The 72089-nt window shown below is 37.8% G+C and overlaps 3 protein-coding genes across 3 annotated transcripts in view; 2 read left to right on the top strand and 1 right to left on the bottom strand.

Moving 5' to 3' along the window:
• Positions 1 to 97, bottom strand: part of LOC139730783 (glutamine amidotransferase-like class 1 domain-containing protein 1) — a gene marked incomplete at its 3' end in the record, with an annotated part of 8261 nt that extends 8164 nt beyond the window's left edge. The window contains exon 1 of the mRNA XM_071641646.1: positions 14 to 97. Coding sequence (XP_071497747.1) covers positions 14 to 59 — 46 coding nt within the window. The remainder of the gene's footprint in view (positions 1 to 13) is intronic.
• Positions 98 to 403: 306 nt separating this feature from the next.
• LOC139730782 (uncharacterized) lies at positions 404 to 22475 on the top strand. The gene is made up of 8 exons (XM_071641645.1): positions 404 to 696; positions 10327 to 10444; positions 11335 to 11399; positions 12335 to 12397; positions 12927 to 13008; positions 18947 to 19048; positions 21166 to 21247; positions 21737 to 22475. The coding sequence occupies exons 1-8, from the start codon at positions 553 to 555 to the stop codon at positions 22473 to 22475; spliced, it is 1395 nt and encodes a 464-aa protein (XP_071497746.1). The 5' UTR covers positions 404 to 552.
• Positions 22476 to 32034: 9559 nt separating this feature from the next.
• LOC139730781 (tetratricopeptide repeat protein 17-like) lies at positions 32035 to 69020 on the top strand. Its single transcript, XM_071641644.1, has 22 exons — positions 32035 to 32156; positions 36250 to 36509; positions 45100 to 45211; positions 45748 to 45864; positions 47154 to 47263; positions 48355 to 48502; positions 49186 to 49325; positions 50243 to 50400; positions 51519 to 51694; positions 51964 to 52163; positions 54109 to 54283; positions 55615 to 55698; positions 56129 to 56353; positions 57976 to 58143; positions 60856 to 60918; positions 61577 to 61661; positions 62682 to 62808; positions 64128 to 64293; positions 64994 to 65068; positions 65749 to 65868; positions 67333 to 67476; positions 68097 to 69020. The coding sequence occupies exons 1-22, from the start codon at positions 32043 to 32045 to the stop codon at positions 68232 to 68234; spliced, it is 3105 nt and encodes a 1034-aa protein (XP_071497745.1). The 5' UTR covers positions 32035 to 32042; the 3' UTR covers positions 68235 to 69020.
• Positions 69021 to 72089: the final 3069 nt, after the last annotated feature.

Raw genomic sequence — 72089 nt, 5'->3', positions numbered from 1 at the left:
GTAATACAGTTACCTTCTAAGCTTGAGCTAACAAGCAAAAGACACTGGGGTTTAGCCATGTCTGACGAATGAATTATACTACTTGCCCTAAAGGTGATCCACAGGCACAAGTGTCACAATAAATTCAATGTATGGGACTGAGTGTTCAACATGAGCAGAAGGCAATCGTTAATTGATGAACATGGGCGTATCAATTAGGCTCGATCAAAATAGAAAAACTATAAATAAAATGAAATACATATATTCATACATCAGTACCATATTCATGTATTTTCTTAAATATTAAAGCATTTTTATATTTATTTTATTTTATTTTATTTTCTTAAAATCTTAAATTTGTCTCTAAAATAGAACAAAGTAAAACAACTTTTGAACAAGGCCTAGGGTACAGATCACGCTTGGGAAAATAAAGACAACCTCGTAAACGATACTGCAGAAATTAACATGTGGAATTCATATTTTCACTCGGTTTAGCGGGATTTCTTTTCAAATCTGAAGAGTCTATAACGTATTAAAGTGATTTTGTGTCGTATTGACCACAATTTCACGAGGATGACGCAGTATTTGCCTCCAAATCTCTTGGCCCTTTTTGCCCCTCGTGAACCGATTCCATACCGTCCACCGCTTGATAAACTACCAGAAGAAAAGCGAACAGATGGGTACAGCGGGATTTCACATCTTGTTAATCTCTTTGAGGTAAGCTGAATTTGCGAGGTCTAACGTTACATTAACTACTTGTAAGATTTGAGAATAGTGTTTGACGTTCCGGTTAACACTCTCCCAAAATTTCAATACGGGCATTATCGTGAAAAATCACTCCACTTTACATGTAATGTTACTTATTCACTTTGCACAGTAAGCTTCAAATTCTATCTTATTGCGTGTGTCACACCGGGAAGCGAACACCACCTCCATTCACTTCACACGCAAGCGCGTGCGCGCGCGCACTGAATAAGTGCTGAATAATATGAAAGTGCGGTAATTTTTCACGATAATTCCTCAATACAGTACAGAATGTGCTTCCATACTATAGATTCCAGAGACTAGTCTAGTCTAGACTGACTAGTCTAGAGTCTACTACGGCGCTAGTGTATTTTCGCACCTGTTTGTCAAACGACCTCCAAACATGCACAGGCCACAAACTTATCCTGGTTATTCAGTAACCTAAATACTTCCATCTGAGTCTCCAAAGTCGAATATACGTTAAGTTTTTACACTTTTAGCGTTTACAAGTGTCGGAAAATCATTGAAAAATCTTGATCGCTATTCACTGGAATTGCTGCTCTGCTCTGTACACAAGCACAATTACGAATTGGTCTGAATGTAGCGACACAGCGGCTTTTTCTATGGTGTCGTTGAAAAGCTAAAATTTGTTGTTTTTTTTCCTTGCCCTTGGCAAAGTCTTCCGTTAGCGGTTGTAGCTTCATGGCAGCGGTTGAATGAGCGCGTGCGCGAGTGTATGCTGTATTATATCTTTCTCTTTCTTTTCTCTCTTTTCTTCTTTTATTTTCAGGTAGAATGTATTCCCCCTTCCTTCCTAGCAATCATTTCTTTGTGATTTTTCTCTTCTCTATCTTTCTCAATTTCCTTTTTAACTCAACCGTATAGATCTACTTTCTGCCTGTTTTTTGTTTCCTTCATGGGTTGTTTTTCCCTCCAACTACGAGGGCCTTTCAGCTTTCCTCTCTATCCTCTCCAATCTTTTTCTTACAGGTCCTTCTAATAATTGTTTTTTTTTCCCTTTATTTCCTTTTCAATCTGTATAATTCTTTCTTGTCTTCATATTCATCTTTGCTCTCATCCAGGTTTGATTTATCTTTGTTTTCAATTTGTATTTCTTTGTAGTAATTGCTTTCCTCTTTTCTTTTAATGAACTCTCCATTTTGTAAACCTTTCGTTTTATTTTTTGTGGGTTTAACTTTTTGATACACTAACCTGCTAGTGTATTTTTTCTTTTATTTCCTTTCCCCCTTTTCCTAGCCTTTCCCTTATATTCTTCACCCTTGTCTTATCACATTTTCACAATCTTCTTTCATTCACACCAATTAACATACACACACACACACACATCTTTTTTGTCTTTGTCAATCTTTCATTTTTCTTTCTTTTTCATATAAACATTAATATACAAATTAGTTCATTGCAAAATAACACTAATACTAGTATACTGAATTATGGAAACATAAATTCTACATTGTCAATATCAAATAAAAAATTCTTGATTTGCCTTGATTCAACATTATGGTAAATTAAGGTAAAATCAAGAATTTTGTATATAAAACAAAACACACGCACAAACACACACACAATATGAACAACCCCAACTGAATCGCCATGCCGCGACTCGGTAGAAGCCAAGAGAAAGGTGGAAAAGTATTATCTTTTTAAAGACACCATAGAAAAACTTGCCGTGGTCACTGTGAGATAGCTACATTCAGATTAATCGCGGTGCTCGCTGCAGAAGCTGCGTTGCCGTGTGTTTTGTACATCGTGCTGCGCTGTCTGCTCCTGTGCAACGCAGTTATCGCCGAGCGAGTAGCTGCGATCGAGATTATTCCGAGAAGGATATAAGTGACAAAATAGTGAAAATTCCATTTCTACTGGACTTGAATCTCACTCAGATGCAAGTATTTAGGTTACTAAATAACTAGGGTGAGTTTGTGCATGTTTGGAGGTCATTTGACAAACAGGTGCGAATGTACACTAGCGCCTCTACTACTACTCACTAGACTAGTCCATCTATCTAAAATCAAGTATGATTCGATTGGAGTGCAGAGCAGAGAGAAGCCTGCATGAACATGATGAAAGATGTGCAGATAGACAGACGCAAGATGCAGACGTCAGACTTAGGGTAACATCCCCAGTATTCGGTCACTTTAAGCTTTTTTGCAATATTTTTCAAACTAAAATAATACATACATCATATCTACAGCAATGTATGTGAAATAGATTAATAATATATCAGGGTCAATCCACGTCAAATCATCCAATTTTCAGAAAAGTTGTCACCCGACCCCCTCCGATTTTCTTTAAAATCGCACCAAATGTTCCCCAAAGTGTCTGACGGAAAATCCCAAAATATTTTGCCCCAAGGTCAATTGGTTGCTAAGATACAGCCTCACATAGCAACCGGTGCGCATTCAGAAAAAATAGTTAAAAGAAAATTAGGCATTTTTGATTGATTGTGGTGGCATGGACATTTATGCAAAAGCGTTCATTTTCTGGAAATTGAGAGAACTTTATAGTCTTTGCAAGAAAAACTGACTGTGACGCGAAATTGACATTTCGTTAACGTGCACGAGGTCACCGAAAATGGTGTTAAATGTTAATTTCCCAAATTTTGATGCATATTTAGAGGCTAATATCTTCCACATTTCATGTAGGTTCTAATATATTATGCTGTTTAAGGCTTTGACTTGCTCAGTAATTTTGAAAAAAATCGGCGCATTCATGCCCACCGTTTTTACGGAGAGCGCCCTCAAAGTTGACAAAAATGAAAAATGTGCCAAATTCAAGGTCACGGATCACCCTTCGTCCCACCTAGGAATGGCACCAATTTTTGTGTATTGATAGACATTTACCTATATTATCTTGGGTTACCAAAGAAATTTTGCTCCCGAAATGTTCAATGGCAAATTTTCCCTACCGAAAATGGTCGTAAATGGCCAAATTCCCATGTAATATCACATATTGGGTTTAGAGGACATTTCAAATGTCCAGGCTTTCAAGATAAAAAGGCCTAGCCCTGTGATATTTGCAGTATGGATAGTCTGTTATACATATTTTAGTAATATACACCACAAAACACTTTCATTACATAATAATGACCTTGAAATTTAATCCAAATTTTGATAAAAACAATAAATTGCTCCATTTTCCTCATTGCATTGCATACAGTATTATGTAATACGTGTTTTGTAACACTTTTCACAGAGCAATATTTCAAGAATTATGAAAGCTGACAGCCTACCACATTAAGGTTCTAAAGTATTTGTGCTCTTCTTTCAGATTTTGTGTCAATTTGATCATGAATGTTATACCCTTGACCTTGAAGTGCTTCTAAAAATAGCTGTAAATTTGTTAACTACAAATCTACACACATGACAGGTGTATTATGGCATGCTATACTTGTGATTCTTTCACAAACACAAAAGCTTTTTATGGTGTAAATGTATATACTGGAATTAATCTATACATGCTTGCAAGATATGTTACAATCAATTACTTTGTTCTGATAATGACCCTCGATTTATGACCTTCAAAATCATGAGAAATGCCTATTCCTCTTATAAAGACCTGTATTTAAGTACGTAATAATAGTTGATAATTATGGACATTGCGCCCAACATAATAAGACTCTTATTCTAGCCTGTGAAACGCACATTAAAAGGACTGAGAGTCTTCTTTTACGGGGGATTTGTTCTGTACCTTATGAAAACTTCCAAAATCATTTCAATTCTTATGTATTTTCTTGTTTTTGGAATTTCTTATGTATTTCTTTGTTTTTCTATTTTCTACATCATAACCATGTTTTTTTTTTATTGGAAATTGTCACAGCCCACTTTTCTAACATAACTACAATAGAATTAATCAATCAAAGTGATAGATAGTAAAAATTGTCAAGTTTTTATGAGTTTCACCACAAAGCACTGTTTTCCATAGGAAATGCACACAAAATCACAAAATATTACTGTCCCTTTTTTTGATTGAATTTGAGGGTCATTGTCAGAACAAAGTAATTAATTGTAACATATCTTGCAAGCATGTATAGATTAATTCCAGTATATACATTTACACCATAAAAAGCTCTTGTGTTTGTGAAAGAATCACAAGTATAGCATGCCATAATACACCTTTATTGTGTGTAGGTTTGTAGTTAACAAATTTACAGCTATTTTTAGAAGCACTTCAAGGTCAAGGGTATAACATTCATGATCAAATTGACACAAAATCTGAAAGAAGAGCACAAATACTTTAGAACCTTAATGTGGTAGGCTGTCAGCTTTCATAATTCTTGAAATATTGCTCTGTGAAAAGTGTTACAAAACACGTATTACATAATACTGTATGCAATGCAATGAGGAAAATGGAGCAATTTATTGCTTTTATCAAAATTTGGATTAAATTTCAAGGTCATTATTATGTAATGAAAGTGTTTTGTGGTGTATATTACCAAAATATGTATAACAGACTATCCCTACTGCAAATATCACAGGGCTAGGCCTTTTTATCTTGAAAGCCTGGACATTTGAAATGTCCTCTAAACCCAATATGTGATATTACATGGGAATTTGGCCATTTACGACCATTTTCGGTAGGGTAAATTTGCCATTGATCATTTCGGGAGCAAAATTTCTTTGGTAACCCAAGATAATATAGGTACATTGTAAATGTCTATCAATACACAAAAATTGGTGCCATTCCTAGGTGGGACGAAGGGTGATCCGTGACCTTGAATTTGGCACATTTTTCATTTTTGTCAACTTTGAGGGCGCTCTCCGTAAAAACGGTGGGCATGAATGCGCCGATTTTTTTCAAAATTACTGAGCAAGTCAAAGCCTTAAACAACATAATATATTAGAACCTAAGGTGATGAAATGTGGAAGATATTAGCCTCTAAATATGCATCAAAATTTGGGAAATTAACATTTAACACCATTTTCGGTGACCTCGTGCACGTTAACGAAATGTCAATTTCGCGTCACAGTCAGTTTTTCTTGCAAAGACTATAAAGTTCTCTCAATTTCCAGAAAATGAACGCTTTTGCATAAATATCCATGCCACCACAATCAATCAAAAATGCCTAATTTTCTTTTAACTAATTTTTCTGAATGCGCACCGGTTGCTATGTGAGGCTGTATCTTAGCAACCAATTGACCTTGGGGCAAAATATTTTGGGATTTTCCGTCAGACACTTTGGGGAACATTTGGTGCGATTTTAAAGAAAATCGGAGGGGGTCGGGTGACAAGCACTGGATGATTTGACATGGATTGACCCACCAAATTTCTTTAATCTCAATATTTATTTTGTTAAATATCACACAGAATTTCACAAAATCGCAAAATATATCACCTTGAAAATTCCCCAGTATACGGTCACCGGCTCCAGTATTCAATCACGCAATATGCGACTTCAAAGTCAATGCGTGTTCAAGGGAGCTGAAAAACGTGTGCACGTGCTACCTTGTTGGCGCAAAATTGCATCTGGGACGTTGTGGCGCGCGGCGCCAGTTGTAGTTCACTAACAGTTACAGTAGTTGGTGACCGAATACTGGGGACTTGGCACTTGCATTTAACCCTTGTGCATTGAGACACTGTATCGGCATGTACGGAAATTTTGTTTTTCTTGTGCGTTTTTGAGGATACCATCACAATCCAAGCTTGCGATAAGCAAAACACCCGCGACAGAACGGCCTATTTCTCGATTTTTAGCGCTTTTTCGGCGACCCGTACTCTTAGAACTGGGCTTATCCGTGCGCGCTTTTGGAAAGTAGCGCCGATTCTGCACTTTTTACGGTAAAATTTGGGATTTTGGATGGATTTTTGGAGGGGGCTAAGGAAGTTTTCTGTTGTGAATGAGTGTGTAAGTGTGTGAATCAATGTGATTTGCATGTGTTGTAACAGTTGAACTTACTGGCTGGTGACTAGTAAGGCCAAGTAAAAAAAGAAAGCAGTTTCTCGTCCAGGTTTTTTGAGCAAGGCGATGAGGGAGGTCCTTACTATTTGATATCTTACTATTTTTTCGAGGATTGTCAAAATGAAAGTAATATGTGTTTCTCGTCCCGTAATTCTGAGAAAGGTAATGAGAGAGGGCTTTACTATTTTCTACAATGTATATCCAATTTATGAAATGAAATATCCCTCTGGTAGCTGTGTTATGAGAGACCAGGTCCCAAGTGTACGTCTTACCTGCACTCTGTGCATTTTCAAACAAATAGATACATTTGTACAATTGTATATGTACCATACATGTACGTGTACTTGAAATGAAACTTCATGCATGCAGAAATACATTTGCTTTTTCTTTCCACTGCAGATGTCAAGGGAAAATGACCATCTTAATACATGGTATTTAGTGTTGAAATGACATTTTTGATACCAGTGTACTTGCAATTCTGATGTATTGTGCTATTAATTGAAACAGGTATAAAACATGTCTTTCAACAAATGTACGACTGAAATAAATTCCATATTCAAAACACTGCTTTATTTATCATTGGTGTTTGTGACTTTTTGTGTCCACACAGCTGGTAATGTATCTGCATCTCTTCACAGTACAATTGTAGCACATTCCACTGGAAACTGGCTTGTACAATTGCAGATGGATGTCAAAATGATACTGATATGGCATTATAGCATTAAACATTTAAAGATGTTTCTTCATGTTCTAAAAAGACATTTGATAATCACTCATCATTTGGATGATGAATGATTGTATACCACACTACAGGTGATACGACTCACGGCCGTGTCCATGAATTTACATCGTAAAGAAAAGTGTCCCGCAGAAATACGAGACAAACCAGAATCCGTGGAAAAGTTATTTATTTTGTAGATACACCCATTTAATAATTCTACATTTGCTGGAAAAGCGCATTCATTTTCTCTTCAAAATAGAACAATACATCGCCGGCAGATGCAACGTTACAGAGCAGAGTGTACGGGCCTCTACACATTCGAATGTGTTCATATGTGCGTGCAGACAGCTGACAGACCAGGGGATGGGGGGACCCTGACAGCTACAGACACGCATACGCGGCCAGCACGGCCGCTGCACTGGCACCGTACCTTCCGACACTGCACACACATGCACATAGTCACAATGACATGAAAATGTAGTACATACAAACTCGATACAATCCTCACAAGCATTTGTACAGTACAATTCATCCGCTTAAAATATGAGAAACGGGGAAAAATACGAACAATGCGCGAAATATGCGTGGAATATCAGCGATTGTTCGCAAAAATGTTGCCGCTATCGCGTTCACGACGTACCGAGTGCGCTGTACATCACAGCCCAGGCCCGCGCCCGCGCCCAACCAACTACAGTTCGACTGCAGTTTTATCGGTCATTCCTTCTTGCCGAGCTCGCAGTGTGAAATGCATGCGTTATTACATACGCACTACGGAAGCTATACAGCTATACTACAGCTAAGTAGAGGACGCAAGGCGTAATTAGAAATGAGACATCACGATTGGTAGGTGAATTGTCGATATTTTTTTTGGCGGCCGAAAAAATAGTAAATATCAAAAAAGTCGATGCGGCAACGGAAAATCGATGCGGGCGGAGAGCGGGCTGGGACGAGAATTATGAATTTCTTGGTATTTTCAGCGCCATTTTGAAAATAGTAAATAGTAAAAAAATCGATGCGGCGGCCAAAATCGATGCGCGCGAGGACGAGAAACTGGTTTCTTTTTTTACTTGGCCTAATAAGTGACCGAATACCGGGGGCTGACCGAATACTGGTGCCCTTACCCTACTAGGACAAATTGGATCTCCAGCCGAGCCGCTGTGCCTATAGATGTAGTGTGTACATGTATGTACATTACATGTATACTTGGGTGACCCGCATCTCGTCATAGGTAATGTTTGCGCATATTTGAATCACATTTCGCCATCGAAATTCTTTGAAATCCAACTCACATACAGGAAAAATGCCGAAAATTCCAATGGAGTCAAAAGTTCACTGATCGATATCGAAAATTTGCAGCTATCGTCGTTAAACGCGAACGATGCGAAAAAGTTGCATGCTAAGGAAGGGGCCCGCAACTCGTCACCCGCGCTCCCATAGACAAAGCACGTAAAAGACGTGTGCGGGTGACCATGATGCTCCCATACAATGTAGACATACACGTAAAAGATGCGTGCGGGGACAGTGGTGATACTGACACGTACAAGTGTACTTGTATAACACATGTTCCGATTAAAATTTCAGATTTTCGCGAAAACTCTTCGGTTTTCACCTCAATTTGCTTGGTTGTGGTATCCCTGCCAAGTTTCAAGTGTACTGAATACAGTCCCGGGCATAAATTTTTGTTTAGTGCACTTAAAACAATTTTTAAAGCGGGGTGACGGTATTCGGGCCCATGACGAGGTGCGGGCACCTCACTATGATATACACATTATCGTACGGATCGTGGACGGGAGATTATTAGAGCACCGCCAGATAGATTTTCCACAGGGCACAGAGATTTCATGTGGCTTAACCATATGGCCATTTATTATGGGGTTTTCTCTGAGCTCTTGCCTCTGCCAGTCCCACTCGGAAGCACACAAGGGGTTGAACAGTATTCTCTAGAGTAAAAGCCCCAATTTTATTCAACTCCCATACTCAACAAAATTATATAGATACAATGTAATAATGTATGTTAAATATATCAACCTATTTTTTCCCAATATTGATATTGTTAAACAGATCATAAAATTTCACTGAATCCCCAAATATTAAATCACCTACCTTGTCAATTCCCCAAAATTCGGACAGCCGTGGACACGCGCGAAATGTCAATGCGCATACAAGGCCGCTGAAAAATCTGCACGCACGCGCCATACCTTGTTGGCGCAAGGTTGCATCGGGGACGTTGCAGCGCCTGTTCGTGTCCGAATTTTTGAGACTCTGCACGTATGCATTCAGCCCCTGTACATTTATTCACTGCATCAGCACGTGCGGAGATTTTGTTTTTTGAGGATACCATCACACTCTGACTGATCTGAGCTTGCGATAAGCGAAAAATCTCGCAAAAGAACGGCGTAATTTTTCAATTTTTAGCGCTTTTTCGGCGACCCCGATTTTTACACGGGACCTACTTCGCGCACGCTTTGGAAAAGTTGCGGCGATTCTGTTTTTTTTGACGCAAAATTTGGGATTTTAGATGGATTTTTGGAGGTGACTTGGGCACTTTGCTGTGGTGAACGAGTGTGCCAGTATGTGAAATGAAGTGATATGCATATGTTTTGACAGTAGAATTTGCTGGCTTGTGATAAGTGATACAATGTAAGTGTCCAGATTTTGGTGGCCGGCCGAAAATTGGGGGTTTTACTCTAGTGATGTACACGTTATCGTACAGATTGTGGACCAGAGATTGAAGCACCGGATAAATTTTCCACAGAGATTGTAGCACCAAATTAATTTTCCTCAGAGATTGCATCTGGCTTAACCATGGGGTTTTCTCTGCCACACAAAGGGTTAAACAGGGTCTAGGACAATTACCCCCTGGGCACTTACCCCGGACCCTTCCCCTGACCCTGGGGGGGGGGGGGGGGGGGTAATTGCCCTGATACGGTTAATTAAACAGTATTCTCCACCTGTTGTCTCCTTGCAGGATCCAGCGGAAACTCCTCCACCAGCCAGGGGGGAGACGCGGGAAGAGAAGCGGCTGCGCAAGATGAAGGAGAAGGAGGAGGAGTGTAAACAGAAACTGGAGAGTGAAATTGCTGAGTGTAAGTACAGTTGTGTTCACTTTGCACTTTCTCCTGCAAAGATTAATTGTGTGTTGCTTACAATGTACAGAGCTGTATACTGTATCAGTTTGTGGTGTGTGTTTCTTTCTGCTACAGAACAGACATTACAAACCTGTTTTTAATGCAGATTAGACTTTGAAAGTGAAGTATCATTAAAAAAAAATAGTGAAAAATAAATTAGATATAACCTGTATATCGGTTGATTTATTTTCATCTTTGGGAATTGATACTCTCATCCCATTCTCTCTTTGTTGCCAAGATTGTTATTGGGTAGGATGAGAAATTGTGGATTGATATTATTTCATTACTTTCTTGAGATATATTAACATTGCAAACAAATGTACATGTAATTGTAATTTTACATTATTTGACAAAGGGTCATACTATGGCATAAAGATAAAATAGATGAAAGAGTTAGGGGGTCCTGGACTTTTTCACATGTCATGGCAGACAATGTTGTGATGTGTAGTAAACACCAGGTATAGTAACATGATTTGAGAGGAGCTTTAATATCTTGTCTTTCCATATTGATTGAAAGACATTCATTCCTCTCATTACAACATTTTACTAGTATCGAGTGAATCAGTGTTTTGGCCTTGCCTGTAAACTAACTTCATACTTTCCTGAAGTTATTATGTGAGTGAATTCTAGTCCAAAGTTGAAAGAGTAGTTTGATGCAAGAACTACTATACAGATCGAAGCCAGATTTGTACGATTATTACATATTGTTAAATACAGGCAATAATTTTCCCGGTATCCCATCACACTCTTCTATACATCTGTGATATGACTGTTATACAAAATTTCTTGTGTGTAGCAAGTTTTTTACATCTTCACTATATTTTCCCCATCTTTTCTTTTGTCAACAGGGGACGCACACAGCAATTCCGGAGCAACATCCAATGCATTCAAGACTCTGTTTGTGGCCCGAATTGTAAGTGGTGGAGAAAGTTAGAAAAACTGTTGTGCTTCCGTGGATGCTTGCATAATTGAGTCCTTATTTCTGTATCATGTGAAATGCTACCATTGACTCATGCTCAGAAGAATCTTTTGGTGTAATGATGTTCTTACTGCAGTCCTCACATACAGTACATTGTAGGTAGTCTACAAGCTAGCAGATTGTAAAAAAAAAAGGGGAAAAAGGGGAAAATTATAACTACAAGTTGTACGCTTTGGATGTTGTGTTCTGATCACATGAGAACGAGTGCTGCATGAGAGATTCTGTACATCATTGAAAAAGGTGATTATATTACATCATGTGATCTTACGTTATTCAAAAAAAAAAAGCAACAACACTTTCAATTACATTTATACAGCTGTGCATGAATTTGCAGTGGATCTGCCTCATTTACACGTACAAGTAAAAGTGTTCTCCGCTCACCGAAAGTTGTCTGTTATTCAATTGTCATATTTTGTTTTTAATTGAAGTTGATGTTTTAGACAAAAAATAGCAACTTCATTTGGCACTGAAAACATATTATGCATGTTTAGAGAAATTCATACAGCTGTGACTGTGGACATGATTCTTATTGTTTCAAAGCAACAAAGTACGATGTATCAGCTGAACATTTCTTCAAAGTCTGGTTGAAGAGCTTTTTGAATACCAGAAAAGTTTTTATTTTTAGTTCCTTTCTCTTTACCTTTTACTGCAAAGAAACTCACTGGTCTTGAACTTGTTCATGTTCATTTGCTTGTAATCTTAAGAGGAAAAAATTCATAAATGCAGTCCACATGTTATACCAGTACAAAAAACAAATGTTTTGTGTGAGAGTAAACTCATGTGTTCTGCATTACTTTCTTAATTTATGGTGAAACAAAGCACTCACAATAAGTCACATGTTTGTTTTTATGGATTATTCCCTTTCTTAGAATTTTGACACATCAGAATCCAAGCTGCGAAGAGAATTTGAAACTTACGGACCAATCAAGATGGTAAGCCTTCAAGCTCAGAATTTGTTTGTTTGTTTGTTTGTTTGATTTGATTTGATCTTGGGGTATGAAATTAAAATGTTCTGTAGTTTTGATGTCAGGCATTTAAGAATTAAATAGCATCACATTAAGATCTCATGTCAGATGTCTATCTGTTGTCAATCTTGATGATGGGAGATCATTTGAAAATCACACAAAATATCATGGTACCATAATCTTATTATTTGAGTACTCCTGGAGGATTTTGTTACTCTTTTTTTTTTTTTTTTTGCTTTTTGAAATAATTGAAAAGTTAAGTGTCCTGTTGTATGTCAGACAAGTCTCACTGATTAGCAGGAGGCTTTTTGTAAGCGCAGTTATCTCCCATGTCTCACTGTTGAATTACCGGTACAGCAGGTACTGAGTGTACTCGAAAGTTCAGCATATGATATTTTGTTATCAAATATATCAAGTCTGCAGGAATGTGATCATATCAAATACATTAGCTCCTTCAGTGTAGTTTCCTCTTCCGTTCATCTTTATGTACTTCCAGATCAGTATCGCACATGATATCAACACCGGCAAACCAAAGGGCTATGCCTTCATCGAGTACGCGCACGAGAGAGACATGCACAGTAAGTATACACACTGTATCAGTATGGCAAACACAATAGCCATCTCCTCATGTTCCTGTATGTATGTGATTACTGCACTACAGTTGGAGAGCAGTGTATTCATACTCTACTGTAAAAGTGGATATTTTCGCGTGACTAATTTTTCGCGCTTGGCCGGGTCGGAAGAGTTTCGCATGTTTTTAATTCCGCGGAATCAAGACATCACGCCCAGGCACATATGGCAAGCAAAAATATTCGCATGCTTTTATTTTCGCGCTAGTTTCTGGTTGCGCGAAATGCGCGAAAATTTGAACACCGCGAAAATTTCCACTTTTACAGTATATAATTCTTTGTTCTGTAGGGCCTTATTACATGGTTTGATATGTTCTGCAATCCGTATTGTCAGAGATTGGTTCTGGATTGCTTTGTCGTGATGGGAGCAAACAATAAGGCGGTATGGTTATAATGTTGTAACAGCAGAGATGCTTTAAATAAGGTATCAAATCAAAGGTATTGTCTGTGAAGCCCTTGCCAAGAAGCGTGGCCTGTGCCTTTTTGCATGGCAGTTCAGAAGCATTAAGAATTTTTTGAGTACTTTAGGATTGAGACTAAATATGTGTGAACACATTCCTTGCCATTGCTATATTTATGAAGTGTAAATCTGGACCCCACTTTATAAAACAAGTTCCAACAATTGCGACAATTATTGCTGCTGCAGTGGTAGGGCCAGAAATTACTCAATTGCTAATTGGCAGTTACTTACAAGTAGCTGTATCAAGGTGTTTGTAGTAATAAGGTTCCCATGTCGTGAGTTGTATGAAACAGGGACCAGGAATTTCAGTGTTTAAAAAGAAGAGTTTGGAAAATTCTGGACAGAATGCAATCAATAGACTTAGATTTGACAAAACTTTGCGCATTATAAAGCCCAAAGTCAAAAGACACCATGTGAAATTTTAGATTATTTTGAAAGGACCACAGGTATGTACAGATTGTATTAAAATGATAATAGAATACCAGGTGTACTCCTTAACTATTTTGTAGTCCTCTCGAGTGTACACTTAAGTACTGGTAAGTCTGTGTATCATGGTATGACATTATCTGTAAGTACATGAGCCTGTGTTGTGTGTTTGTTTATTTTTATCCATTCATTTCTGGTAACAATGGGTCCGAGGTGAGTTTCTGAGTGATGAAGTTGTCGGAATTCAAAGTTGATTCTCAAAAATAAAATTGAAAACACGTGTCTGGTGAGTATGATATTTTGTGTGTGCAGTTTTCCTGTAGTTGTTGAACTTCACTCCATATGCTATCATTCTTTATTTCTAGATTAAGAATTGTAGAAACTATCTGCAAAGTACATACATGATTGGATATTTTTCTCATAATGCAAACTTGAAGCATGTAGCCACATTTTTATTTTAGGGACACTTGTGTACATAACAATATAGTCATGAATGTATTTTCATGTTTAAATTATATCATCTCTGAATTTCACCTGAAAGTTACTGATTACATTGTACTTTCATGTTTATAATTTTGAAAGAGAACAGTTCAAAGGAAAAGTAGTTTAGAATGGTACATGTATGGGTTTCTTGAATTTTTATTAGAATCTGTCATCCATAATAAGTTTTTAATGCTGTCCAGATAATTTCATGCAAGTTAGTATTTGGAGAATATTAAGTTTAATGAATAAGTTGTGGTATGTGATATTTAGTGGCATTTTAACTGAAATCCATGACCGTAGAATTTTTGTCTCGTTCAGACTAGCTCTCTCACCTTTCTCCTTTTTGTCACTCCCAACACAGCCACGCAATTTGAACGTGTGCGCTGCTTGCTCATTGGCTAACGCTCAGCCATGCTTCATTATGATTGGCTATGCAAAGAAACATGTGACAACCTTTAGGTTTGTATGTTGGTAAGATGGTTGAAGTTTAAAGGAGAAAAAAAAATGGAAGAGGAGAATGAGATGTGTGGAATGCTGTGAATAGTTCTCCAAGCATTGTCCAAAAAACACAACTCTATACACCAATATATGACATTTTCTATGACTAGAGGGGAAGTAACAAGGAAGGGAAAACATTCCGATCTTGATGAATGCACCGACATCTTTTCTTCCAAGTACATTAAAGGACATAGACGCATTTCAGCACTGACAGTACAACTTGCAAGTTAAATTACAAAGCAAAGTCATACAGGGTTCTGAATCCTACAACACTACAAGAAAGGATTAGTTATGGCATAAGGGTTAAAGGGTGTAGTTCTTTCTTCTTTTTTCTTTCTTTCTTTGATTCTTATTGGCATTTGAAGTACTTTGTGAGGTTATGGGTACATTTGTTTTACTACAACCATATGCTGTTTTTGTTTTCTGTGCAAACTAAATTATCATTCACAGCCTTGGCATACAAAAGTTGTGAAAAAATTATGTTTTTTCCTCTGCCTTCTTAAAGGGAAATTGCTCATCAAAAAGGTGCAACACAATTTAATTTCTTTACTTTCTATGAAAGCAAAAACATTTCTTTAAGAAGACTGGCTTTTCTTCTCTTTTTTTGAGGGGGGGGGGGGGTAAGGGTTGTAAGTTCAAATTATTCAGGTGTATAGTTTGAGCTGTATAGATTTGATTGAATGTAGAAAATAGAGAATGAATAGAGATAAAAAGCAAAGGTGAACATTGCGGGTGTGAATGATTATGACAAGTTTGATTGCTGGTACTGTTGTGTGTACAGTGTGTGAGTGTGTACGTATGAGGCTGCAGAAAAGTTGGTAACTGTGCAGCGTTTTTCAAGCGTGTTTGCATGGAGTGTACAAGTAACGAACATGGATGCTTTTGTTGTCATTGAGGAGGAAAAATGGAGATGTATGATAGTGCCTGGCGCAAGCATGGCATGCGAGACAGAACGAACAGCGCCTCCCGTAAACATTTTTCTATCCCTCGCTCTACAACTGTACAGTTGATAACTTCTCATACCTTTGTATTGAATTACAAAACTCCCCCGTTTTAGTCAGTCAGTGGAATAGTATGTCCATTGTGGACCCTCAAACAGATGTTGGCATATATAATGTCTGTTAATTTCCTTCCCTTGAGGTGCTAAAGATCCCTTTTCTTTCTAGTTTTAGTCATTTAAGCAAATCTATTCACAGATGTAGTATAGACAGTGGTGTGTTGCACTGTTAATTTGAAGGTTTCCATGGGCATATGTGATGATGGCATCTTACGGTGGATGCAGTGTATTGTGAAAGCCAGCATTCCAGTGGTGTGAGCTAGGAGAGAGCAAAGGCTGGAGCCAAGGGGGGAAAGGGAGGGGTGTGGTGGGGGGAGAGATAGAGAGGGCGAAGGGTTGCAGCATAAATGAGAGTTGTGAGAAATAACAAGAAATGAGAGATACAGACAGTCACCAGTCACACACAGATAGGTGTTGAGAGCCTCTGTTGTGAGAAGTATACAGAATGCAAAAAAAAAAAAGAAAGAAAAAGAGAGAGAGAAAGGAAAAGGTAAAAGTATGAACATGTAAGAAAAAAAGATTAATGGTAAGGTTTCAGTCATTTGGCTTTTCTATTCTACCGTTGGTTGCAATCTTGTTTGGTTTATTGGCCTTCTATCCAAATTCTAGTGAAGCAAACAATTTATGTTTCCAGTACGTCATGTCTACACATCTTTAATATCACATGCTATCCCATAGTAATGAATGTGGGGTAAAATTTCATCATGACTGATGTCAAGCGAGTACTTTTGGTTTGGTTTGCCAAAGATTACCGCCTCGCTTCTCCGCAAAATATACACGGAATACTGCTGAACTTGAAGATAGAAGATGAGGAATATCGACGAGCGTGGAGAGGAGAAGTTGGTGCCGAAGACGTAAATGATCCCCTGCACCTCTCTATCGATGAAGTTTAACACGAGTATAGCACATTTTTTCGAGCGTGGAGGGTGCTATGCCACTGGAGCGCAGCAGGGTTGCCATTTATTTGCCTATCATTGTTTGAAAAAGAAATCAACAGCTGTTTGCTGTTAACATCCAGATGTAAAGCAATAACAAAGAGTTGCGCTGAAGAAAACTGCTTCACTGAATTCTATAAGGAGAATAGAATTATCCACAGGTTTAACAAGAAAATGATGACTTGTGTCATTCATGAGAAAGAATTTTTGCTTTAAAATCTCATTTTTTTCTTTCCCTTTCCCCTTTTTAAGTTCCTGAAGTAGCAGATATATGAACCTGCAAAAGTTTTGGAGTAAAAGATTCTAATGCCTTTGCATTAGTTGGTGAAACTAAAAGTAAATAATCCTTGGTTTATTTATTATAAAGGTAAATTTTGTAACTGGCAAGATGCGTCGTATGTGAAGTTATAATGCAAAGTTTTAGAGTACTTCCTATTGGTACAAATGTGTGGTGTATATTGTCAATGAACTACAAGAATATCTGATTATTTTGAAGATTACAGTGTAAGACTTAGTAGGAAGAAATGGTAATACTTCCTTTGAAGCAGTGTACACTGTATAAGTGTAATTTAAGTGATCTGTTGTAGCTCAAGTGTTTTTACAGTTGTCTGGACAAAGCAAAAGTTTGTCACATGTATTTACTTCTATGATACTGTTGCAATATTCTAAACTTCAGTGATATTGTAATCAGGCTACAATCCTCACATGATTTGCAAAAAATTTGATTCATCAAATAATGGCTATGTGATAACATTTCTTTTCAGCGACTTGTATTATTTTGAATGAATGTTGCATATCTTTTTCATAGTAAATTGCAACTTTGAATCCTTCCATTTCAGTATTTTCTTATATCATTTTATGTTCAGCTATTCCTGTCTCTCAAAATGAGAAGTGAACTAAAAACGATATCAAAAACTGACATTAATACTTTAGTATATGACACATAAGCAGTGAATGGTAAATGAACTATTAGTACCAACCCTGTAAGTGGTTGCTTTATAGCAAAGTGCATTGGTAAGTCTGATACATGAAAAAAAAAAAAAAAAAATGGGAACAAAAGGCAAAAATGCACTATGGCTTGTACACCAGAGGCGGCCTTAACGTCTTCACTGCATTATCACGCCATCTCGGCCGGCAAATAGTAAATCAGATAAGTATAAAAACCAGATTGGTAAGTGGATTCATCCATGCCACAAGGCTCATGCAAGAAAGAGAAAATAAGATACAGATGCCCAAGATGTTTTCGGTAGTTATTTGGATCCTGCCACAAATGTCTGACCATAATATCTACATTGAAAAAAATAGGGGAAAAAAGTTTGAAACTAATGAAATTTGGGCACACTCTGGATTGTGTGCTAGACAGCTTTCTTCTTTCAAATTGAAGCAGATTTAGAATTTAGTGTGCATTTGGTTTGAGAGACAATTATGGATATCTTTACAATTAGAATTCCCTCCATTTGCATTGGCTTTGCAAAGTTGAGGAAACCTATTCCGTCCTGCTAATTCTACAACTCCGTACTGTTATTGCTACATTATTGAATGTACTATTTTTGGTTGCACAGGTACTCGTCAAATTTCTGCAGGTTTTTTGAAAATGAAAATGAAGTCATATCTACTTATTCAATAGAGAAATAGAGATATGCTATGAATTTTGAACTTTCTGTCACATCAGACCACTTTGATATACCACTGGTGTGAATTAACATTTTCATGAAGAAGTCATCTACTACAGCAGCTGCAGCAAAAAAAAAAAAAAAAAAAAAAAAAAAAAAAAAAAAATGAAAGGAAAGAAAAAATAGCAAATACTTTTCTTTGAAGGAAAGCTGTCTTCTCACAAAATTGAGAAACTATGTCTTGTTTGGCAATGCACCCAGTATTATTTGTGTAATATCATAACTAGTGTGAGCTAAAAGAGCAGATCCTGGAGGTAAGTATAATTGGTATATAATATTGTATGGATATCATTCTTGTTGGGCACTCGCAATCACCAATTGTTTCTGCCCCCACCCCTCCCCCTCCTCAAAACAGCGGCCTACAAGTACGCCGACGGCAAGAAGATCGACGGCCGAAGAGTGCTAGTGGACGTGGAGCGAGCTCGAACGGTCAAGGGATGGGTTCCTCGACGATTAGGTGAGTACAGAAATTAAAAACAACTGAAAACAAGTACAAAAATATCGCAACTGGTCAATTCCATTGTGACTTATGGGACAAAGTGACAATTTTTGGCAATTTCAAACCAATATTTTGAGATAATAGTTGCATCAAATGTATTTGTCTCAGTTCATGGTTAGATCCATCATATCACAGTTTATGAAAACACCATACTTAGTTTGAAAAGTATCATTGCATTACGTACAGCAACGAAAAATTGCTGTCGTGACTTATGGGACATTTGAGGACCACCGTTTTTCACATGGGAAAGTAAGTTCTGAAATATTCTTACACACAGTCTCTGGAAAGATATTTTCTTTCCTGAATGTAGCAAAGGGTTGGTGCTTACCCTGAGCCAAGTGGTATTAATATCTACTCATTGGTACAGTAGCAGGATAGGGAAAACCAGTGTGACTGATGGGACACAAAAAATGTGACTTATGGGACGCTATCAACTACCACATTTTGAGATTGAGAGAATAATATTTGCTGATGCCTGAACAAGTTCTAGAACATCATAAAACCAATCTATGACCAAAGAACATTCAGAAAATAAGCCATCTGAGAATATTACACAAGCTGTATTATGGTCATAATAGATGGTCATAATAGTGTATCAGAAATGATACATAAATTCTGCAAAAATTGGCAGTTTTCATGAAAAATGAAGGTTTTTTGGACATCACTCCACGTTCACCGATGTTCACAAATGAGGTATCAGAATATCCGTTGTGAATGGCTGCTTTGAGTAAACAATACCAGATCATCTAATTAAGCTTCATTAACCATCTATACTCAATAGTTTGATTTTCATAAAATGCAACCTTTCCGTGGAATTGACCAACTACTGTGTAGTCGTGAGTCTGTCTGTTGAATATGCCGAATTGTATCTGTTGTGAGATCGGTTTACATTATTACTACCTTTTAATGAATGTACAGTACATTGTACTTACACTGCACCTACATAGCTGAAACTGCATGCAGAGTGTACATAATGGAGTAGAGACACTTGGCAGGTCTTTTCAATTTTTTTTTACATAGCAGTCACGCAAGGTTTCTTCTTGCAGCTAACTAATAAGGTGATTAATTTTGCCAACTCTGCTTTAGCACGCAGTGTGGTCCTGAAATAAACTGGATTGCGATGATATCGTCTGTCTTACGTCATTAGTATTAACTTAATTAAGGGAACATAAGGAAGAAAAAAAATGTGCTTTGTTGACTGCTCTTTTTTTTTTTTTTTTTTGCAATTATGTGATTGACGACCTGTGAATGCTTTGGCGAGGTCTGTACAAGACAGTTGCACAAGCCCTAAAATTGATATGCTAGACAAATATTTTCTTGATAAGCTGGTTTGAATTTGGTGGATATTCAGACTCCTGATATGCTTGGTAAGCTTCTTGTAAAAATGGGACAAACTATTAATTCCCATTTATGTTATGAAACAGACTGTGCATTCTATGGCCCGAATTCACGAAGGTGGTACAAATGAAACCATGGTTTAAACCATGGACAAAAACCATGGAGTGCCAAGTATCGCACGTAATATTTCGTTACGAAATTGGTCATTTCGTCGACAAAATGACCGTTTCGTTAACGAAATTATCATTTCGTGGACGAAATATTCATTTAGTTACAAAATGTTGTCATTTCGTTACAAAACAATCATTTCATCGACGAAATTACTGATTTCGTAACGAAATATTCCATGGGACACTTGGCGCTCCATGGTTTTTGTCCATGGTTTAAACCACGGTTTCATTTGTACCACCTTCGTGAATACGAGCTTATACACTTGAGATAGTGTTGTACATAAAAGGTTATGACAGCAATTGCCTATGAGCCATTTTCACTTGGTGGTCAAGCACAACAACTTTGCCTCTTAGCAGAGAAATTTCACTTTGCTAACATTCTTTACAGAAATGTGTCTAAAGCAGAAATTATTGACCATGATGTCTGTTTGCGGATATTTGTTTGGGGTGCTTACAAGGTGTATGTGTTTATGTAGATATTTGGTTGTTTTGTTTCCTCTATATCTTTGTAGAATTCACCTTGTATGCATCGATCCGTTTCTACTGTGTTTTCTTTTTGCACCACAGGTGGTGGACTCGGAGGCACACGCCGCGGTGGACCAGAGGTCAACTCACGTCACTCTGGTAGAGAAGATCCAAGTGGAAACAGGTGAGTCGGTCTTCATCTGAATGTAGCTCTATTGATGCTTTCACCCAGTTGCAGTTGGGATGTTCTCTCTGGGAAATGGTGGCCAATTTTCTCCTCAAGGATGTGGGGGGGGGGGGGGGGGATAGGGGCTGAGGAAGGGGCTGTTTGAGAAATTGAGATTACTAACATGCCATAATGAGCTGATGTGCTGTAAAAGAAAAACCAAATGGGCGGGATGGGCTCTTCGTGACTTGCGTCACTTACAGTCATTACCTTTGACAAGCTCTCTCACTGGACTATCAGCAGAATCTTTGTGCTTACGCTGAGAAAAGGGGTTTCATGCTGGTGTGACGACACAAGATGTGGGGTCTGTTTAATAAAGATTGAGCGTAAGTTGCAATCAATCGCAATTTGCATTTCATAAACAAAAACAACAAAGGCTAATGGTGAATAGGAATTTTATCACTTTTTATGTGTGCTTGTAACTTTCTGTCACATTTCTATTCTCAGGGATAGGGAAAGAGATCGGGATGATGAGGAGAGAGGAGGAGGAGGAGGCCGAGAACGGGAACGCAACGACCGGGACCGCGAGAGAGACCGAGATCGGGAGAGGCGGCGTGAGCGGGACCGAGAGCGGGGTGATAGAGATAGAGACAGGGACAGAGAAAGGGAACGCAGGCGGCGCAGCAAGAGCCGAGAGCGGGAAAAGGACCGCGGAGAAAAGGACCGGGACAGAGACAGGGACAGAGATCGCGACCGGGAACGCAAACGGGATCGTGACAGGGATCGTGACAGGGACAGGGACCGCAGCGAGCGCCGGCGTGATCGAGACAGGGATAGGGACCGCGATAGGGACAGGGACAGGGACCGCAGCAGGCGGGACCGGGACCGGGATCGCGAGGCCGAGCGGGAAGAAGGCAACATGGACGAGGGAGGGGACGAGATGGCTCGCAGGGCGGGGCGGGATCAGGAGGACCGCATGGGTGAGTATGGGGAGGACGGGCGCGGCGGGCGGGAGGGGTACGCTGGGGAAGAGCAGGAATACGGTGAGCAGCAGCACTTCGGTCAAGGGGACGAGTATGGGGGCGAGGGCGGCTACGACGAGGAAGAGATTCAGAAGCTGAAAGAGCTGCAGCAGGGAGGGGCCAATTTTGGCCAGGGTATGGGGGAGGAGGAGGAGGAGACGTACGGAGGAGACCAAGAGAACCAAAACGGGTACAACCAGGAGGAGGAGGAGGTGGCTTTCTAACGTACTGGTCCATCATTCATATGAACACTGATATAACCAGACTCTAGTACCCACACTACCGAGTGAGCCACCTGTATCTTGTAAAGTGAAGTCCAACATACAGGCACTTTGATGCTTATTGGAGTACAGAATAATACCACTGACATGTATGGTCATTCAAATTATCCTGAAATTGATCATCAACTTTGAGCATTGCATATTAAATCTGTCTAGCTAGTGCACAGAAATTAAGCATGGACAATATTGAGGAGCAACAGTTTTATCCCATGTCACCAAGATAGTTGGCATGAATTACAAGTACATGCATGGTGTACTACATGGAGACACATATTAAGGTCTACTTTGCAGTTTACATATCCAGCATGAAAACCTTTGTCTGGTCATTACAGCAAGATGGTGACTATTTTTCATTCGCAGTGACCATGTAAATCAGAGAATGTTTGGTATTGATGATGCTAAATTCCATATCAGTTATTCTCCTTCTTACCTACATCAGTTACTCTCATACTTATATTCATGGATGTGTGAAGCATGAAAAGACACATTGCAGGGAACCCCATTATAACAAGCTTACTGACAATAAGTTCTTTCTTTTAGTGAGGTGAGTTCAGCAGTTATGATTTTCCATTCCTGTATCAAGCATGGTCTCTTCTTTAGCAAGTCTACAACGATGTACCGGTTATGACAAGGTAAAATCAGGGACTTCGTAACGACGTTTCCCTGTATCAGCATGTTTTCCTCAACAATTTACTGTTGACTTTTCTTTGTTTTGTAAGTGTGTATGAGAAATTCAAGGTAAATGGATTGGGGAAGTTATGTGATGCCGAACAGTGTGAATGGCTATTACTTGAATTCAATATTCCTCTCTGCATTCATTGCAATTTCAATGCATCGTTAACAGGATGTTTAGGCGTGGCAGACCTTTTGAAATATATATGAATTTAAAGTATTAGTCATCACCTGTCGTTACATACGTTCAATGTACTGACACAACTGCAAGAAAATCAAACAAACCGTTCACAATATTTCTTTTTACCCAATGCATCCATCCTGAACTTTTCAGGTTTCTGAAATGCAGAGGAAAGGACTGTTAAGCTTTCACAAGAAACCTTTGATTGTTTCTTCTGATTCTTTTCTCTGATTGTGGGTGATATAAAGATAATCTTGTGAGTTTCTCCTAAGCAGAAATCTGAATTGGCAGAGTGTAGTGACCAGGTATATGAGGAATTTAAAACTCTGTGATAGTGAGTAGTGAAGCCAAGTGTTTGCGTTCAAATTTCCATCATAGAGATATTTCTAGCACAGCCGTACATCAACATAAAACATGGAATGGGTAAGTTTCCAGCTATGAATTTGTGTAATCAATGAAGCAGAAAATGTGAGCATATTTGAATGTCAAGCTTTTCATTGTGTTTTTCATTGTCATGGTATGATTTAGTTTCACATTTCAAGGTTTACCTTCTGGGCAGTACTGTAATGGAGTTAGAAGCTTTCAGTTTGTGTAACATTATGAGTGAATTATTCTTTTCTATTCCATTCAATTATGTTTCCTTTGGAGCGAGCGGAGAAAACCATATTTTTCTTCCAGAATTGAAATTGAATATTCAATGAAATCATGATTATTCATCCTTTCTGATTCTTCATGCAGTAGTCAGGCATTTTCTTTGCAAAATGTATCATAGTTTGCTTTCCAAATGAGCAGATTCTACTTCAGTCTCGTATTCTGCAATTTAATAAACAAGGTAGCATCAATGTTCTGGGGAAAATGTATACATTCTATCATTGCCGATTGAAATGCATCAACTCTTGGGGCAAACTGTTACTTTATTCCTTTCATACATGCAACACTCATGCTGTACATCTTTGCAGTATTCAGTGTCATCTTTCGACAAATGTTAGGCATTACAGGTATTTACAAAGCATTGAACTGGTGAGTAATTGTGTAGTTGTAACAGACACTTTAGTGTTTTCATTGATGCTAAATGTTTCCTCTCAGATAATATGTGTTCTCTTCATCTTGTTCACGCATTATATGAATATTTTGCCCATATATGTTTACAAATATGCCAACTATTACTTTTGTGAAGTATTTTGTACTGGGGTATTTTTTGGCCTGAAATACTGCAGGTTTCATGGAGAATATTGTTTTTCCCAAAGTGTATTTACTACACATGTATGTTTCTGGAAAAGTAAAAAATGCTGTTTTTCCAACAAAAAAAGGAGGGGGGCTTTCCAGCCCTCAGAATTCTGCGATGCTGTTTACAAGATTTGTATCCATGTACTTACTGGTATCACTGAGTGTACACATAGGTGCCCCCTTGCTATGGGTTCATAATACATTGCATGTGTATGTGAAGAGAATGGTAAGGCTCTTCCATTGATAACCTGTGTGATCATAAGGTGAAAAGTCCATCCTCATATTGGAATATAAGTGACTAGGCTCTTTGTGAATTTTGTGGGATACGACTTTGAAAGCAGGTGGATACAGTGTGTAGAATGTCAGCGCTGATAGAGTACTCAGATACAAATTTGTTGGATTTTTTTCTGTTTTCAGGTGGAGTTGCTGACATCAAAAGATGTACAAAGAATATCGGCTCTAGGGTAGCAAGACTTTGCATATCAATTGACATAGTGAAGAACCTCCTCACTCAATGTTGAATATCACAAAAAGTACTGATTTGAGTTTTAAGACGAGAACAATTATTAATGTAATTCAAAACAATATTTCTGCATTGCTGGCAACGTTATATTTTGTGAAAATTTTGCAAAAGTGAGAAAAGTTTTTGTTCGCTGTCTTGACAATTCATGATCTTGAGATGTGAGGTCTTGTCACTTCAGTGACGATCGGCGACATTTACGTGTTAAAAATTTGGATTAATTATCGGCAAACTTAATCAGAAGTAGTCAAATTTTCATCAGAATAAAAGAGAAATACAATTGTATGTGTACAGGAGAGGAGCCATGTTGTGTGTACGTGTTGTGTCAGCATCGCAAGTGCAGACTCCTGTGTAATCTAATTAATGTAACAATTTGTATGCAGATAAAAAGAAATGGACGAAGCTGAATGGACCACTTTAATATTTCATTCTAATTCCATGCTCGCCCTTATATCACAAGCTGACATACAGTAGCAACACCAGATGCATGCAAATTTGCCTCGATGGTATTGGAGTGAATCGGGTATGTACAGGTGAATTGAGTAGGTTGTTACTAGGTTGTCAAATTTATTTTTTTTTTTAAGCAAATACATTAGTATGAAATGACCTCTCCTGCCAATATACATGTAATGAGTAAATGCTTACATTATTTAAAGTTCACTTGTAGGCCGTGTTGTAAAAATTGGTATACAACATTGGTTTTGTGTCTAATTTTATGTTATACGTCACCTGCATAAATTTGAACACCTGTCTGCACATTCTCTGATAATGAAGATTTTCCGTGTTATTTGTGTGAATTTTAAACTTAGAATAAATCAAGGTTTCCAGTAATCAGTTGTTGGATTTTGTTGATTGCATATTTCTGGGTGTGTGTGTTGTGTGTGTGTGTCTGTCTGTGTGCCTGTGTATGGATACATTCTCTCTTTTGAATGTGGTTGGTTTTTGATGGTATAGTTTTGGTTGAGATGGGGATTCGGATTATAATTTTTTGTGAGATAATCACATATTTGAAATATTAAAGAGCATACAATTTTAAGACAAATTCAAAGTTTATTTGATGGAAATCGGTTTTGAAGTAGCTGAGATATCCAATACAGAATAAAACAAACTGGTCCTAAGAAAAGGTTGGACCACTTTTTAAATGTCTCAAGCTTTTCAAAACTTATGGTTTCCTCAAACAAACTCCGAATTTCTTTTAAAATTGTATTTTCTTAAATATTTCATGTAAATTTCAAGAATGATAAATAGATGAAGAAAATGAATAAGCTGTGGAAAAATGAATAAAACACATACAGTCGAGTGTCAAATACACGAACACACACACACACACACACACACTCAAAAACCAGGAGTGAGAGAGAATAGATATGAAGAAGGAGAGAGGAAAAAAAAAAAAACTTCATTACTAGTAATCACTTTTGAAAGAACTTGGTGGAGAAGCCCAATGCATGTACTTCCAACCATAAAGCAAACTAGTGTGGTGTGTAAATACATTCAGTGGGAGTACATAATTAATATATCCCTGCATATCAACAACCCATATGAATTCAATATTTAAGCCAATTACATAATATACAATATACATGTATAAGGTATTGTTTTGAATTGACCTAGTTTTGAATAGCTGTTCCTACCATCGTAATTTTGTGTGCAGTAGATTGGAAGCGCGCCCTCAAGTGACCGTCAGACGCCTAGATTCTTGCTGAAATCGCCATCAACCAATACTGTTCTAAGTAAAATATGAAGCTGCTGTAGTCTGACAAACAAATCTATGACTTGTACTATGGCAGTTTCATGATACGTTTACCTATATAAAATAATCAGATTTTTATGCCACTGATTATGTAAACAAGTCAGAGCAACGCTTTCTTTTCTCTCTCTCTCTCTCTCTCTCTCCCTCTTTGTGTCTATCTATCTGCCTGTCTTTCTGTCTATCTATTCATTCATTCATTTTTGTTTTTATTTCCGAGAAAAAAATATATATATATACATGGGAAATACAAACGTTAAAATGATGGTATATTCATGTAACATAATATGTCGCATGCTCATTAGAAATACAATCTTGTTTCATAAGGACTTGATGGAAATGAATCTATCTATCTATCTATCTATCTATCTATCCATTCATACATGTTTTATTTTCATTTCCAATATATATATATATATATATATATATATATATATATATATATATATATATATGCGTGGGTAAAACAAACGTTAAAATGATGGTATATTCATGTAACATGATTATATTAGTAATGTCCCATAATCTGTAGAAATACGTTGTGAAATGAATCTATCTATTTACCTATCTATCTGTCTATATTCATTCATGTATGTTTTATTTTAATTTCCCAAAAATTATGCATGGGTAATACAAACGTTAAAATGATGGTATAAATGTAACATAATTGTCAATAACCATTCTATCCTTACAACACACACGCAGGCACGCACACGTTTTTTCACGTAATCCATCAGGCTATGATCAACTTAACACCTTTCCTATTTCGTTGTGTTTTGACATTTTTCCTCAGCCAATTTCGTAAAATCGTCATTCATTTTCATCTTATGTGCATTCAAATTCGAATGTTAGAGCTGTGGGGGGGGGGGGGTCACTTTAATTTGGTAAACCTTTTTCTTGTTCATTTTTTCGAATTCTTCTTAGGCACCCAAATTAATGGCCAGAAGTTTAGATACAGATGTAAGCACTCGATCTCATGTTTAGGCATGACTTTTCATATAATTATCAGGCAAATGGTGCGATGGGCTGAGTAAACAATTAACACGGTATACTAAAATCTGCAGCTTCCTATATACTAGTATATAGGCCTTCAAGAAATGTACCTTTTTGAATGGGAAGCTGCAGATTTGTTTTAAATTTCTCCTATTGTGAACTTGTTTACCTAACCCGAATTCGAATTTTCGGAATGTCGTGCTAGCTAGTGACAGGTTAGGACGGAGTTATCCATTGCCGAAAATGTACTCAGTGAATAAGAGTGCACATTAAAATGTGAAAAAAAAGTGAGCTCGAAAACGGTGTGTGACCTGTGAACGGCGTTTTTGAATCAGCATTTCAAATCGTTGTTTCTACCTTTCCGATTGAGCATACCCGAAAAATACACTTTATTGTTTCTATAGTCGAATTTAGAATGGAACACCTAGTCTGCGGTACGCTAAGCATCAATTTGAAACAATGTTGACATTTTCATCAAATCAAATTTGATTATCATAAGACATCCTGAGATTAAATCGGTTTCCTACGAACGGTGGTGCTGAAATATGCATTTGTTGTTTTCAAATTCCGAAATTTAAGTCCAAACTCAGGAACGAAATCGGTCCCTTCGACGGCATGCGTACGCCTTGCCGCGACCGGCGAGTACGCGCCATACCCTCATGTATCACGGTACTACTGTTGTGCGTGCGGCGTGCTGAATGTGCACTGTGATACCGCGTACGCTGAATAATATGCATTGCTTTATGTACAACGCGTGCGCTTATTGGCCGCCTGTCGCGTCCAGGAGAGCTCGAGAGAACTTACAGATTTATTTGTCATAAAAATTTCCCTTTTTAAGTAAAAAATCTTGCTGTCATTCACATCAATGTTTGTTTCAGTCCAGATAGTTAGGCCCCTATAATACCCATTTCTAAATAAAAGTAGTGGGTGCTGCTGCCCGAATCACAGTTTAATTGAAAACTAAATAGCAGTTTGCAGTATTTGATACTAATAGCTTTCATAGTGGTCATGGCTTTTTATGGTTTTTCTGTACACTGGTCACTGTTTTCTGCTTATCACAATAAAATAACGCGTTTCTTGATTTTCAAACTTCTTTGTGAGGGAGTTATCTCGATAATCTAGCCGAAAAGTATTGATCACCACCGATTTATGGAGATTCTACGTGTAGATTAGCGGTGCGCCGCCGGCAGGGGAATACCCGCAAATTGGTGCCGTGACACTACTTCGATTCTCTGAGCTGGTATTGCAATTGTAAACTTATGCCTATATTACAGTTAGGTGTTGGGGCCTAGAATTATATGACATGAATGAATATAATGAGTTGTGTGAATAAATGAATGAATGAATGAATGCATGCATGAATGAATGAAGAAAGGAAGAATACTATTATAAAGGAATTTGTGTTTAAAACTTTATACGGGTCGAATGACATTATTTGAAGGGTTTGTTTGCAAAAACCGATAAGTCCATTTTTGACGATTTTGAAGTACGATCTCTGTCATAAAGTATAAAATAATACCTTTTAAATGATAATATTGGTCACTCCATAAAAAGGTATATTTTTAAAGTTATGGTCAAAAGAAGCAAAATTTGTCTTATTATTCTCTGCATTTTTCTTGACCTTTAATCGCAAATATCTCCATTAATTGGCAAATATGGACTTCTCGGTTTTTGCAAACAAACTCTTCATTTAATCTATGAATGAAGGAATCAACGATAATGGAGAGACGAAAGCTGTTGCAAAGAGTCAGTAAACACATCACATACCAATAAAGGTACATGGTGGCGATCACTGCATGGTTCAGTAGGGCCTATATCTATACAATGTCTCTACCTCCTCGACCTCTCTGACATCCAGAACCAGTTCCGGATCCAGATCTAGAGGGGGGCGCACCGGGCGCGCACCCCCTCTTTATTTGTTGTTAAAACAAAAGAAATAAAAAAAACAAAAAAATGAGATGAAACCCGGAAGTAGCACCAAAAAAAAATCTTTGTGCCCCCCCCCCCCTTACGAAATTCCTGGATCCGCCCCTGATAACAGCATCATGTCGCCTATTGCGACTAGTTACAGAACTGTATGTGGCATTAGACCCCTGTTAATATCACATTTAGATCTCAAATTCCGAATTCGAATTCTAATATTATTTTTATTATCATAATAATAGTTCATCGGATCAAAAAAAGAATCCTTTAGTGATTGGTTGAAGAGATTCACGTGATTGTATTTTCAACTATTCCAGAATGTTGGCCTGTTTGACATACCATGGCATTATGTGGGCCTATGTCTATCAATTTTTACAAAACTTTTTATAGCGACAGATTCTGAATAGTACATTTTTGTGAAATGATGTCACAAGGCAATTGTGACGTCACGAAACAATTCTGACAAGCTGCTTTCGTCGGTCACTTTGTGAAATTGTTATACAAATAAAAACAATATTCTTGATATCACTGAGGTCACTGCACAACATTGCACCCACCAGGTGAATTCTCACCTCATATATTTTCTCTTCCTTTTGTCTGAATTTTTAATCCCAAATATAAAACAAATATGCTCTGTTCTCTGCCTGATTTCGGGTTTCTGGTAAAAAACTATGGGTCTCGTTGTCATCTCCAAATGCACTAGCTATCTATTTCGGGCCACGGGGGCCTACGCCTCGATCGCCTCGACAGTGAATAGTACTATAAGAATCATTACATTGAAGTCACTTTTGCCCAAGCCTTTAAAGGGGATGGCTAGTAACTGATCAGTGGGAATTCTGGGGGATGATGGTTCCAACCCTTGTGGGATTCATATAAGAGTACATTATATATTTATTGTTGCGTGAAAATTATTTGCTTCAGAATGGTCTCATATTCAAGTAATGTGCAGTTTTATGTTTGTTAGCACGCCTGCGCCCAGGAATTCTCAAGGCAAAGTATTGGTCTGTTTGACACTCCTATAGATATAGGTAAGACTGTTTGGAAAATGATGCCACTATTTATGACGACTTTTTCTGGACAGTACTGAGAAATGAGGGTCACCTGGCAATATGACACCTCAAAGCAATTTTGAAATCGTGCGCCCTGCTTCGTACTGTCACTCAGTGAAATTAGTATAATTGTGACATCACAACAGAGCCACATACTAAATGTCGAGTTTTACAGATTAGGCCTATTTATGGTTATCGGTGCCTCGAAAGCCTGTTCTGGGCTGCGCCCTCGGTGAATCATTATTTTGAAATCACCTCGGTGTGCCCATTTATGGTTTGAACCATGCTGAAACTCTCAGGAAATGTGCATTTGTCAACAATGTAATGAAACATAAAGTTCTGTCAATATATAGCAGGCTCCATAGTTCTGAAATCTGCATATATAATAATTCAGTAAATGTACAGTATACCTATGGATAAATGTGCGTGCATTAATATGTGTTTATAGGTGTGTGTGTGTGTGTGTGTGTGTGTGTTAAAATACATTCATCAAATAGAATTTGAATGATCGCGTAAGCGCTAAATATGGTACTTTATTTACAGACATGATTACATTTGAAAGTGTTGATTTTAATGTATAAGTTTCAATTTCCAAAATGACATGCTATATTAATATATACAACATGTTATTTCTTTGAGGCACCATCTCCTTTACGCCTGTGACCGTATCATCCTCATCTTTCAAATTAATTTGTAGAGATCTGATAAACAGAAGAAAATTCACACCTTAATCTATTCTCTTGCTTTCAAAGAAATGTTTGTTTTTCTCTAAAAATGTTGCTTTTGTTGTCGTCGTGATCTTCAAGGACACATAGTACTCATTCAATTACTAATAGTAGCTGTGTGGTATAATCAGTAGGCCCTGCATGTAAATGTGAGTTTAGTGGTGAGTTTGTATTGTTTGTTGATTCACGAAGGTCATAGCCAGGCTGTCTGACAGTGACAGACCTTCACACTAAATAAATAAAAACCCAGCCACCGAGAGCAGTTTTTGTGCAATTAATTAACGTGAGCATGCGCTATGGTTTGATAGGCTGACAACCCCCCCCCCCCCCCCCCCATCTACTGCGTGCGCTTGCATAGCATGCATACAAAAAACACCGAACTGCTACAGTTATACACGTACACACAACACACATACAAATCATTCGTTCGATCGCATGTTGTGCATTATGATTATCAATGGGGTGTGAGTATGGCTGCTTCCCTTCGTGTTGGACAGCTATTGGTTGTCTTTTGGCTATCGTTTTCTCCTTGTCAAGCGACTACACACTGGGTTGTAACTGAAGATGGCATGATTACACAGCAGGTATGTTTATCTTGCACGGAATATTTGCGTTCAAAACAAGTTTATAGGTTACTTTCTTCATCTCCACTTGTTGCCGATCCCTGATGTGATGTACAATATGTTAGCGGAGCCGCAAAGTACAGTCCCATATATTTAAAAATGTATGAGGTTGTATTTGGTGCACTGAAGCATTGCAAGCTGTAAGGAGCATACACTCTAAACCACTACATACAGCTAAAATTTACATTCGCATATTTCATGTTCTGCAGGGACTCTCTAAATTAAGATACCAGTATATGGCCAAATCATGATATCGCCTCGGTCCCCTCTCGTTCTGCGTGTGCGTCTCCACTATGTGCAAAGTCTAGATCTAGTCTGTGGTCCACTGTGGAGGTTGAAAAAAGTCCCCAGCTATGCTTGATGAAATGAATGGCGGTGAGTGGAGCTGGAGTGGTGGACTATTTCGATAATGCCAGATATATTTGATGCCCTAGAAAAATAATAATGTTTTTACCAGTTTAGATCTAATGTCTGTATAGCCCGACCTGACGCCGTGCAAAGCACGACGTAGACGTCAGACAAGCTCCACTGTGATTCCCCAATCTTCAGAGACCCCTCGCCTCGAAACACAGCTACAAAACTACAAATTTGTTGAATGCAACTGTTGATGTTGAGCCAAAATGTCTGCATTCTTATTACAAATTTCACGAATTACTCACGTCTCTTGTGTACAGCGACAGGGCTGTGCATACGTTAGTGCCTGTGGTGGTGATTCTACTTGTACTTTAACAACTCGATACAAGTTGTATTTTACATGCCCTCATTGTCAGATTGTATTATTTAATACACAACATCATCTAGACTAGACTAGTATAGTAGTTAGTAGTACATTTGTACTAGTAGTAGAACTCTACTTGACCATTGTTGACTGGAACCCACTAATCATCTTGTCTGACATTATTATCAAATTCATTATGATTATTATTTTCACCATCTAATCATGTTAATACACATGATATTAGTCAACAAATTGGAATGTTTATGTTTTCTACTTGTCTTATTTTATTATACTAAAGAAATATGAATTAATGTTGTTGGTTTGTTTCTTTAGAATAGATATGTGGGCATTTCCACGGTAACTCACGTTACATTTTGAACTCAAGATTAGGTCGTTGAGATCAATATCCTTAAAACCTAATTAGTGATATGAGTTACTATATATGTGAATGAGTATCATGCACCTCCATCCTACCTCACAGCAACATTACATCCACAGACTCTTATGAGAACTATGAGAAAAAACACTACAAATGTCGGTAACTCACGTTACATAATTTGGACATGCAAAAATTTGGCATGTCTTATATTCAAAAGTTTCCTCAAACAAGAAACAGAGAGACTTTAAAGTCTATTGTGTCAAAGTCATGGACTAACAACATACATCACCGAGTATGGTAAAAATTCAAATTGTCTTACATTCTCCAGGTATCGTCATGTGAAGCGGTAACTCACGTTACGGTAACTCACGTTACAGTTTGTCCACATGATCACAAGACGATTTTTTGTCTTAATAATCCAAAGAAAACTTACCAAGACAACTTTTTTTCACAAACAAACTCCATGAATAAAGAATCTAAATTGATTTGAACATTGATCTGACAGTAATTAATCCCATTTTATCCATGAGATTACCAAAAGGCAGGAAACTTTACATTTAGAATACCAACTTGAAGATAAATTTCATTTTTAATTGAGTCGTTTTCCAAGCTTTCATTTGTACTGAGACAAAAATTGTATTTTTCAACAAAATGATATGAAACAGAGTCTATTTCATTAAATTACACTCTTTTCCAATTAAAAAATGCATCAGAAATTGAGGATTTAGTAATTGAGAATTTGATTTGTTTTTTTATTTTATTAGATTTAAATGGATTTCAGGCTATCTAGATAGAACAAGTCATCCATAAACTATTCCATTTAATACACTGAGTCACGAGACTAGAGACCTGTACATTCCTGTAGTCTGTGGAGAGTTTAAAGGTTCAGAAATCAATATTTCAATAAATCTTTTAACTTTTAAACAATGCAATTTATATTCCAATTATTTGATAATTGTTTGAAGTACTCAATAATCAATTGTTTGTATGTTTGATTTGTTTACAAATTCTTATACTAAACTGGTACAGAAATTAGACTTGAATTACAGAAACTGCAGATAAATTTTAGTTATCTGCTACCAGTATTGATCAGTTTATAAAACATGTTCATAAATGTTTAAGCCTTAAAAAACAATGGCTTTGGTCTATGAAATGTTGAGTAGCCATTATTTAAATTGTACATACATGTAAAAAGTATACCAGTATTTTCTAGAGTAATCAAGCAGACTGAAGCAGTAAATCCCAATGAAAAACATGAATAGTGAATTGTGATCAGGAGGCTAACTATTAATATCACAAAATGTTGATAGTTTGCTTTAAGGTACGTGACTGTCCAGCTCTTAAAGAAAATGTCTGATAATGAGGTTCACATTCAACGAGTTTTTGGTAATAGATCAGCATGTAAAGTAAATTATAGTAAACATGGAAAAGTTTCATTGTAGGATTTTGCAACAATATAGCTAAAACCTCATAGTAGAATAGTATTATTAAAACACATAAAGCGTGCCAAATTCACAATGTACAGTTCTCAAAAATCTCAGAAAAAACAGCAGGAAGCGAGCTCCAATCTTAAAATTCTGTTCATACATGTAAATGTTTCAGCCTCATAAACAATGGCTTTGGTCTATACAGGTAGGTATAAACTATGAAATGTCAAATAGTAATCACTTGAATTACAAAAACAAGAACTTTTCAAGAGTAATCATGCAGTGATTATCCCAATCAGGAGGCTATTAATAGAACATTATCACAAAATTTTGATAATTTGCTGGAACAAGGTCCATTCAGCTTTAGAAGAAATGTCTTAACGACTTTCGTAACAGATCAGTATACATGCACTGTAATATTAAATAGTAAATATGGAACAGTTTCTTTCAGAAGTTTACATGTGATGAACATGTGTAATTAATACATTGTATATTAGACCAGTTGGTTTAGTGATACAGAGAGACCAAGAGAATAACAATCTACTGGAAATAGAATCTTAATACAAGAGTTCAGTAATCATGCACTCATTGGTTACTTACAATCACAACCTTCATATCATTTCTTGGTATTAAAGAAAAATCATGTCGGTAACTCACGTTACATTGTGGTAACTCACGTTACATGGTAACTCACGTTACAATTTTAAGACCTCTGTTATGAGAATTTGAAGCATAGACTATAAGTCCCATCATATTTCTTGGATGTGTGCTGCATACTTATTTGATAATCCAAAATACCATGTCTCAGCTGGGCATAGTAAAATTGCTAGGTTAAAAAGTTCTTGTTTCGGTAACTCACGTTACAGCAGCTTCTCGAGCTATGTAAGAGCACGCTGGTGTCCGAAGTACATATCTTATATCGAGGTCTCCACTTTATTTACTGCTAGATTAATATATTTTTGACTTGTAAAACCAAACAAAGTTTGATTTGAGCCTCAAATATAAACAATAATCACAAAGAGCAACAAAAATGCATTTTTAGGGATTTTTAGGTCAAAAAATGCTTTCTGGTTTCAAAAGGTATAAAAATGCAAAAAAGGGAACTTTTCTTAAAGGTAAAGTAGGTTTCACACACTTCAAACTATGGCTAACAAAGTAAGATTATCAGTTGTCCTGAAATATGCGGGTAAAATTTTGGTGGTCATGTCGCACAACTCACGGAAATGCCCATATAAGCTTTAAACAGTCTTTTTGTCTATTCTGTTCAATGACAATACTCTGTCAACAGATGTTAAATTTACTCATAGAAGCAAAGCAGAGTCAAACTCGAAAACAAACTTGTTGTGTACTATGTAGGTCCTAGATATTGATTAGAACTATTCTAGTCACATTGGTAATAGTACTTTTTTAACATTTGAGCAGAATTGTAATAACTTGTGAGAGAGGGAATATCCAAGGGAATTAGCTGTTGTGACAACATTCAGAACATTGTCATGTCATTGGTTGACCCTCCCCACCCCACCCCCATAGTTGGACTCCGTGTTCAACATGAGGGAGCCCTACAACCTCATCGCAATCCTAAACCAAGAGAAGCGCTCTAAGGAGGTCAGCGACCTCGAGGAGGACCTCCGCGTCCAGAAGGCCGACATCGAAGCCAACGAGGACAAGGATACTGACCTCGAGCAGCGCTTCCTGGAGACCGACGAGGACTGTGTGGCAGCCGGACGTCCGCTGTCTGAATTTGAATTGTACATCAGTACTGCCCTCTCCCTGGAACAGAAAGGGATCAAGTGAGTGGTCATTGTCATAATTTGTAATATGCATGGCTTATTTCATCTCAGTTTCATTTTCATTTATCATTTTTACTTACAAACAAGAATTTAGATGTACAAAACATGTCATGCTAAATTCAAAGAAGAAAATGATATACATGGTGAAATATATTTTAAATATATATCTAATAATAATATAATCACACAATACAGTGTAGGTTGTGAAGCCAAATGTGTGATACGTTATATTCGCTGAAATCAATAATGTTGAAAATGGACAAGAAGCTAAAAAGCAGGCTTGTAATTATGCATTTCCCTCAGAGCCACTATCGATATGGTATGTGCTGCATTGGGCACGATTGTCACAAATGGGGATATTTTTATGCCTCCGCCACGAAGTGGTGCCGGAGGCATTATGTTTTCGGGTTGTCCGTCCGTCCGTCCGTCCGTACGTCCGTACGTCCGTACGTACGTCCGTCCGCTTTCGTTTACGCGATAACTTGAGTAATATTTAATGGAATTTTACCAAACTTGGTCCAAGTATGAAGTATGATGGGGCAATGATTTGATTAGATTTTGGGTGAAATAGGCTAAAGGTCAAAGGTCAAAGGTCAAGGTCAAATCATGAAATTGTATCTGTTTACGCGATAACTCAAGACTGGATGGAGCAAATTTCACCAAACTTTCTTGGGGGATGATGTATGATAGGACAATTACTTGATTAGTTTTTCAGTGAAATCGGACAGAAGTCAAAGGTCAAAGATCAAGGTCAAATCCTAAAATTTATTTGTTTACTTGATAACTCAAAACTGGATGAAGCAGCTTTCACCAAACTTGGTCCAAGGATGATGTATGATGGGACAATTAGTTGAGTAGATTTTAGTGACATTGGCAAGAGGTCAAAGGTCAAAAGGTCAAGGTCAAATGCTAAAAATGTTGCTATTTCCCCCATATCTGTGCAATGCCCACAAGTATTTTCTTGAAACTTTGTGTAGACATGTACTACTGCGTAAAGATTCTCCAGAGAGAGTTTCATGTCATAAGGTCAAAGGTCAAAAGGTCAAAGGTTAGGTGAAAATGTTGCAATATCACTTTTCTCGCAAATAGTTCAATGTATCTTCATGGAACTTGGTACATATGCATGTACTGACTGGCAGGGATTATCTAGGGAATTTAGGGGTCATGGGTCAATAGTCAGGGGGTCAAAGGTCAAGTTCAACTCCTCAAAATGTTACTATTTTCCTCATATACTAGTATATGCAATGATTGCATTATTAGTTTTAAAATTTGATATAAATGTACATGTATTACTTAAAGGACAAGTTCACCTTCATAAACATAAGGATTGAGAGATTGCAACAATATTAGTAGAACACATCAGTGAAAGTTTGAGGAAAATTGGACAATCGATGCAAAATGTATTAGTTTTTCAGTGAAATCGGACAGAGGTCAAAGGTCAAAGATCAAGGTCAAATCCTAAAATTTATTTGTTTACTTGATAACTCAAAACTGGATGAAGCAGCTTTCACCAAACTTGGTCCAAGGATGATGTATGATGGGACAATTAGTTGAGTAGATTTTAGTGACATTGGCAAGAGGTCAAAGGTCAAAAGGTCAAGGTCAAATGCTAAAAATGTTGCTATTTCCCCCATATCTGTGCAATGCCCACAAGTATTTTCTTGAAACTTTGTGTAGACATGTACTACTGCGTAAAGATTCTCCAGAGAGAGTTTCATGTCATAAGGTCAAAGGTCAAAAGGTCAAAGGTTAGGTGAAAATGTTGCAATATCACTTTTCTCGCAAATAGTTCAATGTATCTTCATGGAACTTGGTACATATGCGTGTACTGACTGGCAGGGATTATCTAGGGAATTTAGGGGTCATGGGTCAATAGTCAAGGGGTCAAAGGTCAAGTTCAACTCCTCAAAATGTTACTATTTTCCTCATATACTAGTATATGCAATGATTGCATTATTAGTTTTAAAATTTGATATAAATGTACATGTATTACTTAAAGGACAAGTTCACCTTCATAAACATAAGGATTGAGAGATTGCAACAATATTAGTAGAACACATCAGTGAAAGTTTGAGGAAAATTGGACAATCGATGCAAAATGTATGAATTTTTAGAATTTTTGTGTTGGAACCGCTGGATGAGGAGACTACTACAGCTTGTGAGTCATTTGCGTACAACAGTATAAAGAAAATGTATAAGAAAATTCAACATATTTTCACTTTTTTTCGCATAATAAAAGAGCACTTGACTTGCCTCTTTCTAAAGGCAGGGGGAATATTATTACCCATAACATTTGTCGGTAACGAGTCAGGGGAATGTGTACTTTTTTCAAAAGATGGAATTTTGTAAAATTCTCTTTATATTTTCCTTATATTGTTGTACGCATGTGACATCGTACACTGCAGTAGTCTTCTCATCCAGCGGTTACTGCACAAAAACTTCAAAAATTCATAACTTTTGAACGGATTGTCTGATTTTCCTCAAACTTTCAATGATGTGTTCTACTAATGTTGCTACTTTCTCTCAAACCTTATGTTTATGAAGGTGAACTTGTCCTTTAATGGAGATTCTCTTGGAAATTTCCAGCCAGAGAAGGTCAAAGGTAAAATGTTAAGGGTCAAAGGTCAGGTTTAAATGCAAAAAAAAAAAGAAGAAGATATATTTTGTACTGTAATTATACTCTTTCTTCATACCTTGAAAATTATACTCAATGCATAAACTTATAATAAGATCGGTCAGAAGTCAAGTAAAAATTTTCAATTCCCCAAATATGCGTACCTGCACTCTTTAATAGACAATTATAGGGCAAGTCCAAGATAACACGCGCGTTACGTATGGGACATTCAGAGACTTTTATGACCTGAAAAATTGTGTTAATGGCTTTTGATCATATTAAACTTTATCATGGTGATTGATATCTAGGAGAAGTATAATCATGCAAAAAATGGAGAAAAATTACCTTCACAATTATATTCTAGAAGAGAAAATATGTGCCGTTACGTATGGGACCAGAAAAATATTGTTTTTTTGAACATTTTTGTCAACCTCAAAACTCTCTGAAAGTATTTCATTCTACAACTTGTAACTCACTGTGATGAAAGTCACAACACTCAAGATTATCACAGGTAAGTTTCGTGTCATTAGGCAAAAAGCTCTAATTACAGGTTCTAATTAAAGACAGACATGACGTGTTACGTATGGGACAGTTACGTATGGGACAGTTTGTCCCCCATTCATTTAGTGTGTGAAGAACCATGTTTATGGGTATTTTGCATTATTGAAGTAAAATCAGTTGAAACTACTCAAATACTGATCCAGATTGTCAAGGAAACAATATTCCCCAAATATTCACCATCCTAATCATATTCAATCATATTTTTATATTTCTATGACCAACCTGAGTACACGAATGCATGCCCTTTGTCCCCCATTCGTTTAGTGTGTGGAGAGACATGTTTATGGGTATTTAGCAAAATAATTTTGCAAAATGCCCATAAACAAATTTTTGCATAATTATTGAAATGGAATCAGTTGAAGTTACTCAAGTACTGATCCAGATTGACAAGGGAACAATATTCCCCAAATATTTACCATCATAATCATATTTAATCATATTCTATATTTTTATGACCAACTTGAGTATGTATGCCCTATTTTTATCAGGATAGTTACTACTGAAAAATTGAATAGTTTAGAGTGTTTACTTCCATTGATGAAGGGCAGTTTGCCATTTCGTTTCAATAAAAAAACAACTTGACACAAGAAATATTAATTTTCATAAATAAGCAATACCTGCTGCGTGGAACCCCTGTGATCGAGTAGATATATGATGTCTGTCTAGCAATCAGGTCATTGATTCGAGTCACACCTCAGTATGTATACCCATGAATTTTGTCGTGGCTATTATTGAAACCTGAATATTAAAGGACAATTCGTGTATCACTTGCAATGAAAAAAAAAAATCATTTTACTTTATATTCTTTTTTAATATTTATATCACAACCATTTCAAATTGGATCTCCATCACTAAACTTTGAATTCCTCTAGTCTTAGGATTGTATGCTCTTTAGTAATTCATATAATTGGTTTCCAATCATCTCATTAAATGTTGAAAACTGAATCCCCATTTCTACAAAAAACTATACCATCCCTTTAATGCTGATTTTTCATTGTGTATTTTGCCATTTTCCCCTCCCCCCTTTCTGAAAATTGTTCAGTCAAATACATGTATTGTTTAAAGTGTCTATAACTCAAAAAGTAGCTACAATGTTGGGATGCTTTCTTCAGGATGATTTACCATTTGTGTACTGAGAGACCTTCACAGCTAGCTACATGCATTCACATGCATTATGTATGAGGATGTCCCATACGTAACGCATTTGTCCCATACGTAACATTATTTCAATGCCTAATAAAAAATATTCCTTTTACTGTTTTTTCTTTTTTCTATGGTAGTTAATTTCTCTAAACGATAAATTAGAACTTTCCAAAAGGGCATTAATATAACCTTAGCAATTTCAGAAAAAACCTTAAAAAATGACCTCAATTTGTTACGTATGGGACATCTCATGATAGGACACGAGCTAATTTGCATAATCATTTGCATAATCCCTAAATTTTCATACCAAGTTAAACTATTTGATGAACTTCTTTTGTCCACATATTAATCAAATATCATTTGCTTTCCTTTGAATTGATATGAATTTTTATAAATGTCCCATACGTAACGCTGTGTTTCACATTTATGCAAATGAAGCCCTTGAAATTTGCATAAATTTACGTAATATAATTTTTTCCTCCATGGAAATCAAAACTTCAACTCATAAGCTTCAAAATGATACCAAACATGTCAATATTGAGCAAAGATGAAATTTTGCCTTCTGGGGGGACCTTATCTTGGACTTGCCCTATAGCAAACCCAGTTCGTGGAAAGTGAACATTCCAGATATTTCTGCCAGTTATGTGAAACTGTCATTACACATTGTGAAGACATTGTACTATACACCTATTGGGAGAATAATGCATTATGGCGGAGGCATCAGTCGCCATAGCGACATTTCTAGTTTTTTCTTATGTTTGTTATATTGTGTACATACTAATTGTTTTTCAGAGCAAGTGAAATTTTTTAGTGTGCAATTTACAGGATCTTCAATTCCCAATATACTCTGGTCTATTTGTAACTCATGGTGCAATATGAGTTTCATAGCATACACAGGGGCATTAGTTTGGTTTGCAAGGTCAAGTCATATTAATAGTGAATATTAGACTTCAAATTGAGTGTAAGGTGTCACTTGAAAAGTCTAGTATTAGTAAGTAGTATGTGTACTATTGTTTTACATAGGAACCCAGTGCTGTAATCATATGAAATAAGATATTATATGTGTATATATTTTTATTTATTCTCATAAGGGACATTTATTATTATTATTATTATTATTATGGGCAATTCCACGGTATGTAGGACACAGATGCCAAAAATTCAAAATCATATTTGTTTCAAACACCATACATTTTCAGACAATACTTGAGTTGAAGTTTTAAGAATCATTATGTTTTTCAATAAAAGTGGCCATTTTGATTTTCAAAATGGCTGCCAAAATATGCCTATAACTCAATGGTAAGAAAGAGTGTATTGTCACATAATTTACCCTCTGTATATCCAGTTTACTAGTACCATACTCTAAACAACAATCTTTTATATGCATGCAGTTACCAGACAAGTCTTTTATCACATGATAGAAAGAAAAAGCTGGTTGCTTTAAAGAATTTGATAGAAACTCTTTATTAGTTTGACAATGATGGATGTAACGTCAGTTACCAAAAACAAGGAATTTTTAACTTTATTCATCAAAGAAAGTGAGCTGTATGATGTAACTTAGGATTTCTAATGTATGCCCATATGCCTTCCTTTCAATACCAGAAAATAAGGATACTTGGCAAACTGGAGAGTCAAATGAACACATCAAAATGTGTAACGTCAGTTACCGAACGTCATATACCAGTATGTAACGTCAGTTACCATGACAGTAATTATAACTTCGGCAAATTTTTTGACTTTAGGCCATTTCAATACATCTGGGAAGTCAAAGGTTATCAACAAAGAGCAGCAATCCCTTTGATAGGGAATGATGTCATCACCATGGTACAGTACACTGTATGTCCATGGATACATTTTTTTTTTCACTTTATCTTATTTATTTATTTATCTTTTTTTTTTGTGGGGGGTGCTTGAGCTTTTGATTTTCGGTTCAGCACAAGTTTAAGGTTAAATCATCTGGAAGTTTAGGTTTACCACATGCAAGTAATAATGCACTCAAATCACTATACAGTACTCACTGTCCTACGAGATGATAAAGCTACCAAATTTGTAGGCCTAATCAATGATGTGGTTGCATGGTAACCACCTTTTTCTATTAAAAATCTTGTGTACAGCTGTATACCAACACTTTTATAATCTTTACTAATGACTACTTTTGCAAGCATTTTTCTTTTTTTTTCTGGAAGCTTAGTGGAGTTTCTACCTCAAGGCAAATGCAGGAACAGATATATTTCTTCGCTTGCACTTAAATGTGTGGTTTAGTTAATATGGCACATCTTGAAGTGGTACATAAGCAGGCCTGACATAAGGCATGTACTGTCATTACTGTTTGAAACTAACACTGATGTTGCTCAAAGTGAGAGGTGATTCTAGGGTAAAATAAAAAACTGTTCATTTTTGTTGATTACTTTATTTCATTCATGCAGGGACATTTTTGTAATACATGGTAATTATGAACAGGAAGATCCGTTTATATTGATCTTAGAATTCTTTTGGTGCAAAGTCCTATTTCTTGGTATCTGGGATGTATTTGCAAGCCTTGATATACCAGTGAAAAGGAAAAGAAAAACAATTACATTCCTTCAAGCAAGGAATAAACAAATAATGCCCAAAAAAGCATGTTTCTTCTTCACAGAAAAAAATATTAAAGGTGTCACACAATTCATTGAAATCATTATTGATAATGGAGATCATTTGTTTTTATTTGTGGCCCTAACAATGCCTTGAGGGAGGAGTAAAATAAAGAAAAGAAGAAAGAATATATCACAGTAGATTTCATGTATATTTATGAATAGTTTTATTTGTATACATGTGTTTTTTCCCCATGACCTGAAAGATATTTTTTATCACACACAAAAACATCTGTGTTTTGTGTAGTACTGCAGGGCATTATGGATGGGGTACTCTAGATAGAAACTTTCCTGTTCATCAAAAACAAAACAAAAACAAAACAAAAAACCCCTTAGTTATGTCAATATTTATACTTTGAACTGATGAATCTAAATGGCTCTGTGTATCATACCTGTTGAATAAGCATTCAGTCTTAAGACAAATGTCAAGAAATATCCTTTCATGTGCATTTACATTATTTTTACTCAACTGTGCTATGGCATGGGGGGGGGGGGGGGGGGGGGAACTTGCACCCTAAGGGCCCCACCCCATTTTTGTCTTTAGATATTGTTTTAATTTGTTGCTAAGTAAATGCCTGGGATTGTTACTGGTATACTGCAGCAGTATAATAACCTGTTAAATAAATTAGTTCTTTGTAAACCCCATAGCAAAAGTATGTGTAACGTCAGTTACGTAACGTCAGTTACTGACATGTTTACCTTTAAGTTTTCATAAAACATAAAGAAAATGGACTTATGTTTCATTTCATTTGGGTATTTGTAATTGATGAACCAAGGTATGATTCCATATCAAACAAATCACTCTGAAAGGTCAGAATTATAAAATATCACAAAACTATTCCTAATCATGATTTTCCGTGTGTAAACCCTATGGCAAATGTAAGCGTAACGTCAGTTACGTAACGTCAGTTACCGTCATGCCTTCACTGAAATTGGCATGGTGCTAAAAGGAAATATCTAAAGTGCACATTATTTTGCACACCTGTTCCTAAGAACCTAGGTGTATTGCCATATTAAACACATAAAGTTTAGAAGTCAGGGACATGAGATATTTCCATTTAAATCTACACCATAATTTCCCATGTCCTTTTTCCGTAACGTCAGTTACCGACACATTTTCACTTGCTATGTGATAAGAAATGCAGTTTGAGAGAAAAACTTTCCACCCATTTCTTCATTCTCATGAACTCATTCATCAATGCTCATTACAAGCCCCGGGTACTTTCATTCACAAAACTACAACATAAACAATTTTATGAAAATCCTTACGCGTAACGTCAGTTACCGTGGAATTGCCCTTATTATTATTATTATTATTATTATTATTATTATTATTATTATTATTATTATTATTATTATTATTATTATTATTATTATTATTATTGTTGTTGTTGTTGTTGTTGTTGTTGTTGTTGTTGCTATCATTCTTATTATCATTATAAGTAGTAGTAGTATTATCATCACCGTCATCATCATCATTATTATCATCATTATCATGATCTTATTTCTAGCTATGAAAGAGTTGAATAGAGATTTATATGATTAAATGTGATTTGAATCTAAAGAGGAAGAAGGAATGGCAAACCAATGTGTGTTGGAATCTCATCTTGATTTTGTCTATTTGTTATTTCTATTTTTGCAGTCCCATGGATTATTTGAAAACAAAGAATGGGGAGGTAAAGAAATTTCGCCAGCCAAACTGTTCCCGAGCGTATGAATTACCCTTCAGTATATTTGCGTATGACCACGTTAAGGTATGTATCAGACCTTGGACCAAAGATCTTATGAAGGGGGGGGGGGGGGGGGGGGAACTGTGGTAAAGTAAAAGAGAGGCTACCTGGAAGGAGTTGTGAATAAAATAGTGATACAGAATAAAAACCATCAATACATACATGTACTCTCAGATCTCTTAAGATATACTGTGTCAATTTGCATCACAAATTAATTTTTTTGTTGTAACAAGACTGATTTTATATTCGATGTTAAATGATGTCCATGTTGATATGATTTGCAAATTATGATATGGGCTGTGTGGCTACTGTCAGAGACAGACCTATTACACTGGCTAATCTGCGTTATGAAAATTCCAATTAATTACAGATATCCATTTTGTGACTATATATTACACATGATCAGAATATATATGCTCTACATTAACTTTTTTTTGCCATTTTTTTTTTATTAGGGAGAGAGAAATTCCTAGAGTGAAACGTACTTTTTGTTAGTGCAGTTATGAGAAAAGTCACCCACAAAGCTCAAGCTGAACACATCTCACTTCTGTGTCCTCCAGTCTATTCAAGAGCGCCACAATATCAGCAGCTTTCCGGAACCAGAGCTCATGTACCTACTGCCTACTATCGGGAGCTTGGAGAATGGGGGTCACATGATCTATAAGGCTATGACGAAGGTGAGTGCCAACATTTTGAGCTTGTCAACCAACAAACAGCAGTACGCCGTACGTGGTGATCATGTGATTGCTTGGCAATTCAGAAACTTCATGTTCTAATAACTTAACCTGTTGAGGACGGGCTGATTTTGCTACAACACGCACTTCCCATAGACTCTTGCCCGAGTATATTCCCGACTTGTCCTCGATGGGTTGATATACCATTGCTTGACATCAGCTCTTGCCCTCTGGCCTAGGGCAAGTGAAATTGTATGCTGGGCAAGTGCAATTTTAAAAGTGCTACAGTTATTTGCTCATTTCTGCAAGTACAATTTTGACATTGATATGAAAATCAGAGCCTCCCCAAATCAATTATTGCATTAGCACTGTTTTGGGGCAAGTGCTTTTGTCTTTAAGGCAAGTGGAAATTAGAAAATTGATGAGTTAACTTCACGATGCGAAAGGAAAGGAAGAGAAAATGTCAGGCAAGGTTTGTACAACTGTAGAATTCTTTACTGTTGGTAGAAATATGACTTACAATTGTACTATGGTGTATATCCTGAAATAGATTTCCCTATGAAAGTGTACAGTGTCATGATCCTCGTCATCTAGATAATGTACAAGCTGTTATTTCCGCGAGGGTTTAATTTTCACGAATTTCGCAAATCACTGTTGGACTGCAAATTTAACAACACACAAAAATGTCGCCCATGTGCTGGTATAATAGTGCACTTACGACAGCTTTGTGTCAATTCGCGAAAACAATATCTAGTGAAAATGTCCATGACATCCTCATTCTCGAAATATATACTGTACGTAAAAAAAAAAGAAAACAAACATTGTACACATTTATCAACATACAATTGTAATTTTTAATGTCTCATATAAACTGGATGGAACAGAACTGGAAATGTATGGTAGCCTGAGGCATACCAGTCTGACGTCATAAGATAATTATCTTCAGACGTTCAAAGGATTTGTCTTCGGAGGTTGACTATCTTTAGTGTCTGTTGTCATGACAAAAATGCAATCTTGTATCTCTCTGATGAGTCATTGAATGGGAATGGGGTCAACTTGTTTTCCAGTGCCTTAGATCACACATTTTTTTTTTTTGCTTTTATTTCTTACATCTAGTGGAAATAAAACACACATGAAACATATGTGATCTTCCTAAACCACATGTTTGCTCTTCCTTGGCCACGAACGAGCCGGATTATGTAATCTGCGGTGTGTTTGCACAGTGATATCAGAATATGTTTGTTTTAATACTAACTTGATGTCTCCCTATCACATCCGGTGGATTCGTCCAGAACAAGACCTCGTGGGTCCTCTTCAACCTGGCGGCTTACTACTGGAGGGTTAAGGGTCACCCAGAGCAGGTCATTGAATGCTCAAGGAGGGCGCTTCATTTTTCTCCACCGTACGTATCATTTTTTGTTATTTCCTTTTTCTGGTTACCCTGTTTGGATTGGATTTATTTATTCAATACTTCATAAAAACCATATAAACCATCAGAGAAAATACACAACATTGTACAAATACACTACATTCAGATTCATGTCGTCATAGAATTTCCTCCAATCCTAAAAATTATTCCGTCAATATGATGTGTATCTGCCTCTGTGTACCAGTATATACCTATACAAGGCTCAACACTAGCAGTGGCCCATGACCACCAGAAATAGATGTTTGGTAACCACTTTTAAAGAAATGTTATGTTGTGAGTAATAGTCAATGAATAGAGTTTCCCTAATCCCCATAATGCGAATTATGAACAAAGGCACTTTGCTACACCACAGTGGATTTGCTATGAAATCAATCTTTAATATACTAGGTCAAGTTTGGGGATGAATTACTGTATACGGCATATATTTAGTGAGTCTAAATATTCGCGAATCGGGACATCCCGATGATTTCGGGAGTGATTAAATTTGCGATCATCGAGTCATGTATACTAAATGGAGAAATGCATGCGTGTACGTCACATTCATATATCGGGATCGTAGTCAAGATTTTTGTGTGTCTTTAATTTCACGAATAGCATCTGACTCGCGAAAATGAAAACCTCATGAAATATTTGGTGTGTACAGTAGTGAATACTGATAACAGAATTTGGCCATTTAAGAAACGTGTCTTGACACTTAGAGGCTTAATCTGCATATGTGGTTGTGACCTATTTTCTGTTCCCTGTAAACAGGTAAAACTTTAAAATTTTCAAATATTCTACAGTGAAACATGAAAAGAGACTTTTGATATCTTTGAATGAACGACTTGTATTGGTGACATAAACATAGATAGGTAGATAGATAGATAGATAGATAGATAGATAGATAGATATTGGTTTTTCTGATCGATCAAAACTGGTATATAGCAGCCATGGGGCTGAATTGTGTGCAATCGGTGTACATGTAGATGAAAAACAATATGATACCGTAATTATCTACATTCAGCACAGTGACTACATAATATCATAGTTCTGCCTGATTTCTCTCTCTGTCAAATTTCATTCAGGATCCACAAGAATGTTGCGCTGATGAATATCGCCAACGTCCTTCATCGTGGTCATCTCTCCAACGACGCTGCCATCCTGGCCCAAGCTGCTCTCGAAGTTGAAGACGACATCGACATCGTTTACTTCACCTTGGGCAACATCTATGCTGTGAGTTCTGTGAGAATATAGTCCCCTTTCCCTGTGTCCGGCAAGCCCCATCTAATATATAATAAGATTTTAAAAAAATGTTGTGTACAATTAGACAGTCAGAGCAAACACCGAATTGATCAGTGTTTTAAAGGGACTGTACAGTTCTGGCTGAGGTGGGAATTCATGTTTTGAACATTCCTAAGTGAGATAATGAGAAACCTCTTATGAAATATGAAAGAGCGTGTAATTTTAAGAAGGATTCAACGTTTATTTGATGAAAATTGGTTTTCAAATGGCTGAGTTATCAAAAAAAGTGATACAATAGCGTAATGATAAAAGGCGACAGGCCACGCCTTTTTTTAGGATCTCTTTGTTTCACCTTGTTTTCGGATATCTCAGCCATTTCAAAACCGATTTTCATCAAATAACCTTTAAGATACCCCTTAGAATTGCATGCTCTTTGACATCTCATGGAGTGGTTCTGAATTTCGTGCAAAACGTTATAAGCTAAATCCTCACCTCGACCAGAACTGTACACACCCTTTGACACTGATGAATTTGGTGCTTATTTATGTTGATGCAGGGCAATTAGTCAATCAGTTGCAATGAAAACTAAGACTTGTTTAGATATATAGCACATACGGTATTCATATATAGGCCTGTAGCCCAGTGAATGTGGTTTCGGTATCCCTACCTTCCAGGCCATCGGAGAATACAACCGCTCTAGCGAGTGTTTTGGACACACAGCTAGGATCAACCCAGCCCTGGGGGCCGCAGAAAAGCGACAACATGCAGTCAAGTGTCACCAGAAGCTGGAGGGCGCCCTCGAGGCTCAACACTCGTAAGTTTTTCAATAGCTTCTCACTCACAGCTGTTCAAACAATTTCTCTTTTAATGTGTCATGTACAGTCTGCCTATAGGAACATGCAGCCAAACAGGCATTTGTCTTCAGCAAGTTCCTTCAATTTTATGGTTTCTTGATGATAATTATACTTAAGCACCTTAGCCTCTTCCAAGTTTGATTCTATCAATGTCAAAAGCTTCATCATTATCCCTTCCCTCTTCCTCATTTGTCCTACTAATCATCATCACCATCACCATCATCAACATCTTTATCATCATCATCATCATCACCACCACCATCAACATCATCACCACCGTCATCATCGTCATCACGATCACCACCACCATCACCATCATCACCACCATTATCATCACCACCATCATCATCACGAACATCAACACCATCATCATCACTACCATCACCATCATCATCACCACCATCACCATCACCATCACCATCACCATCACCATCACCATCACCATCACCATCACCATCACCATCACCATTACCATAACCTTCACCATCACCATCACCACCATTATCACCATCATCATCATCACCATCATTACCATCTTCACTATCATCACCATTATCATCATCATCCTCATCACCATCATCACCATCACCATTACCAACATGCCCATCACCATCACCATCATCACCATCATCATCACCACCACCACCATTCACCATCATCATCACCACCACCATCATCACCATCATCATCATCACCATTATTACCACAACCATGATCATCACAATCACCACCACCATCACAATTATCACCTTCATCATCATCACCATCATCATCATCATCACCACCACTATCATCACCATCATCATCATCATCATCACCATCACCACCATCACCATCACCACCACCACAATCATCATCATTATCTCACCTGCCACAGGTCCCTGCAACGGACCCTGGCGGAGCTGAAGGACTACCAGACCAAGCAGGAGTACTTTCTGGAGCTGCAGAAGAAGATGTGGAGTCAGCAGCGCAAGGCGGAGGAGCAGTTTGAGGCCAACCTCAGCTACCAGAAACACCGCTTCCTCCAGGAGATGGGTGAGAGGAGAGCTTTGAAATTCATGACAACCATTTCCAGAGAGAGGATAAGATGAGAGGATCAGCGAAACATTCAAATCTTCAGATACGCTTTAGGAGTGGATTAGTAGAGCTTTTAATCTGTTGAAATTGTTGCCTTATACTTTGGCAGGTGTCAATGGTAAAATGTGTAATCACAGAATCCGCTCATTCGCAATGGATCAAGATTAACTGTTCTAGTCTTGCTCTGAATAGTATCTTACAGAACTGTTCGTGGCCCTTAAATTCTACATTGAATCAATTAGCAGCACACCAAAGAAAACGAGTGGTAGCTACTATGATAGATGTTGGAGGTTGAAAAGTTTATTGAGCATGGATTCGGGGAAAAAGGAATAGCAGATAGCAACATGATTACTTGTTTTTCTTTGTTCAGAAAAAAAAAAAACTTTCTTCCCCACGTGAGGCCCGATTCTGTGGTCATCATACAATACTTGTTTAAAGTGTTTATGTGCATTTGTTTCTCATTACACATCATCTGCATCTGCATGATAAAGCCAAAGCAGTGCTATTGTAGTTCTGATGGTTTCCAATTAAAGTTCAAGGATTCAGATTCCTAGTGTAGATTTCTCTCACCATTTATTTTACTCTCAATCTCTCTCTCAATCTCTGTATTTCTCAATCTCTCTTTATTCATCTATCTTTCTCTTTCTCTTTCTTCTTCTCTCCCTCTTTCCCTGTTTATCTCCATCTCACTGCATCTCTCTCTCACTAATCTATCTTCATATCTTTCTATCTATCTACCTATCTATCTATCTTTCTATCTATCTATCTATCTATCCATCTATCTATCTATCTATCCATCTATTCATCTATCTAACTCTTTATCTATCTGTCTATCTGTCCAACTGTCTGTTTTTCTCTGTCTCTTTATCTATCTATCTATCCATCTATCTATCTATCTATCTATCTATCTATCTATCTGTCTGTCTATCTATCTATCTATCTATCTATCTATCTGTCTATCTATCTATCTATCTATCTATCTGTCTATCTATCTATCAATCTATCTATCTACCTCTCTTTCTGTTCATCTCTCTATCTCTCCTGACGATGGTATTTCTTTCTCCTCCTTTATAAAGGTGAGAACCCAAAGTGTGAAGTGAGCCACCTGGGATCAGGGACTCAGTTCTTGATGTGCCGGCGGGACGGCATTCCGGAGTCGGACATCTACGGCCTGCCAGTTGACGAGGAGAAGGAGATCGAAGTGGTGGATGAATCTTTGCTGCAGGATAACTGTGTCGTATTTCCCAATGGGGTAGGTGCTAAATCAGTTTGTACTTTTACCATCTGGGCCTGGCTGCATAAAATTTGCCATGGGTAACTTTACAGGTAATGGTAACTAACATACATCACGACTGTTCCGTGGCCTTACAAATCCAAGAAATCACTGATGGTTACTATCGATTGCGGAGTTACCATTAATTATACATTTACTATGGTATTATGTAACAGGGTCCTGTTCATAACAGCAGCAGCTTACATGTTTATTTATTATTCTGATTAATTTCTTATTTTTTTAATCAGGAAAAGAACTGTCTGAATCTGAGTTTGGAAGGAACCCATGAAGAGATGGAATATGCCCACCCAGTGGATCCTGTCTCTGTCACACCCCTGTCTGGCAGAATGGATCAGCCCAACAATGATGCGTGTAGCAAGTGGACCAGTAGTAACACTAGCTGGAAGGAATACACACAGCAGCTCCTTCCATTGTCAAATAGGGCAAGGTAAGGTCAGGATGGATTGAAGCCAGGTGTGGTAAATCTGAATATAGAGTCAAGAAAAGCATTTCAAGTTTGCATCAATTTCAATAAAGATTCATGTGTCTTAAAGATAGGGCACATGAAAAGTTTTGATATTGTCACAAGTGGCTGAATCTTTGACAAATTATCTTTAATGCACAGGGCCTCTTTCACTGCTGTAGTGATAAAGCTTGTCTCAAGGTAGGGAACTCTATAGTGTACTAAAGTGTGGTGTCGTAGACATTCATTGCCATGATACTGGTTGTAAACAACCTCACCTGGCCTGAATGTGGTTGCTACCCATGCTTGCACCTGTTTCCAACCAAACTACTGAAGTATACCAAAAGAATGTGACATAATCAGTTTGGTTGTCCATTCACCATCAATGGTTTACAGTTAAAGGTGCATGGTCCCGGTGTTTTAGTCAAATGCGTACGTGGGCGCACGGCGCAAGTTTCCTATTGAGACCTACGCTATGGACTCCTCTTTAGCGCTTACGCTTTGGCCCACTTCTCCGAGTCCGAAGAAGTCCGATTCACTGTAGCCAGTGGTCCGATCACAGTTCAGCTCATGACTTGGCTGAGGGGGATGACCGCTTTAGGAAACTTCTTTTGTGATGTCATAATAACAAGCACATATGCACGCACCTTGGCATTACTACAGACTGCGCAATGCGCAGAGAAGACAACGAAGGCAACGTTACTTAGCAACACCTACGCACTTTACTCTTGATGACAGCTCAACTTCGGTAATCTTTATATCAATGCTAACGGTGATTGGCAGTATCATCAACAGCGTCCTCTACACTACCGGGACTATGCCCCTTTAAATGTAATGTTCTACTCAGCTCAGATACTAATCCACGAAATGATTTATAACTGTGACTAAAGAATTTATCTTAAACATGTAATTTCAATGTTGCTATGGGTAGGAGCAAGCTAGCTCTAAATTTTCAATCCAGCTTTGCTCATGTAGAAAGCAAAATGCATAAATTGATGTGAAGAAAAACATTCTCAAAAAAATGGGCAATGAAGCCCAATATCAAAGGGATGGTACAATTTTAGTTAAGATGGGTTATCTAGATATTAACTTTTTGCGAGAGTATTAGAACTATTATGAAATATGAAAGAGTATACAATTTAAAAAGTAATTTAAAGTTCATGTGATGAAAATTGGTTTTGAAGTTGCTGAGATATCAAAAGACAAAGTAAAACGAAGTGGTCCTAATGGAAGGTGGGTCAGATCTTTTATTAAGATTTCTTTGTTTTGATTATCTCAGCCATTGCAAAAGCAATTTTGATCAAAGAAGCTTTGAATTCCTCTTAGAATTGAATGCTTTTTAAAATTTCATATCAAAAGTGGTTTCTAATTTTCTCACAAAAAAAAGTTTGAAATGTGAAGCCCCATCTCAATCAAAACAAACAGTTTACCACTGGGTGCAGTGATTTAAAAAATGTTTGAGTTATCACATTTGATGCATATGTGTAGGTCGGTTGTATCACATTTATATCCTACCATATAACAATTTTGCAATAAAACCTGAAATAAAAGGAGATATCACTATTTTTCTGACAAAACCATGACTGTAGATGATTTATTCTAAAAACAATTTTATCATAAATATTCTTCACTTTCTGTATATTCAACAAAACTTAACATTGATTATCCTGATCAACATTTTACATTGGTTGTTTCTATCCCTAACTCACCAAAACCATGACTGTAGATGATTTATTCTAAAAACAATTTTATCATAAATATTCTTCACTTTGTGTATATTCAACAATACTTACATTGATTATCCTGATCAACCCTTTGCATTGGTTGTTTCTAACCCTAACTCACATTCTAGAACTATTTTGAAGCACTAAATCTGGGTTTTGTTTCATCTGCAAAATTAAACCTTTAAGATTGACTTCTTTTCTCCCAGTTTGGAAGTTCTGAAGACCAACATCGATTTCTCTGGGTCTGTGATGGACCTGGAGGTACCGACGTGTTCCAGCATGTTTCCGCTGCTAGAGGGCGCTACTCAGGTGGACTTTGTGGAGGCCATCACCAAGAAGGCATCCCTCCCGACCTCTGACCCCCCTCAGAGTCTCCGCCAGGTACGGACAGTGCATTGACCTCTTGACCACTCATTTCTCATCAGAATGCCTGAGGATATTTGTGCAGGGAGGGGTGCTGATATGATAATGTAGGGTAAATTTACATATATTGTATGTCATATGATAAAGAGAGCATGTGAAGTATGACTTTTTTGCGTGAGTGATTTTTTGCATTCGGTCAAAACAAAATAGAGTTGAATATAAAAAGCGATAATCTTTGCGTGCTTTAATTTGGCACAGGTTTCCTGTTGTACGAAATGCACAGAAACTCCACACCACGGAAATGTCCTTTTTTACAGTTTCCATGTCTTTGAAGAGACCTTGTGTGTTTGTGTATGTGTGTGTGCATGCACGTGTGTCTATGTGTCACCAGGCCAGTATTATTGAACATTTTTCACTGAGGATCATATTTCTGTATCCACGGGACAATGAAGTATCAAGAGAATGGGCGTACTTGATGCTACGTTGCTGCAGCCGTATCAGATATCAACATTTCTTCTGTACACTTCCAGGCTTCTTTCTCGGCAGATTTCATATAAGTAAAAGACATGCATTGCAGGAAAATCTTGCCAGCTATCATTGCAGCAACGACATCCTCAGAGTTTGTGGCTTTGTTGTTATCTATTTGACATCAGATGAAAAAAAAATAAATAAAAACCCTTTGGGGATAATTAGCTTTGCCAGGTAATTACAGTAACACTCTGATGAGAGCCTGTATTTATGAAATTCAAAAGGCATGTAAAATTCCTTGTAAATACTGTAAAATGGATAGTTTCGGATGACTAATTTTTCGCACTTGGCCAGACGAAAAGAGTTTCGCGTGTTTTTAATTCCGCGGAATCAAGACATCAACCACTGGAACATACGGCATGCAAAAATATTCGCATGCTTTTATTTTCGCGCTTTTTTCTGGTGCGCGAAATGTGCGAAAATTTCAACACCGCGGAAATTTCCACTTTTCCAGTACTGTGCATTGAATGCCAGTGGCAATTTACAAAACTTTCAGACTGTGAGAAAGGTGCTCGGCACCAATTCACAAAAAATTTCCTTTCCGCAAATGTGTCTCGCTATAGAGTAATTTGGCTTCGGTTCAGTTGGTAGAGTAGTTGTGTGGTTAGCAGTGTGAGTAGGTGATGGGTTCAAATCCCAGGTTGATTCTTTCTCTTTCTCTGCATAGTCTTTTAGCATTTAGATTGTGCACTTAATCTTTACAAAGAATCAAAATACCAGGTAGTGGGGAAAAAAAAAAAAAAAACTGACAAGAAATTTCCCGTTTGAATAGCAGAAAGTGATGAGAGAGTTAAATTCTTTTGTTTTTGTCTCCTTGTTAGATGTTTGAAGAATTCCTCGCCCAACACAAGATGTCTGAAGAGGAGTTTGGATTCCGAGTCGCGATCGGCGTCGCAGCGCGTCAGGTAAAGTGAAAGAAGAATTTCTTGTGATTGTTGTCCATTTGTTAATGAGCAATTCTAACAATCATTAAAATGATCTTATTTGTATAAGCTCTTTTTCTTCTCATGTACATAAAAAACATTAAAAAACACAAATCTGATCTGCTTGTCAGAAACTCCCATTTTGTGGCTGCATAAAAATAGGACCAACACAAAAACTCCAAAGAAATACAGTAAATTCCATAGAATGTGTGAAAATATAACAGTACAGTAGAAAGATGAACATCACTGGAAAGAAAGAAGAGTAGGAGATTGTAGAATTTCTTCTTTTTTCCAATGTTATTAAGTTGTAGGTAATGGTTATGACATTTTTTATTTCAAGTGACGAAAGTCTATAAGATGTTCAGCATTTAACAAATTTTAATTCATTGATGCATTCTTTCTCTGCAAATAGGAAATCAAGGATCGTTGGCTGGTCTTTAATGGCGCCAGCATCTATTGGCGTCTCCATGGCGACAACTTCAATGCCATCGAGTGCCTCCGGAGGGCGCTGTTCCATGCCCCTGCGGACCAGATAGACCTGCCGCTGACCAACATGGCGCTGATCCTGTATGATCTGGACCTACCCGAGGACGCGACCCAGATCCTGAGGATGGGACTTCCAGTCAGCAATCTCAAGGTGAGGTCCAGGTCTTGGAGTAATACTGTAAAACATGATATATTCGCGGCATGAAATTTTCGCGAATTAGCGCCGACAGCCTTTTTTGTGGCATGAAATTTTCGTGACTTGCCACTGGCGTTCAATGCATACAGTGTAGACAAGACCTATCACGTGCATTTTAATTTCTCGAATTTTGTTGCTCGCAAAATTCGCGAAATTAAAATGCACGCGAACATTCCTCGTTTTACAGTACTCTATAACAAGAAGTTTTCATAGGCAGGAGACATTTGTGAATATTTTGGGGAGCCAGCATTTCTTTCCTTTTTGAAAGTAAAATGCAGTCAAAAGTTTTTTGTCTACAAAGTGAATTGAAGGCCAGTTATGTGTCAATTTGCAATAAGGTTTCATGCTGAAAAAAAAAAGGAACAAAAGGGGGATCATGGGCTCCAATTCATGAAAGTTTAATGCTGTGACTGTTTCTGGTTTTACAGAGTAGACCATCTTGCGTCCTGTCCAAGAGATGGGGCAATCCTAGTTAGTAGTAGTACCCTAGTGTGGCAGGGTTGTTATTTCACTGGTCTGGGAGAAGTTATTGACTCATGGAAGTTCAATCAGCTAGTTGTTGTTAGATGAAATCAAAGCCCTCATATCTTATCCCACACAGAAACTTACAGAGACTGTTGTTGTTGTGAGTTCAGATACCATTATCTTCAATGGGTATCTGTTTGTGTGTTTGCGTGTATTTGATGTGACCACTACAGAACTAATAAAAGCTTTTAAGCAGGCTGCCATGGCTGTACAAACCCTCTGAAGGACTTAAGACCGAATTCAGACTGAAATGAGCTACTAAATTTTTGGATTGCCAGGTGAATATTATTCTGGCAATAGCTGTCATACAGCTGGCTTGCACTGCTCTACCTGTTCATATTGTTTGGTGTATGTTTAATCCAGTTGGCGACAAATAAATCCTCAAAACAGCGACTGCTTGTGGTAGGTATGAAAATTAGCAGCTGACTTCAGTCTGTAAATTCTCCTCTTGAAAATGCCCGAACTAAAGACATCTGCTGGGCCCCGTTTTGTAAAAAGTTGTGATGATGGTAACTCTAGCAGGAACTGCAGTTGTCGTGGTAATGACTGGAATCCAACTTCTTGATTGGTTGTTGCTTTTGGAAGTTGATGTTCTAGCAAGAGTTGCTGTCCTAATTTTTTTTTATTAAATGGGGCCCAGAGCTGTCACAGGAAGCTTCCTGTTATAGATGTGATGGGGCAATTTTTCATGTAGTACTGTATAAGCGTTATTTTCGCTAGGGTTTAATTTTCGCAAATTTCGCGCATCAATGTTGCATCAGGAATTCAACAACACATGAAAATGTCGCCATGTGCTGTGATAATAGCACATTTACGAAAGCGTTGGTGTCAATGCACGAAAACAACATCTCGCGAAAATATCTGTACGCAAAAGTAACAGCTTATACAGCACTGTACATGGCAATTTAGATCTGTAAGACAAATTTTCGCAGCAATATGGACCTGTAAGAGAACTTTTGCAAGTGGTTCTATTTACAAGTAAAAAATTTTGCTCATGAATGTTAGCAGCATTACTAATACAAATCTTGATTTGTTGTGATCGGACCCACCAGCCCCCAGCCCGTTTCTTACTGGCCTGCGGCTACGCCTGGGTGGGGAAGTATCGGCAAGCTCTGCAGGAGGTCTCCCTTGCTCACACACTGGACAAGGAACTCCTCGGAGCCAAGGACGTCCTTGATATCGTGGAGTGTTTCCTCAAGGAGACTGGTGGTCAAGACAGAGTGAGTGGAACTTCAATTAACTCTTCATCGTTACTTGTTAAATAATGCCAAGTATATCTGTAATGAAACTTGTTGAAGTTAGCAGCTGGCGTTAAAGGGATCGTATTGTTTTGGTTGAGACCTAACTTCAGGTTTCTGAGATTTTTGGTGGGATAATGAGAAACCTTACCAAATATGAAAGAGCACATAATTCCAAGAGGGATTCAACGTTTATTTGATGAAAAATGGTTTTGAAATGGCTAAGATATCCAAAACAGAGCAATCCTAATAAAAGGTGGGACCCACCTTTTATAAGGATTGCTTTGTTTTACTTTATTTTTGGATGTTTCAGGCATTCCAAAACCGATTTTCATCTAATGAAATTTGAATTCCTTTTAGAATGGCATGCTCTCTATGATTTCTTAGGTGGTTTCTTGCTATCTCACAGAAAGTTAAAAGTTACCATCCCTTTAAGCTTGAATGAACATCGTGGAGGTTCCTATGAGCTTACCTTCAGTTGTCAAGAGGTGAAAACTGTCTTACCTCCCCGTGATCATGATAGCGTTGGAATGAAAACTTTGAAAGTGGTTTCCTCAAAATGCCGATTTCCTATGTTAAAACCACTCAACATATGCTAATAAAATCATCAAAAGAATATCTCCGCAACCAAGTGCTTTTATGAGTCGTGTTAGATATGTAATTAAAGTGGAAGAGTAAGGGAATAATGTCATATCATTTTCAGAAAATTGTCCTCCTATGACTTATGTTGTACTTGTAGTGGGTCACATGATCTTCTTCACAGACAGTAATAGGAAAAAAAGGAAAACCTCTGAAATGAAAACATGATTTTTCTGCTCTCTTTCTGGTGAAAGTACAAAGTGCCAGAAGACGGCCTGACCCCCGAGGCGAAGACGGCGCATCGCAAGATGGAGTTTGAACGTCACACGGTCTTCATTCAGGATGGGAGACAAGTCACGAGGGAGGAAGCTCAACGTAAGGATTCAACAAATCAACCAAGTATCTTTCACCTCTTACTTTCCTTGCCACCAGGAGGACATTTCATGAAGCATTTTGTCCGACAAAGTTGTCGGACAAATTTGCTCTCAGCCAATCAGGGGGGCATTTCATGAAGGAACTTGTCGGATAAAATATCTGACAAGTCAATTATATCCGACAAGTTTTGAGAAATTCTTTAGTCTGATTGGCTGATTTCTCTGAACTTGTCGGATATAATTGACTTGTCGGATATTTTATCCGACAAGTTCCTTCATGAAATGCCCCCCAGATGCAAGGATTTCAGTTGCTTGTAACAGTTTGTCAGAAAAATATCCGACTAAAACGTTTCATGAAATGCCCCCCAGGATGTACGTCTTTGAGGGAAAAAGTTTTTAAATGATATGTTTGCACCAAAGATTTCATCAGTTTTCCTATTTAAAGATGAGGAAACATGAAGAGACATGAACTAAGAGATTTTGAATTCAGAACTGGAAAAATATCAAAGCTATTCATGTCCACAGATATCAACTTTACATTTTCTATTCTTCTACTTTTTCGTATTATTACTTTTCTCATTGTTATGGATTACCTCTGCCAAGGGGGTTATGATTTTTCCGGCATTGGTTTGCTTGTTTATTTGTTTGTCTGTCTGTTTGCAAAATTCAAGTCAAAAAGTTGAGAATGGATTTGGATAAAACTATACAGGAAATGTTGATAATCCCATATGGAACAGATGATTAAATGTTGGTAGTGACCCAGAAATTTGTATGAATTTTTGAAGGATTTTGTATCTTTTGGCAAATAGGGTCATTGAACTTGGGAGTTCAAGCTGCGCGTATTTGAGGTTTGCATACGCACACTAAAGTGCATGCTCTGCTCAAGGCGCCGCGCAGGAAGAAGCTGGTGAGGTAATCAAGGCTTCTTTATATTGGGAAATTGGGCATGTATGTGGGTGAAAATAAGCTGCTTGGCGGAGGTGTGTGCTCTCCGAGTGCTTTTCTAGTTATTATTAATGCTGTGATCGTTATATGGATTATTACAGTTGTATATTGACAGTGGTGTTGAACCGTGCCTGAATTTTGTTTGCTTTGTTTTTATCATTCCATATTCCACGTTTCAACAAATAAGCCATAAACATAACAAACAAAAAAATTGCATTGGTTAATTTGTCAAATACAGCAGTTAAGACAATTAAACATGAGTATGTGCACCCATGATTTTTTTTTTTTTTTTTATGAAGGCTTCTAACTACTGAGCACTGATTAATTCAGTGCCTATTTACATCGATGTAGGGCAATTTGTCAATTGGTTAAAAAAAAAATCAACACAAGAATTTCATTAATTTAACATTGCCTTCATTATCAACATTGTTTTCATGTTTGTAGGAATTTATGTTTTATTTTTTTCTCTGACTGATCAACTCCGGTAGAAACTTGTTTAAAAAATCCATTTGAAAGTTAATATAAATAGTGGACTCTTAGATTATAGTCTGTTTCAGTCTAGATGTGGGTCATGATGAAAACAGACGTACTATTATAATGTTGCTGTATTCAAGTTTTTAATCCTCATTTTTTGAAACTTTGCTTCACAGAAGCCCTGCTTGAGAGGGGCCCTCTTCATGACTTGACGTTTACCACCGTCACCACGGAGAAGACCGAGAGCGCCCCCACAGTCAAGACGGAGAGCGAGGTCCTCCCTGCATGTGTCCAGGGTCCCCCTTTGGATGGTCCCACCCAGACAGGCACTGCAGATGGCACAGCTGGTAATCCCGGGGTGCAGCGAAATCCTGCCATTAATGGGGTAAGAACTGAAGCACAAATTTGTAGAGAGATAGAGAGATAGAGAGAGATAGAGAGATAGAGAGAGAGAGAGAGAGAGAGAGAGAGAGAGAGAAAGCCACAGCCATGTATAAAACAAATAGTGAAAGGTCTCTATTTGTGCTGTGGAGCACGATTTGGCATTTGATGTAAAATTGAAGTGCTGTATTCAAAGAGACGAAGCCAATTATATAATCATAAAATGTTTCACCCAATTCACAAATATTGTACCATCGCACTTACACCATTTACTACAATAACTGTATACACCATATTTTAGCTAGTCTAAGTTTTTGCGAATCGGGACTTCCCGAAGATTTCGCAAGTGGTTGAATTCGCGATCGTGGAGTGCTGTACTGAAAGGAGAAATGTATGCCTGCACGTCACATTCATATCGGGATCAGAGTCAATATTTTTGCATATCTTTAAATTCGCGAAGAACACCTGACTCGCGAAATTCCCAAAAATAAAAACCTCATGATATGGCTGTGGTATACAGTATTTGTATGTAATTTAGAAAACGGATTCAAAAAGGCAAATGCAGCAACTCATCTTACACCCTGTGTGAGGTTTTGTACCATCAAACTGGTGACTATTTGACTTCACACTTTTACAAATGTATGTCGTCACTCCCCATCTAGGATACCTTCAAATCTTGCAAGGCTGGCTCCGTTCCATCCACTGCGTTTGGACCTCAGATACCGGCTGTCCCCGCCCCTGATGTGGGTAAGTTCCAACCCCCTCCTTCCCCAACACTCTTCACCCCTCCCAGCCTCGACTACCACCACTGCTGCTTTCAATACTTGGCGCCTCCCACCTTTTCCGTGAGAGGAAAAAACAGATATAAGGAAAATAATGATGATAGTATAGAAACTGCACATGGCACGGCGTGTGGTAGTGTAAGTGCGGTGAACACAAGGTTTCTTTAGATTGGAGCCGCCTCTGCGTACGAGTTGCTTGGCAGGTATGCAGTGTGCACCATCTAAGGATACCGAATGTCCACTGCACTTACAGAGCAAGTTCGCTATTTCTTTTATATAGGAGCAAGTTTTAATGAATAACAAATAAAAAGAAAATCTGACATTAGATCAAGTGCTCGATGAATGATAGACAAACGTCAACTCAATAACTGCAGTCTAAAGGCTACCTCACACTGTGCAATTTCTGGTGATACGATGTCACCTCCTCACCAGCTACCACTACTTTATTACTACCACTATTTCTATTACTGCAAAAGTGGATGTTTTCGCACAACTAATTTTTTCGCGCTTGGCCGGCAAGGAGAGTTTCGCGTGTTTTTAATTATGCGGAATCAAGACATCAACTACCGGAACATATGGCACACAAAAATATTCACACACTTTTATTTTCGCGCTAGCTTCTGGTTGCACGAAATGCTCGAAAATGTCAACACTGCAAAAATGTCCACTTTTACAGTACTACTACTACTACTACTACTACTACAACCATTGCCATTGCCATTACCACCACCACTACCACTACCACTACCACTACCACTACCACTACCACTGCCACTACTACTACTACTACTACTACCACTACCACTACCACTACCATTACCACTACCACTACCACTACCACTACCACTACCACTACCACTACCACTACCACTACCACTGCCACTACTACTACTACTACTACTACTCGTACTACTACTACCACTACTCCACTACTCCACTACTACTATGAGAGCAACCGTTCTCTGTCCTGTCTCCCCCTGTCCAGACGTCCACAAGCTGCTGTCCCAGACTCAGCTGCTGTGGCCGACGGTGGAGGAGTGTGGCACGTTCCGACGGCTGAACCTCAAGGCCTTCTACTCCACTTGGGTCTCGGTCTCTGCCAAGGATCTACGGTGAGTCCTCTGAGGGGAAGAGTCTGGCTCAGTAGTTGTAGTTGGACCACAGGGCCTGATTAAAGAGGATTTTGGTTATGATATTAACCCATTCCTTACAGGAACCGGGTGTTCCCAAAATGTAGACGCAAGTACATGCATTTGTGGCCAAAATTCATGTTTATTTGTGTTGTACTTCCCAGGAATATGGCTTTGAGAGAAGATTCTGGTTTCCTCTATCAATATCACCATCAGTTTTCTTTTTGCATGAAAAGTATGTCTAATATAGTATCAAATGCCTTTTTTTCCGATGTAGTGTGCGCTTCTTTTGCTATAAAACGTGTATGAAGATGTACATAGCAATCAAGGCTGAGCTCAGTAGATTTTCTTGTTCACTGATCCCATTATGTAGCCTCTTTTTTTTTATACCAAAAGAGTTTGTAAGCGCATCAGTGCATACTCTATTCATACCTTTCACCCGATCTCTATTTTGCATTGTTCGATGGCATGTGTACGTAGTTGGCTGTGGAAAGGGGGTACATGTACATATCGCTTGACTGCTTGTGCGCAGGTTGGTCTACCTGCCAAAAGAATTTGTTTTAGAGCATTGGGGTTTCTTAGAGAATTTTGGGAGAAACAGGTTAATGGGTAAGATTGCTATTGGGGCGACAAAACCTGTATCTTAAATATTTCGGATGTTCAGGAGAGCATAAAAAAACAAACAAACATGGCAGCCAAAGCATTGTAGCGAATGGCATCACCTTTCCATTGGCATGCCATGGGGGCTTCATTTTGGGGATAAGACAGCCAGAATTTGGACAGGACATCACATGAACAATCATTTATCTAATGATCAAGCAAAAAAAAAAAAATATGATTTTCACCAAAATTTGAGATACAAGCTACACATTCGTCACCTGATCAATAATATGCAGTCACATGACCACGTTACCTGTCAAAGGCAGAGATGATAGAAGGAGGGGGAAGGAAAACAAATAATCATGGGAAGGTGATTTTGACAATCGAACTTCTAATGTTTCCTGACTTTCATTCTTATTTTTTTTTTCATTATCCCTACAAGAATATAGGTCTAATTATATATAAATTTCAAGATTATTGAGTCTCATTTTCATGAAATCATTCAACAGATTTGAAACTCCCAAATTCTCTTTCTTTTGTGTCTGATATTGATGAAGCATCCATTGTGTTTGTTTGATATTACTCTATGCACTGAATTCTACCCAAACATTGTGTGGATTTTCACTTTGTAAGTCTGCAAGCCACTACACCTCATTGAATTTAGGTTAGTTATAACGAAGAGACATAATATTCACCCCCAGGCTTGACGAATACATAGACTTCACAACAACGCTGACACGGGAGGAGCTCGAGATTCAGCCGTACTGCCAACCAGACGAACCCATCAGCATGCACACCTTGGACCACATCCCAGCAATGGCTCAGCGCAGGGACTTAAATTATGAAGCTGAACAGGGTCTCAAGGAGGTTCGAACAACTTACAAATGATAGCCGGAGCCTTTCACATATGAATCATTGCAATCAAAACCGAAACCCTAAACCCTAAATTGCTTTATTTGGTCATTATGAATCAAGTATCTTGATTTTTCTGTCCTTCTGAATCTAAGTCTCTAATCCCATACCAAGCGTAGGTGTTAGAATGTCCATTTTGTAACTGATTTCATTGTGCCCTTAACCAAATTTACTACTCAGTTGTGACTGTTGCACTACCTTTATTAAATGTAGACTTGCTTTGCCATAGATTTTACTAAAATGGCAGTAAAATAATAAATGAATTAATTTATGAATGACTAAGCCTGATTTGCTTGTATAGATATCATTTGCATGCAGTCATCAAGAAATACAAAATAGAAAAAATTTAGAATTTTTTTATCATATACACAAATGACATTCTCATTGAAAATTTAAGATGTATAGTTTTTGGAAATTGTAGCGTACAGTGATTAATGTTAATATGTTGTGTAAAGTAGTCTCCTTTTAGAATGGAGAAAGAATTGAGGAAAATTGAGAGAGAGAGAGAATACAACCAACGTGAAAATTGGGAGGGGGAAGAAATTAAATGATGATATCAAAGTAGGGGGGAAATATTTCAATTCATTATGCAAATTTCATTTGCAATATGAATATCTTTGACTAATATTTCGCCCCTTTGATTTTGTTCTGTCAGGTGATGCAAACTATTCACGGAGGTCACATGTCAGTGGACGAAGTGGGAGCTCGGGTTGCCATAGCGCTGAAAAAGGTGAGTATGAGGGATGGTGGATGTGGTTACCATGGTGACAGTGATGATGATGATGATGATGATGATGAAGATGGTTAGGGTGATGGTAATATGATGTTAACCTTTTAACCCGTTGAGGACAGGCTGATTTTGCTACAACGTGCATTTCCCATAGACACCTGCCCGAGTATACTCGGGACTTGTCTGCAACGGGTTAAAGAAGCCGACAATGAACAAGATGATGATGGGACACATGTTGTGGAGAATTATAGAAATATGCAAAAGGTTTGCAGATAAGCAGCAGATATTTTCTATCACCCGCAAAAACCGATCTGATGGTTTGAGTGACCATAAACTGGCCTTTATATGGGACTGTAAATGTGGCTATAGTTTACTGTGACAAGGGGGATTTTGGGAACTCTTTGTTAACCATTAGTGTGCTTTGCATGCCAGTTTGCAGAGAAAACTTCATAGGGTTGTACACACTGTCCAAAGTTCCTGGCAGAGAAAGAGTTAAAGAGAACTCTGCTCTACTGATCATCTTTAATGGCAAAATTATGTTCAGATTACACGAAAGCAATCTTCACAAACTAAGGAAGGGGATGAAATGCTTGTATGTTTGATGGAAAATGGTATTGATGAAACTTGTCAATGTAATATATGTTCATGTATTCAAATATTTTTCTCTTAATCTCGGTCAGGACCCAGAATCGTGGGTTGCCACCAACATGGCCGCCCTCTATTGGCGAATTGAAGGAAAGTCTGAGAACGCCCTCGACTGCCTCCGCCACGCCCTGCACTATGCGCCATCCTCAATGAAGGTAGGAATACTCAAATCATTGGTTTTGCAAAACTTGCAAGTTTGGTTATACATTCTCCCTCCCCACCCCCAATATTCATGTCTCTCTTTTCAGATATCATACAACATTCTTAATTAACGAAGTATTATGTACATGCATCTGCAATCAAATTTGATGGATATCGATAAAGATGTCACAATTTTGTATAGACATATTTTGCCAAATTCAGACGTGATGACATACTTGTTTTATAGTCATTATACATGTGCTTTCAGACTGATGTTGATACCCCCAAATCAGGGAAATATGTCTTGTATTTTCATATGAATTAAAATATGTCATGATGGGTTAAACAAGTGCAAAGAACTCAGCATGTTTATGGTGTATGTACATTTGGTGTTTTTTTTTTCTTTGAAGATTTCAAAGCACAAAGACAACTTCAACAAAACTTAATTCTTGTCATCCTTTGCATAATAAGCCACTTCTTAGTTAGCTTTCAATATGTGCACAGTGGTACAAATGCCCTTGCCTTTTCTCTCAGTTGGTTAGGCACTTCACTTGTTGGTTAAGCAACAGATTGTATAAGGCTTGCCCAGTGCAGCAGTGTGGAATTTTGTTCTGAGAGAGAATGGTGTTCCATAAACCAGGTGACCAGAATGGCCCATCAATCACCATGTATTGAAGGATCCATTTCATTGTTTGCGTGAACCGCATTAACAAAACTTTTTTTTTCCCATGAATATTGTAAAATATGGTCAAAGGCCATGATCAACACTTTATTGCTGTCAGGTGGATGTGGTGGCAACCACCATTTATACGGATTACATTAAAAATTGTTAGATCACAGATGCTTATTTCTGTGAATATACAAACCAACATCTTGAAACAAGGACCTTTTTCTAATCATGCATTGTGGAACTACGAACTGGTGAACTAGTTTAGACCTCACTTTAATGACACATGTCTTTCAAAATATTCAAATGTTTTGTCACCAACAAGACCGACTCAGAATAGACTTCTGACTATGGGTGCGTTCGAGTGCTCTAAAGCGAATCAAAGCAAACTGAACTACAGCGTACTTTACTGAACTGTGCCAGATTTGGAGCGTTTGAGCGCTCTGTTGAGAAAGCGTACCTCATGAGTTATTTTCATGAGGTCATGCATTTTGTAGCAAAAGGGTCATTCACCTGGGGTGCTTGAACTACTTACAGCTGTCCCGAACAAAGAGAATGATGTCTTTGCATTATGATATATGCACATGATACGGGCATGCTTTTCATGCGAACTTTTGGTGCGCTTTTGATACCCTTTTGGAGCACATCGGGAAGTGGTCCACTTCTGGCTTGGTACAGTTCAGTACTGTACACTTTAGGAGCATTCGAGTGCTCCTCTGACGCAGTTGCGGTATGGTACAGTTCGCTTTAAGAGAGCGCTCTAAAGCACCCTATTTGTAATGAACCTCCAAAATGTGCCTCTCATGTGTAGGATTTGGCTCTGGTGAGCATCGCCAACATCTTTCACCGCGTCGGGATGCATGATGATGCCGTGACGGTGGCTCGGATGGCGATCGATATCTCTCCCCAACTCGTCATCAATCACTTCACCCTTGCCAACATCTACTCCTCCAAGGTAGGCGTGGTTGAGAATTGTTCGTCCTCATCATGGCTTTCCCCCCCCCCCCCCCCTTGTCATCACCTTCTTCTTCTTCTGCTTCTCCTTCTTTTCTTTCTTTTGCCTTTCCTTTTCCTTCTTTTCTTCCCTCTTTTCCTTCTTTTGCTCCGTATTCGTCTTCTTCTGATTCTTCTTCTGATTTTTCTCCTCCTCCTCCTCCTCCTCCTCCTCCTCTTCTTCCTCCTCCTCCTCTTCCTCTTCCTCCTCCTTCATCTTCTTCATCATCACCTTTTTCTTTTACTGCTTGATTTCTTAGAATATTTACATGTTGCTATTTTTGTGATAGTTCTGTAGAGCACAGAATTGCTCCCCCCCCAAAAAACAAACAAACATAACACCTGACACCAACACCACCAAATATTCCACCAGTAGAACTAGAAGTAGCGAAGTTGCAGTGATATTGCATTGATATTGCACATATTCATATGATTTGTCATGATATTTATGTTGAGCTTTTTTTGCAAGTAATTTGAAGTTATCATTGGACAGTGATATGATGCCAAACTGAGTCAGAAAATCTTTTTCCTCTCTCTCTCTGAATCCACAATCTCTCAACTTTTTCCCGTCACCCGTTTTAGGGTCAGTGGGACCTCGCTCTAGAGTTTTACCAGTCTACGCTCAACTTGCAGCCAGACTTTCAGCCGGCCGTGGAGCGGCTGCGCACCATCCAGTGCAACGTCCTGCAGCTTACAGGTGGTGGGAGCCAGTCGCCATAGTAACAGAACCCTCCCATACGGTTGGCACAGTTTATCTTAACATAGCAGTCCTTCACACTAGAACGTATCACTGAGTCTGGAGGTTTGACTTGGTGTAACTCAGTTTATGTGAACGGCTTTTGTTACTCCGTGAGAAATGCTCACTTTAATTATCATCATAGGTACTAGTATGTAGCAATAATAGACATTAAATCCTGCGAAACAGAGTAGAGAAAACTTTCAATTCTTTGGTGTGCTGTTTCGGTTGGATTCTCTGGACCATCTCTCCAAGTTCCTTTGATATTGGGTAAGTGAGGTGGGTGCATTTTAATGGCAAGGAATGTAAGACTATCCATACAGCATTGTCATGTCAACTGATGAAACAGCCGACACTTCCTCTGTTGTCTAATCAAATCTACTGAAAGGCAGGTCGTGTTTGGCAGTAACTTTTCACTTGAAATCCAAGTTTGTTTGTTTTTTTTTTCAATTTCTCCTCCAGAGAATAGTGTGAAAAACAGCTAAGAGCACCCCAGCCAAAAGATATTTTGCAAAATCATGAGATGCAGTGAGATACTTGCCCCTTTAATTCCCTTCGCTTTAAAACGGGCACAGATTTTGTCTGCTAATGCAGAGAGTATGAATGTGTGTGGGAATTCCAGTTTGGATTTCTCAAACAATTTTTTTACACTCCACATTCAGACTATGTTTATATCTTGGCATATGTATTGAATTTAATGCAATGCAATTTAGTTCATGAAATTCTTTTAAACAAATTATAATCATGGTAAAGTACCAAAACAAGACCTCCCCCCCCCCCCAAACACACACACACTTAAAGGCACATGGTCCCAGTGGTTTAGTCAAATGCGAACGCGGGCACATGGTGCAAGTTTCCTATAGAGACCTATGCTATTGACTCCTCTTTAGCGCTTATGCTGTGACCCATTTTCCCGAGTCCGAAGAAGTCTGATCCACTGTAGTCAGTGGTCCAATCACAGTTCAGCTCATGATTCGGCTGAGAGGGATGACAGCTTTAGCAAACTTCTTTTGTGAAGTCATAATAAGAAGCACATATGCACGCACCCTGGCATTATTACAGACTGCATGATGCGCAGAGAAGACAACGAAGGCAACACTACTTAGCAACACCTATGCACTTTACTCTTGATGACAGCTCAACTTTGGTAATCGTCGCATCAATGGTAACGGTGATCGGCAACATCATCAACAGCGCCCTCTACACTACCGGGACTATGCGCCTTTAATAGCAGTGATGGCTTACAATATTGCAAAATTGGATTCGGAGTAATAAGGATGATTCTACAGTGAATTTGTTGGCATTGGGAAAATGATAGCCTTTGGAAATGGTCTAAGCTGTGGCTTCAAAACTGATTGGGCAAGAAGTTTTTATCTCATTATTCAAAAACACTTGCCCGACTTTGAGTTTAACTTGCCCTCGTTAATTGGGCAAGGGCTTATGTAGCACCTTGCATTGGCCCACACATTACTTTTCTTGTCCTGTTCTTTCTTGTCTCAACTCCCAAGAGTTCTGTCAACAGGTGTGCTTGTTTTTGTTTTTACTTTTTACTTAGTATGCTTGATGAGCAGTAATCTCATCTTGTTTGGGTTTTGCTTCTTTCTTTTTTTTCACCAGCAATGGGATATGTCATCATTACAGCTGAAAATTGTTTATTTTTACCTCTTTCCTTTCCATTTAATTCTTATGCATCAGAGAAAAAAGATATGACAGTTACTCTATGTGTCGCTGTTCTTCAATACCAGCTCTGACTTTTACATCTTGTTCTCATTAGTCTAATGGCTGTCATCCTCACAATGTTTTGCGCCGACAAAACTTAAGGGATGGTACAGTTTCAGTTGAGATGGGGCTTCAGGTTTTCAACATCTTTTGATGATTATTTGAGATAATGAGAAACCTTTAATGAAATGTGAAAGAGCATATAACTGTATGAGGAATTCAAAGTTTATTTGATGAAAATTGGTTTTGAAATGGCTGAGATATCCAAAATACAAACTGATATCCTAATTAAAGGTGGAATCCACTTTTTATTAATCCACCTTTTATTACTATCGCTTTGTTGTAACTGTGTTCATGGATATCTCAACCATTTCAAAACCAATTTTCATCAAATAAACTTTGAATTCCTCTAGAATTGTATGCTCTGTAACATTTCATAAAGTGGTTTCTAAGTATCTCACAAAAAGTTAAAAGCTGAATCGTCACCTCAACCAATACTATACCATCCCTTTAAAAATGCAACATGTCCATGTCAGTTTAGACATACACATGGAGCATCCTGTGATACAGGGAAACCCTGTTCCAATGAGCTGAAAGAGAAATCTTTTATTCAGCCTGTTGAAATACTAACTGCAGTGATTGATCAAAATTGGAATATTAAGATGCAGGATCGAGCTTCAGAAATGTGGTTCTTGTGGACATGATTGCTGCACTAGTTGCCAGTTTTTGTTTTTGTTTTCTGTTCAGAACAAAATGTGCCAAGTACAATTTGCCAAGTTTGTGGTTGTGCTTTTAATTGACATTATAAACCAAGATTTAAAATTTTGGGAGTACAGTGAGGCTAATTTTGAGGGTTTGATATTCGTCACCAAGCCTTACAGGATGAACACACACACACAGTCACACTCAAATAGATTTAAAGTACATGGACACAGTGACTACCGGAGTCTGTTTCTCAAGGAAAGCTCAGAAATTTGCAACATTTTGACCTTTTAAGTGTATATGCGTGGCTCGACACTAAATTTTTTGTTTGGTGGCCCGATGGGGCCACCAAAATCCTAAATTTCAAATTTTTGGTGGCCCGAGAGAAAAATTTGGTGTCCCGAAAAAAAAACAATAAAAAACATTGAAAGTCCTTTTTTTTTTAATGAGTCAAATATTTAAGTTTTATGATAGTAAGAATTAGAAGTTGGACATAATTATCTACTCATAAATAAACTTCAACAAACTTGCAACACTCACTCTCAGGCACTCATTCAGTCCTTTTTATCCATCCTTTAAACAAATTTAACTGCTGATTTCAGTCGCAAAAAGTTATGAATTTATTGACATACTTTTCAAAAAATTTTGGTGGCCCGAGGCGGGCCACCAAATTTGTCCTTTTTTTAAATTTGGTGGCCCGACTTTCATTTTTGGTGGCCCCGGGCCACCGTTAGTGTCGAGCCCTGGTATATGTATGTATTTATGGCATCTTGCGTTCCTACAGGGTACTTTGATTGATCTTTTTAGTTTTGAATGTCATTTGTAGAAATGCCAGAAATCATATTGCCAAAATGATGTCCTGGGATTTAATTTCACCGCTCACACACCTTTAATTAAAAAAGCGTTGTTCAAAGTAAATTGTCATGTTGCTTTTTGTAAAGATTTACTTCTTCTGCAATCAGTGTTTGCACTAAGTTGATTAAGCAGCACAATTCAAACATAATGGCAATATGAATTGAAGTGATATTTGTGTAGAGACGTTGTTTCTTTTTCAAACTGCAACTTTGTTGAGTAAGTAAGATTGCACTCACATGCCATAAACTTCACTTTGTCAATATGGCACTAATGATAAGGTCAATTCGTAAGGACAAAATGTGGTACTGGTAAATATTATATTTCAAGCTTGTTTGTTTGTTTGCTTGCTTTGCAATGGCATCATGCTGCACAAAATGCACCGAAATTGTTACACTAGAAAATATTTCACATTGAAATTATAAAGAGTGCCTATGTTTGATGGCATATGTTCTGTAATATAACTTCTATGTCAGGACCCAGTTGAAACCTTTTCAGAATACACTGTATTACAAGAGTGCAATCTACATGTTTTGAAATATGAAGAGTATCCAGACTTCGTTTCA

This window comes from Diadema antillarum, unplaced genomic scaffold (genome assembly GCF_040938485.1).
Source record: "Diadema antillarum isolate AM-2024a unplaced genomic scaffold, OU_Dant_1.0 seq00000335_RagTag, whole genome shotgun sequence".
In the NCBI taxonomy this organism is placed as follows: domain Eukaryota; kingdom Metazoa; phylum Echinodermata; class Echinoidea; order Diadematoida; family Diadematidae; genus Diadema; species Diadema antillarum.
This window is presented reverse-complemented; position numbering and strand designations above follow the sequence as displayed.

Excerpts from the sequence above, each read along its gene's own strand:
- LOC139730782 (XM_071641645.1), top strand. The coding sequence starts at position 553 with ATGACGCAGTATTTGCCTCCAAATCTCTTGGCCCTTTTTGCCCCTCGT. Across the intron at positions 697-10,326 it reads ATCTTGTTAATCTCTTTGAG|GATCCAGCGGAAACTCCTCC; the intron begins GTAAGCTGAATT and ends GTCTCCTTGCAG. Across the intron at positions 19,049-21,165 it reads ATGGGTTCCTCGACGATTAG|GTGGTGGACTCGGAGGCACA; the intron begins GTGAGTACAGAA and ends TTTGCACCACAG.
- LOC139730781 (XM_071641644.1), top strand. The coding sequence starts at position 32,043 with ATGGCTGCTTCCCTTCGTGTTGGACAGCTATTGGTTGTCTTTTGGCTA. Across the intron at positions 48,503-49,185 it reads CCTTGGGCAACATCTATGCT|GCCATCGGAGAATACAACCG; the intron begins GTGAGTTCTGTG and ends CCTACCTTCCAG. Across the intron at positions 62,809-64,127 it reads GTCTCTGCCAAGGATCTACG|GCTTGACGAATACATAGACT; the intron begins GTGAGTCCTCTG and ends ATTCACCCCCAG.